We start from the raw sequence: 72089 nt of genomic DNA on the forward strand, positions 1-72089 counted from the left end.
AGCTGGAATCAAGATTGCCAGGAGAAATATCAATAACCTCAGATATGCAGATGACACCGGCCTTATGGCAGAAAGTGAAGAGGAACTAAAAAGCCGCTTGATGAAAGTGAAAGAGGAGAGTGAAAAAGTTGGCTTAAAGCTCAACATTCAGAAAACTAAGATCATGGCATCTAGTCCCATCACTTCATGGCAAATAGATGGGGAAACAGTGTCAGACTTTATTTTTTGGGGCTCCAAAATCACTGCAGATGGGGACTGCAGCCATGAAATTAAAAGATGCTTACTCCTTGGAAGGAAAGTTACGACCAACCTAGATAGCATATGAAAAAGCAGAGACATTACTTTGCCAACAAAGGTCCATCTAGTCAAGGTTATTGTTTTTCCAGTGGTCATGTATGGATGTGAGAGTTGGGCTGTGAAGAAAGCTGAGTGGCTAAGAATTGATGCTTTTGAACTGTGGTGTTGGAGAAAACTCTTGAGAATCCCTTGGACTGCAAGGAGATCCAACCAGTCCATCCTAAAGGAGATCAGTCCTGGGTGTTCATCGGAAGTACTGATGCTGAAGCTGAAACTCTAGTATTGGCCACCTCATGTGAAGAGTTGACTCATGGGAAAAGACCCTGATGCTGGGAGGGATTGGAGGCAGGAGGAGAAGGGGACGACAGAGGATTAGATGGCTGGATGGCATCACCAACTCGATGGACATGAGTTTCAGTAAACTCCGGGAGTTTGTGATAGACAGGGAGGCCTGGTGTTCTGGGAGTCATTGGGTCGCAAAGAGTCAGACACGACTGAGCGACTGAACTGAACTGATACTGTGTTTTTTGTCGTTATTTTTCTTCTCTTTCACAAACATACTAACATAATTCTTACTGATTTCACTTTCCTCTGCCTACAACATTCTATTGTCTCCACTCAAATTTATCTTCTCAAAAGTTTCTTAAAACTCCTCCATCCAAGAGTAACTTCTCTCACACTCAAATTATTCTATATCATATTGCCCTGTTTTGTTTTTATCATAGCATTTATTTATACCAGATAAACTTCTTCTGTTTTTAAAAATTTAATGACTATTATCTATGTTCCTTCATTAGAATATCAGATCCTGAGAGCAGAAACCTTTTCTGTCTTATTTGGACCTTTACCTCATTGCCTAGAACTGTGGTAAATGGTATGTATAGGCTCATAAAATTTTTTGCATAGTTGAATATATTCAATACATATCTTTTTGTAAATGTGCATTCCTTCATTGTATCCATTTACTGTAAATTAGTCAAATAGATAAAAGATTTAAGTGTTTCAAATGTAACCATAGTCAAGTAATAGAAGACAATTTTATAGCCTATAACATTAAATTTGTGAGGTGAAATCTATGCTTTATAATTGATCTCCTCAATATGTTTTAAAAATCTTTTTCATCCATAATATTATAAGTATCCATATGATTGTATATGATGCTTTTGTTGTTTCTTATATTGCAATTACAAATTACCCCTTTTGGAATTGATGTTTTTTAGTGTAACATAGGGGTGCAATGGGGCTTCCCAAGTGGCTCAGTGGTAAAGAATTCACTTGTAATGTGGGAGACTTGTGTTCTATCTCTGGGTTAGGAAGATCTCCTGGAGAAGGAAATAGCAACCTACTCCACTGTTCTTGCCTGGGAAATCCCATGGACAGAGGAGCCTGGTGAGCTATAGTCCATGGAGTGCAAGGGTCAGATATGAATTAGCGACTAGATAACAATAGCAAGGAATCCAATGCTATTATTTCGTCCAAAATGTTTGGTTGAATGTCACAATAACATATATTTAATGAAACACCCTGCTCTTAATTTTTTAATTTACTTTTTAGTTGGAAGAAAATTGCTTTACAATGTTTTGTTGGTTTCTGCCATACAATTTAAATTTAAGTGACCCAGAGATTACATAAGGACAAATCAGAAGTCTTATGTTCACATGGGCTCCCAGACTCTGTCATATGAAGGTAAACTCCTGAGCAGATTTTTAAGAATAAGAATGTATAGATACACCCCCTCAGGTTTCTACTTTTGACTTTTTCCTATTCTATGACCCTCAGATCATAGTTTCAGCAACAGAGATTGGAAGCAGAGACAAATCAAACCTTCATCAAACTGGTCTTATGAGCAGGGTATACAAGCTTTTATAGACATTTTTCATTTCCCTTGGGCATATAGCTAAGAGGAGAATTGCTGAATCCTGTGGTCAGTTCTTGTTAATCTTTTGAAGAAACTGCCAACCTCTTTTCCAAAGTGGTTGCATATTGTTTTATACCCCCACCAGCAGTGTATGAAGATTTTGCTTTCTCACACCATTGCCAACACTTTGTCTTGCAGTCTTTTATGTCTGGCTATTCTGAGTATCATGTTGCATCTTTGGTTAATTTTTAAGAGTTGAAAACATGAAACAATCTAAACGTCCATCAATAGGTGAATGGATGGACTAACTGGTGTAACCATACAATGAACTACTCAGCAATAAAATAACAGGCTACTGATGCCCGCAACAGCACACACAAATTTCAAAAACATTCAGCTGACACAAAGGATTGCTTATTGTATAATTCCAAATATATGAAATTCTAGAAAAGATAAAAATAATCCACAGGGTTGAATGTGAGATCAATGGTTGCGGTTAGCAGTAGGAGTGAGATCTGACTGGGAAGAGGCATAAGGAAACATTTTGAGTGCTGGAAAGTTGTACACCTTGGTAGCAGTGGTGGTTATATAGACTCAGACATTTATCAAAATGCATGGAACTCAGGTCTTCTCTGGTGTTCCAGTGGTTAGGATTCCATGCTTCCACTCCGTGCAAGGGGCACAGCTTTGATTTCTGGTCAAGAACTAAGATTCCATATGCTGTATGGCAAGGCGCCTCCCCCTCCCAAAAAAAGGCATGGAACTTGAACTTTATGTTAAAATAGATATATTTTATTAATAAAATTTATTTTTAAAATGTGGTTCTGAAGAAAGAATGAAAATAGATAGACTAAAACTTGTTAAAGGAACAGTTTTTAAATTTTTTATTTATTTTTGGCTGTGCTGGGTTTTCATTGCCATGGAGGATTTTCTCTGGCTATGGTGAGCAGGCGCTACTCTCTAGTTGCAGTGCATGTGCTTCTCATTGCAGTTGCTCCTCTTGTTGCAAAGTAGAGGCTCTAGGGCTCTCAGCCATCAGTAGTTGGGGTTCCTAGGCTCTAGAGCACAGGCTCAATAGTTGTGGCACAGGGGCTTAGCTGCCCCATATGTGGGATCTTCCTGAATCAGGGATCAAACTTGTGTCTCCTGCATTGGCAGGCAGATTCTTAAACACTGAACCGCCAGGGAAGCCCTTAAAGGAACAATTTTTAAAATAGCAGGTCTAACCCCATTAGAAATCAGCAATTGATCAGAGCCTGGGCCCTGTGAAGGACAGCTCTATCACTGTTTTGTAAGGGGTACCAAGTACAGATGCACTGGTAATACACATATGCCCCAGAGGTGTAAGGCAAACCCCACAAAGATTTAGAAGCCTGATATCAATGATGTTTTTAGAAGTTTAGTGAACTAGCAATGCTGAGGCAGCCCTGTAAAGTAAGGGAGAAGTTAAATTCACACCTGACACCACAAAGAGGTACAACACTTAGTGGACCTCTCTGCATTAGGAAGGCAGTTTGGAACACACATGGAAATTCTACTGTGAACAGTTTCCAATTTTGAGTGAAGCCCAGATCAAGAGCTTGGCAGCAGGCCCGGTGTGGGTACAAGACTTCCTCCAGATGAAACTGCGAAATGCTGCAGGTCTTGTTGTGTTAGGACAGGAGGGAGATAGGACGCTGTGTGGAGTGGACTTCAGTCTCTAATAGATTTACAAAGGCCTCAGATTTGATAGGAAGACCATGACTTCTGTGGCAGAGAACTATTTCCACTGGAGAAATAGATTCTGTGACAACACACTGTAATAGAGACCAACCTCGTCACCATCATGTGGTCCTTGACCAGTGACAGCCATCCTCAGATGGATTATCAGGTTCATTGACTGCTGCTGCATCTCATCATATTATGGAAATGATCTATTTGGAATTGGGTGCTGGAAAGTACATAAAGTAAAATGCATAAATGGAGAGTCCAGAGCTCTGTGTCACTCATGGGGACCTCTCTATGACCACTAGCTGAGGAAAAGACAACTCAGGCCTGGTTCACAGATGCATCAGCACCATATGAAAGGCACCACTGATACGTGGAGCCCCCATTTTGTGAAGACCTTCCTACTGGTCAAAGCTATGAGCAGGATACTTGGAAACCTGCTTTATGTAGGAGGAGGGATGACTGGGAACATGGATATGAATCAATTTCTTGGCAGAAGTAACTCACTTGTCTGGTTGTTAGAATCCCAACAATAGGAAGAAAACTGGGACACCAGGGACAAGGAAGTGTGAAGGAAAGGCGATATGGTTGAACTTGGCACTTTGGTCATGGACATAAAGTGTGTGGAGTTTTGTGTTTCACACTGATGCCTAAAAGAGACAGAGAAAACAAACAGGACTGAGAGGCTCATTTTGTGCAAACCCAACAATGTATTTTAAGGCAGAGAAAGTGTAGTTATGGGATCATGATCATGGGTAAGTCCACTAGTATTAACATTTATCTGCTGCCCAGAAGCAGTCAGCCTGACACAAAAGAAAGTGGCCTGTTGACTGTTCCTAAATTTTGCTGTGTGTACTTGTGACCTAATGACAATTTCTGTCCTCAACTAACTTCTATATTTTTGATATTACAAAGATAAGTCTTTCATAAGCTGTCCCTCTAATTAGGTCCTTAAGATCCTGTGATCAATTAGCCACTTCCAAAGACTTCTATAGGTTGAGCAATTCTGATTACCACAATGGCCTTGAGTCCACTGTAGTTGTAACGGATGAGGTAGGCGCACAGCCACCGGTACATGATCATTACCACAAGGCCCTTAAGGAGCGACCAATAACCCAGCAGTTAGAAGTCCTACTGGGTCAACAGTCAGACTTGCAGGGGTCCTGGGTCAGAGAGAGTTCAATGAGAGACAGATGGGTGGCCTTCTCCCTGGGGCCTTCCAGACCCTCTGGCCTTGGGACGGTGGGTGAACTGAGGAGCCCAGGGACAAGTTGGGGGCCAGCTGGGTCCTGGATACCTAGTTCCCTGAGTGATGACTGCTGGACAAAGCCTGGGGACCTGGCCCTGAGGGCCTCCCAATTGAGATCTACCTTCTCAGCCAGGTCTGGGCACTGGTGGGAGGACCCAGACTAGGTGCTGGGTGACCATTCCACACAGGGAACCCCTGCTCTTAAGCAGGGCCTAGACCTCAGAGGGTGAAAATCAAGGCTCAGGACATTGAACAAATAAAGTGAGGGGTAACAATGCTGCTTTGCTTACAGGATTTGCTAAGTGTTAAAAGCTGCAAGGAGGAATGGAGACAGAATGAAATGCCTCCTTTTTTCTTTCTTGTCTGAAGAGAAAATAACATTAAAAAAACATTTATTTATTTATTTTTGACCGTTCTGTCTTTGTTGCTAAGTGTGGACTTTCTCCAGTTGAAGAGATCAGGGGCTACTGAAGAGTGGTGGTGTGCGGGCTTTCTATTTCCATGGTTTCTCTTGTGGAGCACAGGCTCTATGATACATAGGCTCAGGAGTTGCAGGCTGTAGAACACAATCACAGTAGTTGTGGTGCTCAGGCTTAGTTGCCCCAAAGCATGTGGAATCCTCCCTGACAAGGGATTGAACTTGTGTCCCCTGCATTGAAAGGAGGATTCTTAACCACTAGACCACCAGGGAGACCCTAACATTTGTTTTGTTAGAGGTTTATAGGCACATTGTGACCTGACCATTACCTGACCTCAAGAACTCACGTTTTTCTAGGATGCTGGGGATCCCATCACCCAGTAGTTTCTAAGAAATGTCTTCTGGTCCCTCTTGGGGGTCAAAATTGGGGGAATTGGTGAGTAAATTACTCATGATAAATCTACATCAGCAACCATATTTCCTTCAGTATTTATACTATGCCAGGGAATTTCTGGTATCTTAGTATTGGCCTCTGTCCAGTCCAGCTTTCAGCTGACTAACTAAACAGAAACAAAGGTACCAACAGATCAACAAAATCAAAATCTTGTTCACTGTAAAAGCTAATAGACAAACTTCTGCCAAGATGGAATAAGAAAACAGAATTTATTGATAATATTAATGAAAAATTCAACATAACTACAGATACAGAGAAGATTCTAAAATTAGTAAGAAAATACCAAAACTGCTGGCTGCGATGGACCGCTCAGAAGCGCGGCCGAAAGGAGCTACCCGTCGCCCGAAGTCAGGGGCAGCGGCCAAGAGGAGCAACCCCCCTGTCCAAGGAGCGGTGGCTGCACGGTTGCAGGAGGGCGGAGAGGAGCTACTCCACGTTCAAGGTCAGGAGGGGCGGCCGTGAGGAGATACCCTTCATCCAAGCTAAGGAGCAGCGGCTGCGCTTTGGTGGAGCAGCCATGAAGAGATACCACACATCCAAGGTAAGAGAAAACCAAGTAAGATGGTAGGTGTTGTGAGAGGGCATCAGAGGGCAGACACACTGAAACCATAATCACAGAAAACTAGCCAATCTGATCACAGGACCACAGTCATGTCTAACTCAATGAAACTAAGCCATGCCGTGTGGGGCCACCCAAGACGGACGGGTCATGGTGGAGAGGTCTGACAGAGTGTGGTCCACTGGAGAAGGGAATGGCAAACCACTTCAGTATTCTTGCCTTGAGAACCCCACGAACAGTATGAAAAGGCAAAATAACAGGATACTGAAAGAGGAACTCCCCAGGTTGGTAGGTACCCAACATGCTACTGGAGATCAGTGGAGAAAAAGCTCCAGAAAGAATGAAGGGATGGAGCCAAAGCAAAAACAATACCCAGTTGTGGATGGGATTGGTGATAGAAACAAGGTCCGATACTGTAAAGAGCAATATTGTATAGGAACCTGGAATGTTAGGTCCATGAATCAAGGCAAATTGGAAGTGGTCAAATGAGATGGCAAGAGTGAATGTCGACATTCTAGGAATCAGCGAACTAAAATGGACTGGAATGGGTGAATTTAACTCAGATGATCATTATATCTACAACTGTGGGCAGGAATCCCTTAGAAGAAATGGAGTAGCCATCATGGTCAACAAAAGAGTCCAAAATGCAGTACTTGGATGCAATCTCAAGAACAACAGAATGATCTCTGTTCATTTCCAAGGCAAACGATTCAATATCATGGTAATTCAAGCCTATGTCCCAACCAGTAATGCTGAAGAAGCTGAAGTTGAATGGTTCTATGAAGACCTACAAGACCTTTTAGAACTAACACCCAAAAAGGATGTCCTTTTCATTATAGGGGACTGGAAGGCAAAAGTAGGAAGTCAAGAAACACCCGGAGTAACAGGCAAATTTGGCCTTGGAGTACGGAATGAAGCAGGACAAAGGCTACTAGAGTTTTGCCAAGAGAAGGCACTGGTCATAGCAAACACCCTCTTCCAAAAACACAAGAGAAGACTCTACACATGGACATCACCAGATGGTCAACACCAAAATCAGATTGATTATATGCTTTGCAGCCAAAGACGGAGAAGCTCTATACAGTCAGCACAAATAAGACCAGGAGCTGACTGTGGCTCAGATCATGAATTCCTTATTGCCAAATTCAGACTTAAATTGAAGAAAATAGGGAAAACCACTAGACCGTTCAGGTATGACTTAAATCAAATCCCTTATGACTATACAGTGAAGTGAAAAATAGATTCACTGGACTAGATCTGATAGAGTGCCTGATGAACTATGGATGGAGGTTCGTGACATTGTACAGGAGACAGGGATCAAGACCATCCCCATGGAAAAGAAATACAGAAAAGCAACATGTCTGTCTAAGGAGGCCTTCCAAATACCTGTGAAAAGAAGAGAAGCGCAAAGCAAAGGAGAAAAGGAAAGATATTCCCATTTGAATGCAGAGTTCCAAAGAATAGCAAGGAGAGATAAGAAAGCCTTCCTCAGTGATCAATGCAAAGAAATAGAGGAAAACAACAGAATGGGAAAGACTGGAGGTCTCTTCAAGAAAATTAGAGATACCAAGGGAACATTTCATGCAAAGGTGGGCACAGTAAAAGACAGAAATGGTATGGACCTAACAGAAGCAGATGATATTAAGAAAAGGTGGCAAGAATACACAGAAGAACTGTACAAAAAAGATCTTCATGACCCAGATAATCACGATGGTTTGATCACTCACCTAGCGCCAGACATCCTGGAATGTGAAGTCAAGTGGGCCTTAGAAAGCATCACTACAAACAAAGCTAGTGGAGGTGATGGAATTCCAGTGGAGCTATTTCAAATCCTGAAAGATGATGCTGTGAAAGTGCTGCACTCAATATGACAGCAAATTTGGAAAACTCAGCAGTGGCCACAGGACAGGAAAAGGTCAGAAAGGCAATGCCAAAGAATGCTGAAACTACCGCTCAATTGCACTCATCTCCCATGCTAGTAAAGTAATGCTCAAAATTTCTCTAAGCCAGGCTTTAGCAGTATGTGAACTGTGAACTTCTGGATGTTCAAGCTGGTTTTAGAAAAGGCAGAGGAACCAGAGATCAAATTGCCAACATCTGCTGGATCATTAAAAAAAGCAAGAGAGTTCCAGAAAAACATCTATTTCTGCTTTATTGACTATGCCAAAGCCTTTGACTGTGTGGATCACAATAAACCGTGGAAAATTCTGAAAGAGATGGGCATAACAGACCACCTAACCTGCCTCTTGAGAAACCTATATGCAGGTCAGGAAGCAACAGTTAGAACTGGACATGGAACAACAGACTGGTTGCAAATAGGAAAAGGAGTATGTCAAGGCTGTATATTGTCACCCTGCTTATTTAACTTATATGCAGAGTACATCATGAGAAACGCTGGGCTGGAAGAAGCACAAGCTGCAATCAAGATTGCCAGAAGAAATATCAATAACCTCAGATATGCAGATGACACCGGCCTTATGGCAGAAAGTGAAGAGGAACTAAAAAGCCTCTTGATGAAAGTGAAAGAGGAGAGTGAAAAAGTTGGCTTAAAGCTCAACATTCAGAAAACTAAGATCATGGCATCTAGTCCCATCACTTCATGGCAAATAGATGGGGAAACAGTGGAAACAGTGTCAGACTTTATTTTTTTGGGCTCCAGAATCACTGCAGATGGTGATTGCAGCCATGAAATTAAAAGATGCTTACTCCTTGGAAGGAAAGTTATGACCAACCTAGACAGCATATTGAGAAACAGAGACATTACTTTGCCAAAAAAGGTCTGTCTAGTCAAGGCTATGATTTTTCCAGTGGTCATGTATGGATGTGAGAGTTGGACTGTGAAGAAAGCTGAGTGCCAAAGAATTGATGCTTTTGAACTGTGGTGTTGGAGAAAACTCTTGAGAATCCCTTGGACTGCAAGGAGATCCAACCAGTCCATCCTAAAGGAGATCAGTCCTGGGTATTCATTGGAAGGACTGATGCTGAAGCTGAAACTCTAGTACTTTGGCCACCTGATGGGAAGAGTTGAATCACTGGAAAAGTCCCTGATGCTGGGAAGGATTGGGGGCAGGAGGAGAAGGGGACCACGGAGGATTAGATGGCTGGATGGCCTCACCAACTCGATGGACATGACTTTGAGTGAACTCCGGGAGTTGGTCATGGACAGGGAGGACTGGCGTGCTGCTATTCATGGGTTTGCAGTGAGTCGGACATGACTGAGCGACTGAACTGAACTGAACTGAACATTATATAAAGTACTGGAAAGCCAGCCTACCCAAACTTCCTGGATAATCTATGAAGCAGGGGCTTCCCTTGTGGCTCAGTGGTAAAGACTCTACCTGCCAATGAATGAGGTTTGAACCGTGATCTCACATGCTGTGGAGCAAATAAGCCCATGCACCACAACTACTGAACCCATGCTTAAGAATAACTCTGAGCCTATGAGCTGAGGCTACTGAAGCCCACATGCCTAGAGCCCATTCACCACAAGAGAGGCCACTTTAATAAGAAGCCTGCACATTGTAACTAGAGTAGCCCCTGCTTGCCACAACTAGAGAAAGCCCACGCAGCACTGAAGACCTGGCACAGCCAAAAATAAAACAAATGAAATTATTAAAAAAAATTAAAAAAAAATCCTATAAAGCAGTGTGTGGAAATGTGAGTGCTATGGTATCTTCTGTAGTGAGTTCCTAATTCTTCACAGGGTGTCGCCTAGCTTCTGGAATGCATGTGGTGCATTGGATCTTCAAGCTACTGGCTACTTCCTGTACAACCTGCTTGACTGAATGATTTCACTGCTGTGGTGGGGCATACTGATGTTCTGTGAATGTTCAGATAGTCCGGATCTCTTCAGGCTATATTAGGACAATCCTGGAGTAAAGCTTAATTTTTTTCTGTTCCATGATAATGAAAAAATTTCCTTTTTCCTGAGAAGGATACAAAAAATCTAAGGGTATGAAAATCTGCTTTAGAAACAATGCCATGTGTGCAAGTTGGATCACTACTTGACTGAGCTTGTGTGCAGACTACAGTCATTCTCTAGGCTACGTTGGGCTTCTACACCATCTATGCTACCTAATTAAACAGGATTATGATAGGCATATTCACCTTGCCAGTCTTTAAGAGCATCCTAATCTCTGCCACCCTCCCTGCTGAGCCCCCTACCTGGAATGCAATATGTATATATTTTTTCATTCACTATCTTATCTGGGGAGTAAGTTTCAGAGCCATCCATCTGGCCTCCTCACCATGGTGGTCCTTAACAAAAGACTAGGGATCCAATGCAGGGGTTACTCTGATGGCCAAGAACGTCAATCCTGTCCAACAGCAGTCTCTCGCTGATTTGGCCACTACTGAACGTCTAAAATAAGAGACGAAGACTGAGTCCCCAGTATAGCACAATTACCAGGAGAGACCAACTAGCACTTGACTATTTTGGCCCTCAAAAGGCCAGTGTTTGTCCTCACAGGAAAATCTCATATTCCAGGCATGTGTTTTCTTTCCTGCCCCCAGGGCCTCAGCTGGCACCACTATCCAAAGGCTTACAAAATGTCTGGTCAGCCAGTATGCTATCCTACACACACTGCATTAGACCAGAGGACCCACTTTGCATTAAAGGATGTGCAAGACTATGCCCAGCACAAAAGGAACCACTGCATGTACCAGTAGCTGCTTCTGCAAGAGAGCTTTGGAACAGCCTAGTGAAAGCACAGTTGAAGCCCCAGCTTGGAAGCAATATTCTGCCAGGACAGGGTGCTGCCCTTCAGAGTGCAGTCTATGAAATGGACAAAAGCCAGTGCTGTGTTCTCAAAGTGGAAGAACCCAGCAGTGAGGGTGGGCCTCACCAACCACCACTACCAAAGACCCTCCAGGGGCCCTGTGCTTCCTGGACACACCACTCCAGGCTGCAGAGTTAAGAGGTCTTGAGCCCCACAGGAGACATACATTTCACCAGGGACAGAGCATTTTCCACTTAATAAAGATAGACATGACTTGAGGATTGTGCTCCTTGTAACCAGGGACCAGCAGGAAAGAGGAGCTGTTGTTTCTGCAGGGTGTCTGATACATCATGGGGAAAATGGGCTGCCATCAAACATGGGTCAGGGAATCTGAGTTGATGCGGGTAACCCACCGAGATGCTTCTTGGTTTTCTTTCCTACTTGTGATGGTAACTGGAGAAACACCACAGCTCAGGTGTGAGAAGGTATTGGTGACCAGGGCCCAGAGCCCTTAGGAATGAGGATCAGGCTCATGCTCATGTCAGCAAGGGTGGTAGCTGTGAGAATCTGGAATGCATAACAGGTGAGAGCAAACAGTTGCAACAGGAGGTCTGTAGTTCATCCTGATTTCCCTCTTCTTAGTCTCTCTCTAGACAAACCCAACCTTGGAAGGGATGCTCTGTGCAGTCGTGGAGCTGAACCACCCAGATCCCTCTTCCAGGAACCTGCTGCCCAGTGGCTGGGACTTCCTCCACTCGCCAGCTTGTCCAGAGTTGGTCTCAGGGGAAAAGGGCTGCTTCACCCGAGCTCATGCTCTCCCCAGGACAGCCTGCCTCTGCTGACTGACAACCCAGGGTTGTAAGGGCCTGGATGTCATGGCCAAATATGAGACACTTTTATGAGTGATTCTCTTCAGAGCCCCTGCTGGTCTGGCCAAGGTCTCCACAACCTACAATGCAGTTATGATTTTTCCTTTGACCAATCCATTCCTTTCTCTTCTCCCATTACTTCATATTGATTCTCAATAAACATCTTACATGCCAAACTTCATCTCAGTATCTGCTTCCAGAGGCCCCAACTTATGACACAGCCTGACCTTGCTGTCAGTGAGGAGCAGCACTTGGGTTGCAATAATGAACACAACTTGAACCAGCTGAAACAAACATGGGGATTTATTATAAGGATATTTGGGATATCTCACAGAAAAGTCCAATAATCAAGGCAAGAAAATGGCAGAGATGAAGCCAGACTTCAAGACAAGAACCAGATCCTGGAACCCAGCCAGGATGCTCATGACTTGGCTTCCGTGGTGGCTTCACACTTCTCTCATTGCAGCTATGCCTCCTCATGTGGTAGAAAACACAGCCACTGACACCACTCACACTTATGAACCAAAGCTTCGGTTGTTAAAATTATATAGACAAACAAGAGTCCTAGCTTTCCAGAAGCTTCCTAATGGGAAAGATAAAACATGCAACAATTGTATCACCAGTGACAAATACATGTACAAGTTCACATAGGTTGAATAGGTATTAACAAGGAACAAGGGCATTTCAGTGGCAGTAGATCAACAAAAAAGCACACACACATAAAAGCGTAAAATGAGAGATTGTGGAACTCTCAAGTAGTTTAAGGAAGCAAAAACAAAACAAAACCAAAACTGTAAGAGGAAAGATAAAGTATTCAGAAATTATGAACAGGTATGGTTTTGTATAAAAGTCCTCATATACCATGAGGATATTACACCTTAAATCCACAATGTGTGTGTGTGTGTGTGCGCACGCGCACACGCATGTGCTCAGTCATGTCCAACTCTTTGCAACCTCATGGACTGTAGCCCACCAGGCTCCTCTGTCCATGGGACTTGCCAGGTAAGAATACTGGAATGGGTTGCCATTCCTTCTCCAGGTGGATCTTCCTGATCCAGGGACTGAAGCCATGTCTCCTGTGTCTCCTGCAATGGCAGGCGGATTCTTTACCACTGAACCACCTGGGAAGCCAAGCCTACAATTAGCCACATGATATTTCAATACAAGAGTGTATAATCAGAATTGCATCTTAAAATAACTAGTATATATAAGTGCAAAAAATGGACTGAAAGGATGAAAAGGGCAAAAAATATGCATACAGCTGCAAAAGTAATGGCTGAGTTAGTTAACTGGCATGCAGGCCAGCACTAGGTGCTCAGCATCTGAAAGCTTGTTGGTATCATGTTTGTAGACTGACAAACTCAATGAAATTGACAATCTGGGTACATACTGGAGTAAATGACCAAATGACTGAGATCTCAAGTGTAGGGTCCAAATGTCTATGGATGTATACTTTGCTATGTAATACAGATATTGGTAGATATGTCTGGTATTCTTTGGGTTCATTTCATCTCAGGGTTCTACATGTGATGAAAATGTCACATGAAATCAAAATATCAGGAACATACAGATCCATACAGATAATGGTGTCTGAAAATATCAAAGCCCACAAAGAAAAGCTGAACACAAGGCAATCCTGGTATAGGTCTCAGAATTCATAGATGGGACCTCTAGAAGATCCAGTACTTAGTGTAAGGAATAGAATAGAAAGTGTGCTCTGCAGGATTGCTTCCACACCAATGGAGGAACCTGGGTGGTGAAAGAGGAAGGGAAAGGAGATGCTCCTCCTCAAGTATTCCATCTAAATGTCATTTATTGAGCTTCACAAAACCATAAGTAAATCCAGCCTAACTTTAAAATTGGCTTTCTTCTTGATGCAGCATTTGTAGTAGGAATCGGTGAGGGGAAATATATTTTTGTGGTTTACCAAGGTGACTTAAAAACGTGACACTAAGAATTTCTAATTTCAGAATCAGAGGCCTCTTGTGACCCTTCAGAAGACAGAATGCCAGGTGAGTTCTACACCACACACCTGGGATGTGGAACATCAGGTATTTTGATAAACAAAACCCCTGCTGCCAGCATCAGCCCTGACACAGGATGACTGACATCAGATCCTTAGGAAACACATTCGCCCTTGGGATTCGATCAAAAGGCCAGTGAAGTTTTATCATCTCATAAAGGAAGTTCTAATATTAACTGCTTAGTAGTTCAAAAATAATCTAGAACAGGAGTGAGCAAAACTAGGAAGTTTTTAGACAACAGACTCCTCAGCTGAATCCAAGACCCAACAAGTCAATCACTGGGCTGAGGAAAGAGACCCAGGATAGACGGAAAAGAAAAAAATGGGGGTTGGGGGGGGGGGGACACAAAACAAAACCCAACAACCCACAAAGTAAAACACCACACGGTAACTACTCGTTCCTTTACAAAGGTCTGTTTCACCAACCCGGTAAAATGACCTTAAGGTATTAGGGAGAAAAGTAGGAAGTCCATAAATTTATGTATGAATAAAAATTTGGGAAATAGGACTTTGTTGAAATTCTGGTACAATAGTTCATAAAATTACCCTCATTTATTTAGTATTCCAATTTTCCAACAATGATGTAAAATTGTAGGTAAAGAAAAAATTACTGCTAGAATCAAAGGTACCAAACACCACACTGGTAAGACGACTTGTGCATGAGAGAAGGCCTGATTTTTTCAAGTATGGAAACAAGGTCAATGCTAGACTTTTCTGAATTTCACCATCATACAAAAAACATAGTTGATTTTGTCGAACAACATTATAAAGAGATTGCTACAAAATTCTAAATAAACCTAGGCATGGTTCATGCATTTTCAGAAGGAACCACCCTTATAAAATGGTAAGCACACATGGGAACTTTCTCATGTGCATGATACAACAGGTGAAAGGCAAGTGAAACACTAACATTTCCAGTGATGAAATAATAAAAAGCTTGATTTCTGATACCTGTCTGGTAATCACAGAAATCTGCAGGAAGGCAAAATAGGCTTCCTGGGATACATCAAAAATATGGTTCTCACCACAAAATCCTTTATATTTTATATTCTCTGGACAGTGATTCTCAAATACCTAGTTTCTTCATCTAACTTTTACGGAATATTTTACAAAACACCAAAAACATAATAGCAGCACACAATATTCATGACAATTCATCACAGTAAATTAAAATACAAGTTGTACTTGGGTGACATAGCACTTAAGATACACACACTGGATGCATGGAGGCACCTCATTACACAAGGAGGGCATTCTGCTCCAAGTTAATGCCACTGAGTAGGAGTGTAGAGCCACAGTTCATTCTCCTCACAATTTACTCATGCCATTCTGCAGTTCTACACTAGAATACTTATTAATCAGTTTTCATATAAACTGTTTCTCAGAGTCTAGGATCCAAAAGACTTTATATAATGTTGGCTTTTGCTACTAAAGAGAAAGGTCAGTGCCAATAATAGAGCCTTTTATAAACTAACAAATCATAAGGAAATGTGTTGACATTACTCATGCTACTTATTGAGCAGTAAGACATGTCCTACAAGTTATCATTTTTATAGTATTATTAAAATAGAAAAACCAGTGGCATGTGGTATGTCTTGATAGACATCAGAGGCACTACAAGGCATGTACATCTCATGCTCCCAATTACATTACCATATGTAATTCCAAAATACAAAACACAGCCTGTGACACAGGAAAATAAGCCATAATTATATACCATGGAGAAATTTTGTATTCCAATGACTCAATTTATTCACATTTTTAGAAACTTCATACTTGAGCCTTAATATAATTTAGAACCAGTTATTTTTGGTACCTATGTCTATAAAGAGTGCATGGCTTTCCATTATAGCATTATTTCTAGGGGCATGTATTTCTAGTGTCTTTAAACTGTTAGGTATACCCACAGGATACAACATGGTGGGGTTACTTGCCGAAGATTGTCCTATATTTAGTATTTTCAAAGAATTCATTCCTGAGGGCATCTTCTTATGTACAATGAGCTGTTATTTCTTGATGAAAATATCACCTCACTTGCTGTATTCATGAAGTTTCCCTTAACTCACTGGAATAGGATTCATTTTCAGTGGGAATTTTTCCAATGGCTAATGAAATTTGATCTCTGGAAAGCTTTCTGATAGTCACAGTATTCTTCTGTACTGTTAATTTTCTACTGAAAAAGGTTTGAAAGGTTTTTGAAATCCACTGCAATTCATAGGGTCATTCTCCCTCTGAATTCTAATATAATAAACACATTAATCTGCTGAAAGCTTCCCTGACATAACCTATTTGGAGTTCCTAACTTAAAAGTGTATTATATATATATATATAATGTGATGTAGCTATTATCTGAAAGATTTACCATAACTGATGAGGTAAGATCTCTGTCAAAGACTAATATTAACACCACTCTTAGGATTTCTTTACTGTATGAGTTCTCCGATGATTAATAAGCTGTGACTTTTGGGAGAAGGCTTTCCCACACTCACTGCATTGAAAAGGTTTCTCTCCTGTGTGAATTCTCTGATGATTAACAAGCTGTGACTTCTGAGAGAAGGCCTTTCTACATTCACTGCAACTGTAGGGTCTCTCTCCTGTGTGTGTCCTCTGATGTGGTATGAGGTGTGACTTCCGAGAGAAGGCTTTGCCACAGTCGCTGCATTCAAAGGGTTTCTCTCCTGTATGTGTCCTCTGATGATTTATGAGACTTGATCTCTCCCTGAAGGCTTTCCTACATTCACTGCATTCATAAGGTTTTTCTCCTGTATGAGTTCTCTGATGTCTAATTAGTTCTGATTTTTCAAAGAAAGCTTTTTGACAAAGACTGCATCCATACGGTTTCTCTCCTGTGTGAATTCTCTGGTGAGTATTGAGCTGTGACTTCTGGGAGAAGGCTTTTTCACAATCCCTGCATGCGTAAGGTTTTTCTCCTGTATGGGTTCTCTGATGTGTTGCAAGACTTGACTTTTCACCAAAGGCTTTCCCACATTCATTGCATTCATAGGGTTTCTCTCCTGTGTGTGTCCTCTGATGTGATATGAGATGTGACTTCTGACAAAAGGCTTTCCCACACTCACTGCACACATACGGTTTTTCTCCTGTATGAATTCTCTGGTGATTAGTAAGGCTTAATTTTTCACTGAAAGCTTTCCCACATTCACTGCACTCGTAGGGTTTTTCACCTGTATGAGTTCTCTGATGTCTGACAAGCTGGGATTTCCTGCTGAAGGCCTTCCCACACTTAGTGCATACAAAGGGTTTTTCTCCTGTGTGTGTCATCTGATGTGATAAGAGGTGAGATTTCTGGGAAAAGGCTTTCCCACACTGGATGCATCCATGAGGCTTCTCTCCTGTATGGGTTCTCTGATGGTTAATAAGACTAGACCTCTCTCTGAAGGCTTTCCCACATTCACTGCATTCATAGGGTTTCTCTCCAGTATGAATTGTTTGATGTCTAATTAACTCTGATTTCTCAAAGAAGGCTTTTCTACAATCACTACATCCATAGGGTTTTGTTCCTGTGTGGGTCCTGTGATGTGTGACAAGCTGTGACTTCCTGCTGAAGGCTTTCCCACATTCTCTGCATTCAAAAGGTTTCTCTCCTGTATGAATCCTTTGATGATTGATGAGATTTGACTTTTCACTAAAGGCCCTCCCACATTCAGTGCATCCATAGGGTTTCTCTCCTGTGTGTGTCCTCCAATGTGATATGAGATGTGACTTCCGGGAGAAGGCTTTCCCACACGCACCACATTCATATGGTTTCTCTCCTGTATGTGTCCTCTGATGGGATGTTAGCTGTGACTTTTGGGAGAAGGCTTTCCCACATTGGCTACAATTGTAAGGTTTCTCTCCTGTATGAGTTCTATGATGTGTAATAAACTGTGACTTCTGGGGAAAAGTCTTGCCACATTTACCACAGCCATAGGCTATTTCTCTTATATGTCTGCTCTGATGTTTAATGAGACTTGATTTCTTACTGAAGCGTTTCCTACATTCACTACATTCATAGAGTTTCTCCCCTGAACGACTTCTGTGATATATGATAATCTGTGACTTCTTATAGCTAACTTTATCACATGCATAGTATTTTAACCAAGTATCAGTTTCCTCAGTCTTGGTATGGAGAAATAATTTATCAAATATGTTTAAGTCAGCTGGTTCCATTCTTCCATAGTTCGCTTTTGGAATAAGAAAATCTAAATGATGTTTTAAAATTATCCCATCTATGTCACCTTCTTTGTTTGATTTCCTTAAAGGAATAAAGTTTGTGCTCAGATTAAACTTTTTTCCAAGTGCATAACATTCATGATCTTGTTTCATATTTTTAAACTTCTTGTTATCCTTGTGCCAAGTCATGTGACCATTTACTTGAAAGACTTGATCTATGAAGAAAAAAAAATCCTGTAAGTTCTTCCATGGTTGTGTTTACTGAATAAAAACCTAGAAATGCTATTTGAGGGAATCAATGCTTTTTAATGTTTAGTTTCCTAATATGACTGCAATGTCTAACCTCCAGGTATTGAAAAACACTTTAAACAAGAACAGAAAGCAGACAGTAGATTAAGTTTGAATGAAACTGACCACCAACTTGGGGCAAAGGGTGTAATCACTGAACAGGCTACATGGGCTTACTACACAGGTCCTCAGTGTCACCTGCCTCCCTTCAGCCACACTCAGAGGACACTGCAGCTCAGGTCAATTGCGGGGCCTAACCAGGGTGCCCACATCTCTCCACCAAGAGATGGAGATGGGCTGCAAGTGCCTTCTTGGGCCATATGCAGGTATGCCAGATACTCTGGAGCCCTAATGTTCCCTGGGGCAATACTCAGTCACTGAGAGACAGGAGGCAGAGGGTGGTACTAGCTTTCTGGTCCCTCAGAGGGTTCCCAGAAGCACACTGTTGATGCATTCCTCTCTCACGCCATCTCGCTTCCCCTTCTCCCACTAACACTGTGGAGATCACAGTCCCAATAAGTATCTCAGGGTCTGCTTTTGAGGGTCCTTGAATTAAGTCAGTGTCACACAACAGGTAACAAGGAGGAGGGCCCAGCTGATCAGAGCAGTGCTGGATGCTTGGTGGTGCCACATAACTCACAAAAGAAGATGAGAACTGGGATCTACACTAGCTAGCAATTTGGGAAGTTCAGACTAGACTTAGTTTTAAGTGAGAATAGAGAAGTCTTTCAAAAGATGTTTTCCAAAGGTAAAAAACTTAGTAAAAAAAAAATGGCAGAAAGAGGTAATTCTATATACTCCTTGTCTAAGCTACAGAAAAAGCACAACAGAACTTGACCAGCCAAGGGGAAAAGTGGACCAACAGTTTGGCAGGAATGATAATTCATTTTCTGACATAATAAGGCTGAACAGAGAGGGTTTCCCATCAGAGATAACCAAAGCGAGGAAAAATAAAGCCCTGATGGTCAAGCACAGGTGTCTTTGACCACGGACAGGAGGAGATTAACCACATCAGGGGACAGAATACCTAATAAGAAGTCAAAGTCCCAGATGTGAAAGACTGGGAGTAACATCATGGGCCAGACCAGCTGGAAACATTTCACTTCAAGCTACAAGCAAAGAAGCCACATGTAATGTGATTCACTTCAGTAGCTCATGTTAACTGCTCTGAATCACCATTAAAGCTTTGAGATTTTGAAAACAGCCCTCTAAGGCACATTTCAAGGATGCCAACCCCTACTCAGCTGAGACTGACTTCCACCTTCTCTCCTCTGCCTGGTCTTCAAACACTCACCTAGTGAGTCTGAACTTGGAATTTCTCCATCTCTTGTCCATGGCTCTTCTCCTTGCTCCAACTTAAGGATGACACCAGGTTTCATAACTTCATACCCTGTTCAGGGAAAATGACAAAGACCTTGGCCCCTACTGCATGGCCTTTGAGGCCTCTGAAGAATGAGCAAGGTTTAGAATGAGCTAACCCAGTGAAGCTACCCTCATGAATACCAACAAAGTAAACAATCCTCAGAGGAACAGTAACAGTCTCCCCAGTGGATAATAAGGTCTAAGAATCTTCGACTTCTATAACTCAAGTCCAAAACCATAAACCCTACAGAGGCTCTGTAGTTGGTCTGCCCTGGTTCAAATTCAGGCTCTTTCATTTCCGAGCTATCACGCCTTGGGAAAAATACTTAACTTTTTTCTTTGTCTCAATTTCCTCATGAGAAAAAAAAAAAAAAAAAGCAACACACCTGCCAGACAGGATTGCTCTTACGATTGAGTCAATATAAGAACAATATGTGAAATTCGGTAAATTATGTGCCTCAGGAGCTTTGTTGCTGTTCAGTCACTCAGTCGTGTCCAACTCTTTGCGACCCCATGGACTGCAGTATGCCAGGCTTCCCTGTCCTTTACCATCTCCTGGAGCTTTCTCAAGCTCATGTCTACTGAGTCAGTGATGCCATCCAACTATCTTCAATCTTTCCCAGCATCAGGGTCTTTTCTAATGAGTTGGTTCTTCACATTAGGTGGCCAAAGTATTGGAGCTTCAGTTTTAGCATCAGTCCTTCCAATGAATATTCAGGATAGATTTCCTTTAGGATTGACTAGTTTGATCCTCTTGCAGTCCAAGGGACTCTCAAGAGTCATTTACAACACCACAGTTCAAAAGCATCAATTCTTCAACACTCAGCCTTCTTTATGGTCCAACTCTCACTCACATCCATATATGACAACTAGAAAATCCATAGCTTTGACTATACAGACCTTTGTTGGCAAAGCCTCAGGAGCCTCACTACCACTATTACTATTAGCTTCAGAGGCAGCACAATGAAATTAAGACTTCATTATGGGGAGGTGAGGTTCAAATACTTTCCCTGGGACTTTCATAGTCCAAGAACTTTGATCTCTAAAATTTAGGTCCAAAAATCATTAAAATTTTGCAAGTCCCAGAGCTCTCAGAAACTAAAAAACAAGCATGGTACTAGACACAATACAAGGTCTTCTGGGCAGTTTTTCCATTTTTTGGCCATGCCACAAAGCTCTCAGGATCTTAGTTCCCTGACCAGGGATTGAACCCGGGCCCCCTGAAGTGGAAGCACAGAGTTCTACCTGCTGGACTGCCAGGGAAGTCCTGGGTAGCTTTTCTTACCTAGTGACACGAGACTGCTATAATTCTCCAACATGACATCCTTGTATAAGTCCTTCTGATAGGGGTCCAGTAGTTGCCATTCCTTCTGGGTGAAGTCCACAGATAAATCTTCAAATGAGAACGACCCCTGCAAGAGCACAATCCTAGTGAATCAGAAGCAGGAATCACTAGGTGATGTAGGAAACAAGTACCAGAGCTTGAACACATCATTCTTATCATGGTAAGTTACAGAATGTCTATTGGGTCCCAACTTTTGCACTCTATTTTGTGGGATAAAAGGCAATTATGCATTCTTTCATCCCCTCATTTACATGAGAACTGAAATACATGACTTTAAAATTTCCAAATCAGCAACAAAGTTTTCACTGAATGTCAAATTTGGCACCAGAAGAGGCACTGACAAAAGAAAAATAATAAAACAATATCCTCAAAAACTTCTTAGGTTGTAGACATATACAAATGTGTACGTTTATAAACAAAGCAAGCTGCTTTAAGAGTTGAGGCAGAAAGGCCAGTGAGGGCATGACATGGGTCAGAGAGGGAGCCCAGCACTCCATCTATGGTCATATCAGTCTCTATTGAAGAGGTGATATGTGAAATAAGTTTTAGGAAATTAGTAGTGGTTTCCATAGAAAAGGGGGTACAAAAGCATTCTGAGTGACAGCAGGTCCAAAATGGGGACCCAAACTGCTAGGGGTAACACAGTATAAACAGTTCAGTCGGATAAGGTCACAGGGTACATTGTAGTGACTGGACTGCAGGCCACAGTGGGAGCAAGGCAGATGTGGTTACCACACCTTCTCACTGCTGACAATTAGCCATTAGAGCTTTTACAGGATGGAAGTGATATAACCTAATTTAGATTGCAGAAAGATATCCAGACATTTTTAAAATTAATTTTAATTATTTATTTTTATTTTTGACTGCTCTAGATCTTTGTTGCTGTGTGTGGCCTTTCTCTAGCTACAGTGCACAGGCTGCTCAGCACGGTGGCTTCTCCTGTTGCAAAGCACAGGCTCTAGGGCACATGGGCTTTTGGTAGTTGTGGCATGCAGGCTCAGTAGTTGTGGCATACAGGCTCTAGAGCAAGGAGGCTTAAGTAGTTGTGGCTCACAGGCTCTGGAGTGTAGGCTCTGTAGTTGTGGTGCATGGGCTCAGTTGCCCCATGGCATGAGGAATCTTCCCAGACCAGGGATAGAACCCCTGTCTCCTACATTACCAGGCAGAATCTTAACCAATGGACCACTAGGGAAGTCACGGTATCTGGATTTTAGATCAAGATGGATTTCTGTCCCAAAGTCTCCTAAGATGACAAGAAAGCACAAACATATGCTTTTAAAAATTCAAAATGCCACCAGAAAATAAAAACCTGACCAGAATAGCACATCACACACTTTGAGAGTGATGAAAGGGAAAAACCTACAATCAAGAATACTCTGCCTACCAAGGAACTTGTTCAGATTTTACAGAAATCAAAAACTTTACAGACTAAAGAAACCTAAAAGAATTCAGCACCACCAAACCAGCTTTACAACAAATGACAAAGGAATGTCTCAAGGTGAAAAAGAAAATTAAGAAATGAGAAAGTCCACCAGTAAAGGCAAAAACACACAGTAAAGCTGGTAATCCACACACAAAGCTGGTAAGAAGGTTAAAAGACAAAGCTAGTAAAATCATTTATTAATAAGCAGTTAAGGGATCATAAAATAGGTATAAAGTATGATAACAGTAGGGAGGAGAACACAAATGCAGGCTTTTAAAAATGCATTTGAAATTATAAGATGAGCAACTTAAAGTAATCACTTACATATACACATTTCTATACAAAGATCTCATGGTAACCACAAATCAAAAAATCTGTAATAGATATACACACCAAAAAAGAAAAAGGGATACAAGCCTAACACTAAAGAAAGTCATCAAATCACAAGAGAAGAGAACAAAAGACAGGAAAAAGGAGACTTACAGAAACAAATCCAGAACTTCTCTGTTACAAGACAAAAGAGGACACTATATAATGATTAAGGGATCAATCCAAGAAGAAGCTATAATAATTGTAAATACATATGCACCTAACATAGCACCTCGATGTATAATGCAAACATTAACAGACATAAAGGGAGAAATTGACACAATAATGTGCTGTGCTGCTGTGCTCAGTCACTTCAGTCATACCCCACTCTTTGCAACCCTATGGACTGTAGCCCACCATGCTCCTGTGTTCACTGGATTCTTTAGACAAGAATACTGGAGTGGGTTGCCATTTCATTCTCTAGAGGATCTTCCTGACCCAGGGTTTCAACTTGCATCTCCTGTGTCTCCTGCATTGCAGGGGGATTCTTTACTGCTGAGCCACTGGTTTTATATATTACACACACACACACACACACACACACACACACACACACAGAAACACATAAATTAGGGGACTTTAACACCCCACTTACATCAATGGGCAGATCATGTAGACCAAAGAATCAGTAAGGAAACACTGGCCTTAAAGAACATATTAGACTAAATTGGTTAATATAAACATAGAGAACAATCCACTCAAAACCAGCAGAATACACAATCTTTTCAAGAGCATGTGGAACATTCTCCAGATCACTGCAAAACAAGCTTGCATAATTTTAAGAAAACTGAAATCATATCAAGCATCTTTTGCAACCACAACATGGTTGAGGTTAGAAATCAACTGCAAGAAAAAAAACAAACTGAAAAAAACACAAGCACATGGAGGCTGTAATATGCCAGTAATTCAATGTACCACTGAACAAATCAAGGAGGAAAAAAAAAATACCTAGAGACAAATGAAAATAAAAACATGATGACCCAAAACCTATGGGATGCAGCAAAAGAAGTTCTAAGAGAGTTTATAGTGATACAAGCTTACTTCAGAAAACAAGAAAAATCTCAAATAAACAAGCCAACCTTACATGTGAAGCAACTAAAGAAAGAAAAACAAAATCCAAAGTTAGCGTAAAGAAATCATACAGATCAGAACAGAAATACCTGAAATAGAGATAAGGAAAAAAAAAGGAAAAGATCAATAAAACTAAAAATTGGTTTTTTGAAAAGACAAAACTGACAAACCTTCAGCCAGACTCATCAGGAAGAAAAGGAAGAGGGCCCAAATCAATAAACTCAGAAATGAAGTTACAACCAACACTACAGAAATAGAAAGGCTCATAAGAGACCACAAGTAACTATATGCCAATAAAATGGTCAACTTGGAAGAAATGCAAGAAAAAGACATACAAAAAGGCAAAATGGTTGTCTGCAAAGGCCTTACAAATAACTGGGAAAAGAAGAGAAGCTAAAGGCAAAGGAGAAAAGGAAAGATATACCCATCTGAATGCAGAGTTCCTAAGAATAGCAAGGAGAGATAAGAAAGCCTACCTAAATGATCAGTGCAAAGAAATAGAAGAAAACAATGGAATGGGAAAGACTAGAGATATTTTCAAGAAAATTAGGGATACCAAGGGAAAATTTCATGCAAAGATGGGCTCAATAAAGGACAGAAATGGTATGGACCTAATAGAAGCAGAAGATATTAAGAAGTGGCAAAAATATACAGAAGAACCACACAAAAAACATCTTCCTGACCCAGATAACCATGATGGTGTAATCACTCACATAGAGCCAGACATCCTGGACTGCGAAGTCAAGTGGGCCTCAGGAAGCATCAGTACGAACAAAGCTAGTGGAGGTGATGGAATTCTAGTGGAGCTATTTCAAATTCTAAAAGACGATGCTGTGAAAGTGCTGCACTCAATATGCCAGCAAATTTGGAAAACTCAGCAGTGGCCACAGGACTGGAAAAGGTCAGCTTTCATTCCAATCCCAAAGAAAGGCAATGTCAAAGAATGCTCAAACTACTGCACAATTGCACTCATCTCACACGCTGGCAAAGTAATGCTAAAAATTCTCCAAGACGAGCTTCAACAGTACGTGAACTGTGAACTTCCAGATGTTCAAGCTGGATTTAGAAAAGGCAGAGGAACCAAAGATCAAATTGCCAACATCCATTGGATCATCGAAAAAGCAAGAGAGTTCCAGAAAAAAATCTACTTTTGTTTTATCGACTACGCCAAAGCCTTTGACTGTGTAGATCACAACAAATTGTGGAAAATTCTTCAAGAGAAGGGAATACGAGATCACCTTATCTGCCTCCTGAGAAATCTGTATGCAGGTCAAGAAGCAACAGTTAGAACCAGACACGGAACAATAGACTGGCTCCAAATCGGGAAAGGAGTATGTCAAGGCTGTATACTGTCACCCTGCTTGTTTAACTTATATGCAGAGTACATCATGTGAAATGCTGCACTGAATGAAGCACAAGCTGGAATCAAGATTGTTGGGAGAAACATCAATAACCTCAGATACGCAGATGATACCACCCTTATGGCAGAAAGTGAAGAGGAACTAAAGAACCTCTTGATGAAAGTGAATGAGGAGAGTGAAAGGTTGGCTTAAAACTCAACATTCAGAAAACTAACATCATGGCATCTGGTCCCATCACTTCATAGGAAATAGATGGGGAAACAATGGAAACAGTGATAGACTTTATTTTGGGGGGCTCCAAAATCACTGCAGATGGTGACTGCAGCCATGAAATTAAAAGATGCTTGCTCCTTGAAAAGCATCTTTTCAAGATAAGCTATGACTAACCTAGACAGCATATTAAAAAGCAGAGACATTACTTTGCCAACAAAGGTCCATTTAGTCAAAGCTATGGCTTTTCCTGTAGTCATCTATGGATGTGAGAGTTGAACTATAAAGAAAGCTGAGCGCTGAAGATTGATGCTTTTTTACTGTGGTGTTGGAGAAGACTCTTGAGAGTCCCTTGGACTGTAAGGAGATCCAACCAGTCCATCCTAAAGGAAATCAGTCCTGAATATTCATTGGAAGGACTGATGCTGAAGCTGAAAGTTCTAATAGTTTGGCCACTTGATGCAAAGGGCTGACACTGGAAAAGATCTTGATGCTGGAAAGATTGAAGGCAGGAGGAAAAGGGGACAACAGAGGATGTGATGGTTAGATGGCATTACCAACTTGATGGACTTGAGTTTGAGCAAGTTGCAGGAATTGGTAATGGACAGGGAAACCTGGCATGTTGTAGTCCATGAGGTTGCAAAGAGTCGGACACGACCAAGCGACTGAACTGAACTGGAAGAAATGGGCAAATTCTTAGAAAAGTATAATCTCTTAAGACTGAACCAGAAAGAAATAGAAAATATGAACAGATCAATTACCAGTAATGAAATTGAATTAGTAATTTAAAAACTATCAACAATAAATGTCCAGGACTAGATGACTTCACAGGCGAATTCTACCAAACATTTAAAGAGTTAATACCTATCCAAACTGAAACTACCTGAAACTATTCCAAAACTTGCAGAGGAACACTTCCAATCTCATTCTTTCAGGCCATCATCACCCTGAAACCTAAACCAGACAAAGGTATCACACACAAATAAAGAGAATTACAGGCTGATATCACTGATAAACATAGATGCAAAAATCCTCAACAAAAGACTAGCAATGTGAATCCAACAATATAGCAAAAGGATGGATCATACACCCTGATCAAAATGAGTTTATCCCAGGGAGAGAAGGATTTTTCAGTATCTGCAAATCAATCAACATGATATACCACATTAACAAACAATAGAATTAAAACCATATAATCATCTGAATAGATGCAAAAAAGGCTTTTGACAAAATTTAACACCCATTTATGATAAAAACTCCACAAAGTAAGCATAGGAGGAACATACCTCAACATAATAAAGGCCATATATGACAAACCCACAGCTACCATCACATTCCATGGTGAAAAGCTGAAAGTATTCCTTCTAAGATCAGGAACAAGACAAAGATGCCCACTCTTGCCACTTTTATTCAACAGTTTTGGAAGTCCTAGCCATGGCAATCAGAGAAGAAAAAGAAATAAAAGGAGTCCAAATCTGAAAAGAAGAAGTAAAACTGTCAGTTTGCAGAAGATATGATACTATACATTGTTGTTCAGTTGCTCAGTCATATCTGACTCTTTTGCAACCCCATGGACTACAGCCTGCTAGGCTCCTCTTTCTGGGATTTCTGTCTGGGCAATCTTGCATGGGATTTCCCAGGCAAGAATACTGGAGTGGGTTGCCATTTCCTTCTCCAGGGTATCTTCCCAACCCAGGGATTGAAACCTTATCAACTACCAAGTCTCCTGCAGTGCAGGCAGATTCTTCATTGCTGAGCCACTGGGAAAGTCCCTGAAACTATACACAGAAAGTCCTAAAGATGCCACCAGAAAACTACTAGAACTCATCAATAAATTTGGTAAAGTTTCAGGATACAAAAGAAATACACCAAAATTCATTGCATTTCTATACACTAATAGTGAAATATCAGAAAGAGAAATTAAGGAAACAACCCCATTTACTACTGCATCAAAAAGAATAAAATACCTAGAAATAAACTTATCTAAGGAGGCAAAAAGGAGGCAAAAGACCTGTGCTCTGAAAACTACAAGATGCTGATGAAAGAAATTAAAGGTGATACAAACAAATGGAAAGATACACTATGTTCTCACATTGGAAGAATCAATACTGTTAAAATGACCATAATACCCAAGACAATCTACAGATTCAGTGCAACACCTATGAAATTAGGGCATTTTTCACAAAACTATTAATAGAACAAATAGTATTAAAATATGTATAGAAACATAAAAGACCCCAAATAAGCAGGAAAGAATCTTTAATAGAGCTGGATGAATCACACCCCCTGACCAGACTATACTACAAGGTACAGTAATCAAAACATTGTGGTACTGGCACAAAAGCAGACATATACATCAATGGAACTAGATAGAAAGCCCAGAATCATACCCACACACTAGGGTCAATTAATCTACAACACAGTAGGGAAAAACATACAACAAAGAAAAGATAATCTTGTCACTATGCAGTGCTAAGAAAACTGGGCAGTTACACGTAAATGAATGAAAGTAGAACCTTCTCTAACACCACATACAAAAATACACTCAAAATGGATTAAAGACCTAAATGTGAGACTGGATGCTATAAAACTCCATGAGGAAAACACAGGGAGAACACTTTTTGATATAAATCTCAAAAACAATTTTTTGGATCTGTCTTCTAGAGTAATGGAAATAAAGCAAAAATAAACAAATTGGACTTAATTAAAACATAAAAAGTTTTTGCACAGCAAAGGAAACCAGAAACAACATTTAAAGACAACCTACAGGATGGAAGAAAATATTTGCAAGTGATGTGACTGACAAGGTCTTAATTTCCAAAATATACAATAGCTCATAAAGCTCAATATCAAAAAAACCACAACAATCCAATCAAAAAATGGGGCAGAAGACATTAATAGACATTTTTCCAAAGAAGACATATAGATGGTCCAAAAGTACATGAAAAGATATGTACCATCACTAATTATTAAAAAAGTACAAATCAAAACTACAATAAGCTATCACCTCACAGCAGATAGAATGGCCATCATCAAAAAGTCTACAAATAATAAATGCTGGAGAGGGCATGGAGCAAACGGAACCCTCCTACACTGTTGGTTGGAATGTAAATTTGTGTAACCACTATGGAAAACAGTATGGAGGCTCCTTGAGAAACTAAAAACAGAGTTACCACAGACTTGGCAATCCGACTCCTGGGCATATATCCAGAAAAGATGAAAACTCTTATTTGCAAAGATACAGGCACCTCTTAAGTTCACAGCAGCACTGTTTACAATAGCCAAGACAAGGACGTGATCTCAATATCCATGGAAAAATGAATGGATAAAGATGTGGTACATATATACACAGTCACAAAAAAAAAATGAAATCATGCCATTTGGAGCAACATGGATGGACCTAGAGATTATCATGCTGAGAAGTAAGTCAGACAGAGAATGACAAATATTATGTTATCACTTATATGTGGAATCTAAAAAAGTAATACAAATGAACTTATTTATAAAACAGAAACAAAGTCACAAATATAGAAATCAAACTTATGGCTACCAAAAGGGAAAGGAGGGAAATGTGAAGGGATAAATTAGAAGTTTGGGATTAATACATACACGCTATTATATATAAAACCCCATTGATAACCAACAAGGACCTGCATAGAGAACTATATTCAATATCTATAATAACCTATAATGAAAAAGAATCTGAAAAAGAATATATATATATGCATATATATATAAATGCTATAACCTGAAAGTAACACAACACTGTAAATCACCTATACTTTGATTAATAAAATACTTATAAGAGATTGTTCATATTAGTATTACTTATAAAAACTATATTTATATAACAAATATACCAAAAAGTATAAATATTCCAAGTGTCCGTTAAGTGGTGAATGGATATATAAAAAGTGATATATCCAATACAATGGAATACTAATCAACAATAAGAATGTATTTCTGACATATACTAAAACATAGATGGACCTCAGAAATACTATCCTAATTGAGAGAAGCTAGAAACAAAAGATTATACATTTATAAAAATCCATTTATATATTTCCAAAAGGAAAACCTATATAGACAGCAAGCAAATTAGTGATTGCTTCAGGCTGGGGGTGGGTGGAGGAACTGACTGTAAATGTCACAAAAATCCTCTTGGGATGACAGAACCCTTCTAAAACTGGATTGTGATGATGGTTATATAACATAAAGTTACTAAAAAAATTACTGAATTATACACTTGTCAGTGATGTCAGTGGATCCTACTGATATCATAGTTCAATAAAGGTGTTAAAAAGATAACAATATTAATCAATTTATGCCAACATATATGACAACTTAGATGAAATAGATATACTTCTTGAAAAACAATGTACTTAAAAGTGACAGAAGAAAGAAGGTCTGAATTAGTCCTTTAACTATTACAGGAATTAACACTCACAATTTAAAACCTTTCTTCAAAAAAACCTCAAGTTTTAGATGGCTTCAGAGGAGAATTCTTCCCAACATTCAAGGAATAAATAAGATATCATATAAATTCTTTCAGAGAATAAAGAATGCAAACTTCTCAACTCATTTTATAAGACCAGCAGACCTCTAATCCCAAATCAGACAAGAACACAGCAAAAGAACAATACAAGCTCTTAGAGAATCAAAATTCCTAACAAAGTGTTAGCAAATTGAATCTAGCCATGCAGAAAAGGGGCTTCCCTGGTGGCTCAGACGGTAAAAAATCTGCCTGCAACACAAGAGACCAGGGTTTGATCCTTGGGTTGGGAAGACCTCCTGGAGAAGGGAATGGCTATCCACTCCAGTATTCTTGCCTGGAGAATCCCATGGACAGAGGAGCCTGGAGGGCTACCGTCCATGGGGTTGCAAAGAGTTGGACACGACTAAGCAACTAACACACACATATGCATAAAAAGTATAATGTGGCCTGACCAAATGAAGTTTCTTTCAGTTATGTTAGATATTGATTCTGAAATCACTATTATATTAACAGAATAAAGGAGAAAAGCCATTATCATTTCAAGATGCAGAAAAGGCATATTGTGAAAATCAGTTCATTGTAAAATACTATCAACAAACTAGAAATAGGAGGAAATTTAATCTGATAATCATAATCTATAAAATATGTAAAGCTAGCATCATACTTATTGGTATAACACTGAGTGCTTGGTCTCTGAGGACTAGAACAGCACTGTCCAACAGAATTTCTTGTGACGACTGAAATGCTCATATCTATACCATCCAATATAGTCACTGGCAGCCACCAGTGTCTACTGAATACATCAAAGGTGACTAGAAACTGACTTTTCTATTTTACTTAATTTTAATTAAACAGTATGTGAAGCTAATGGCTATAGGTTATATAACTGGGTTTTGTTCCAGTTTTTTTGGGATGGCAGGTCTCTGTGCTATTAGCGGTGGGTCCCTCCGGAATTTATGGAACAAGGTAACTCACAGTGGGCTACTGGAGTCTCCAGGTGGACACTGGCCATGCTAGAAGGACCAACCATTGGATTGGAGAGTTGGGGCTTTCAGAGAGATGCTATCAGTCCAACCTCCACGGAGCAGACAGGGCTGGAGGCTGAGTTCCATCAAATGGCCAGGGATTTAATCAATTATACCTACACAGTGAATACCCAATAAAAACTCTGGATATTTCTGCCTCAGGTTAGCTTTCTGGCTGGTAAGCAGACATAGGCCAGGAGGATGATGTATCCTGATTCCACGAGGAGAAGGCACAGCAGCTCTGTTTGGGACCCTGCCAGACATCACTCTGTCTCTTCATTTGGCTGGTCCTAATTTGTGTCCTTTGTAATAAAACTAGTTTTAGGTATAGCACTTTCCTAAGTTTTGTGAACTGTTCCATCGAACCTGAGGGGGTCATAGGAACACCCCAAATCTGCAGCCAGTTGGACAGAAGTGTTGTGTGTGGCCTGAGGACTCTCAAACTTACAGCTATCGACTAACGTGAAGGCACTCTTGTTGGGGATGGTGCTCTCACCCTGCAGAGTCTATGCTAACTCCAGGGGGCTGGTGTCAGAGGTGAGCACCTGTGATTTGCCATGGAGTGACAGTGCAGGCCTGGGTGTTCCTAATGAGACAAGGGTGTTCCTAATGCCACCTCTAGTCCACAAAGTACTGCAGGAGGTCAGAACAATACAATGCGAGGAACAAGTATAAATATTGAAAACAACATGTAAAACTGTCATAGATGGCATGATTGCATAAAGAAAATCCAAAGACCCTACAACAATTAGAATTAGTTAACTGTGGACATTCTTCTTTGACATCACATCAAAACTAATCAACTGGTCTCACAAAAATGAGCTGCAATGTAGAATCTTCATTCATATAAATGAACTTCTCACACGGTCACATTAAAATCTATTGTTTTATCTTGCTTCTTAATTGGATCATTTACTCATTAATGATTTTACAAATCATGCATTGGCCATGTGGAAAACTGGTTCCCTGAGTTTAAATCTCACACACAAAAAATGGCTTTACCAGTTAATTTTGTAAACATTTAATGCTGAAATAATTCCAATTTTACTAAACTCTCATATAATGTGGAAGCAACTTTTGATAAATTTTTTGACACTCACATGATCTTGATAACAAAATTCAATAGGGATACTGAAAGAAGGGAAAAGCAAAGGCCAAGATACACATGAATACTGATGTGAAAATCCTAAATAACATCACCAAGCTACTGTACTGAACAAAATATAAAGAAGAAAATATATTAAGAATAAGCTGGGGTTTATCGCAAAAATTCAAGGTTGATTTAATACTTTAAAAAATCATTGATATTTATTATATTAATAATTAAGAAAAAACATATTATCACCTCAGTAGATACAGATAAAACATATCTGTAAGTGGAAGAATGTACATCACAAGAACTACAGATAACAGAAAAATCTAACAGCTTTTAAAAAGCACATTTATGTTTTTCAAAAAGAAGGACTAGATTTCATAAGGGAGACTATAAAAGTATGAAAAAGAACAAACAGATGAAACAACACACCAAAAATTGAAAAATAATCAGCATTTATTTGTTATAGAATGTCTTAGCAAACTAGGAAGTCAGTTGAATTTCTTTTTAGTAAAAAAAGTATTGCTGATATTTTTATAAACATGGAAACCTAACCAAATCTAAAGAAAAATTATTAGTAAATGGGCTTATGAAGTTCCTGAATACCAAGCCAATATGCAAAAATTGAGTATATGTCCATGTTTTGGCCACACTTTTAAAATTATAACGAAATTTTATGATAACTAAATTTTAAACTACTAATTATAGGTCTAGGGCAGAAGATGTACAAACTGAGCTTTGATGTATTTTGTGGTACTAGAGAGCAGTGTTCTAGTTAGTAAATAAAGAAAAATGTTACAAGGAGGGTGTTATCATTTTGCAGCTCCTAATGAAATGATCCATATAAGTAGTGATCATTTAAAGCCATAGCAAGACAAAGAGAGACCTGTGGGCATCGTGTACAACAACTTCCGAAGCATTCTTGCCAAGAAGTCACACTTGAACCTGATCAAACCTCAGTGTGGAACTTTCTGTGATGATGGAAACATTCTTTACCTGTGCTACCCAGTTTGTGGCTGTCCAATCTGTGGCTACTAAGCACTTGAGAGGGGACAACCGTGACAAAGGGATTTAACTGAATTAACTTAAGTTCAGTCGTATGTGGCTGGTGGCTTCAGTACTGGACAGCACATCTCGAATCTACCAATTTACAGGAAACACAGGTGACAACACACCAGTAACACCATGGGGATTCATTACCCACCACATCACTTATTCAGAGCCTTCAGGTAGTGAGAAACTACAGATCAATGGCCTGGCCTCTTCAACAAATGGTTTGGATAGAAAAAAATACGCTGTACCAAGATTAAGAGACAGATCAGCTGCACTGTATGAACTTTACTTAAGAGTCTAATGCAAACAAATGACAGTTTATGAATTTATGAGACTAATGGAAACTTGATAATGGCTGGATTTGATGATATTAAGAAGCTGCCTTCAGGGACTTCCCTGATGGTTCAGTGGTTAAGAATCTGCCTTGCAATGCAGGGGACACAGGTTTGAGTCCTGGTTTGGGAATTAAGACCCTAAATGCTGTGGAGTAACTAAGCCCATATATCGCAACTACTGAGTCCATGTGCTACAACCAGAGACCTCTGTTGTAATGAAAGATCCTGAAAGATGCAGGAAGACCCTGCATGCCACAACTAAAACCTGACACAGCCAAATAAATAAACTTTTTTTTTAAAGCTTTGAAAAAAATAAACTGAGGAAATGTAATGTATATTTCTTAAAAAAGAAGCTGCCTTCATTGAAGAGAAGGTTGCAAATGCAATAAATCTCAGAAACAAGTGAAAGTGAAAGAAGCAAAACACAAATAAGCATGCACAACAGCAGACAAACTAACTGCAGTGTTTGCGTATAAACACTTAGGAGTAAAACTAAACAGACAAGCAAGGAAATGGTTACAGAAGCTAGAGTCCTGGTTTCCTCTGTCAGGGAGAAGCTGTGATTGGGAGGGGATGTTCAGTTTCTTGAAATGAAACGGTGGTTTCATGGGTATTCATTTGATAACACATTAAGCTGCATTTTATGAACTTTTCTCCATGTGAATTCTGCTTCACAACTAAAGAGGTAAATAAATAAATAATTATGGTGATTAAGTTCAGCTTTGGCATACTACCCTTGGGTCACATTCTGTGGAAAACCATGAAAAATGGCTACAATAGTTTTGTATTTATTACAATGTTTCTCCTGAGGACATTATCACTATATCATTTACTTAAAGGCTTCCCAAGGAATGACCAGTAAATACTTACTTTCCATGAAGAACTTTGCTTTTTCCTTTGGATAATACAATTCATATAAATATATTTATTACACTTGTTGAAAATTTGAGAACCAAGTTTATAGCTCATTCAATAATTATGTAGGACAGTAAGGCTTATAAAAATTGAAACTTTAAGAACTTCTCAAGGCCCTATAGTTATTGCATCACTGCTTTGACTTTGTCCCAGTTTGGATCTTCCATTCTGAGGATATCTTCCCCTGACTTCTTAACAATGTAATCTTTCCTTTTTCACTCAAGTCTTACATACCTCTTATAATCCCTTGGAAAAATAATGAGGAATAAACACAAACTCACCTGTAACATGGTCATTTCTGCAGCCTGTGTGAGATGATCAGCAAGTCTGAGGTTTGTTCAGTTCTGTGGCCTCTGCTTTTATCCTGAAGCTCGGGAGTGAAGTGTTCAACACCAGGAATGAATTTCTCTGCTGGGAATGCCTTTCTTGTCTCACAGGAGCAGGCTCATTTCTGGGGAACCAGGATCTGTGAACCTGGGGACCAATGCACTTCAATTGGTATATTCATAGTGCACCTAAAATCCCCTCCTTTCTTGCTAGGAAATAGGAGTTCATAATCATTTAAGGCCAGAGTGTGTTTTCTGACACAGGACTACCAGGGACAGAAATAGAATGTGATGTGAAAGAACGGCAGAAGTCTACGTCTCTGTACACAGATAAAGATTACTCAGCAGAAGCAATCCTGAGATCCAGTTAGCGTCCACTGAGGACACTGAGGAACAGGTGCTGGGAAGGACAAGGCAGCTCTGTGTGTGACAGACTTTTGGAAAGCTTATGTGATTTGTATTAAAACAGATCTAAGTTTTAATCAACTTTTTCCTTTTCCTGGCTTTGTGACTTTGGGTAAGAACAAATAGGAAACTAAGGTTTAAAATCTATAGCCTTCCTAATTTATGTCTGCCAATCATATCCATTTCTACACGAAGTATGTTAAATTCTCCCAATATTACAGATTGGCCAGTTTTCCCTTGTACTTCTGTTGATGTTTGGATTATATGCTTAAAGTTATGTTGTTTGATGCATAGACATTATATATTTCTGGAGAATTACTCTTTAGTCACTATGTAATGCCACGGGGATTCTGAGGAACAAATGAGATATTAAAAGGAAAGTGACTAGTTCCTGGTAATAACAATAGCTCTCACATCTGAGTGCTTTCAATATATAAGACAAAATACTAAGCACTTTATAACAACCCTCACAGACAACCCAAAAGGCATTTGACAAAAAAGCATTTCACATCTCCATTTTATAGAACGAAAAATGGAACTAGAATGTGCCAATGACTGCACAACTATTAAGTACCAGAAATGAATGCTATTTCTCTTTTTTTGCTACGTTCAGGGTTGCTGTCGTTTAGTTGCTTAGTCGTGTCTGACTCTTTCAAACCCCATGGACTATAGCCTACCAGGCTCCTCTATCCATTGGATTTCCCAGGTGAGAGTACTAGAGTAGGTTGCCATTTCCTTCTCCAGGGATCTTCCTGACCCAGGGGCCAAACCTGCATCTCCTCAATTGGCAGGTGGATTCTTTTATGACTGAGCCACCTGGGAAGCCCTACATTCAAGATATTTACTTCCAAAATCATAAAGTTATTTGTTTGTATTCATGTACACATATGTTCACACACTCACCATACATCCTGGAATTAGCTCTTATCTCCACGCACACATTCCGTCACCTTAGTTCCACAGAGACACAGCTTGCTCATCCCTATGACACACTAAAGCAGCACTTCAGACACCAAACTCTTCCCTTTCATGTCTTCCTGTGATTCAGCCCTTGGTATCAACTCAGAAATACATATTGAGGTTCTTTCCAGTTACACAAGAAATGATTCCTTTATATACCCTAAATTGTGAAAATATATTCATTTTAGAACTGGAACTGGCACGTATAAGAACTAAACAAAGAGACATAATTATTATTACAAAAGTAAAATATGATGACAAAACTTAGAAATGTACATAAACTAAATAAGAAAAAATTCTTACTTGTGACCAAACATAACCACTCTTAAGAGGTAGTATACGTGTAAATCTATGGCTGATTCATATCAATGTATGACAAAACCCACTGAAATGTTGTGAAGTAATTAGCCTCCAACTAACAAAAAAAAAAAAAAAAGAGGTAGTATAAACAATCTGGATATTTTTAACAAAAATATAAGGTCACATTTAAAAACTGTTTTTGCTTTCTTCCCACTATGCAAACCATCTTTCCAGATCAACAGATATAGTACTGTAATATCAACAGCCTTCTTATTTAAACAAATAAAAAGGTAGGATAAAAAAATCTATGCATATCAGAAAAAAATACATAAAACATAGAAATATACTTGACAAGAAATGTGTACGGCTCATAGGCTAAAGCAAACTAAAACCACCAATGGGGACTATAAAAATAGACTTCCTCACACACAAATTGGTCTTTCTAGGACAGAAAGACTTCATAATTCAGCCCTGAATTATTTATATTTTTTGTCAATTCCAGTCACAATTTCAAAAAAATTTTTTTTAACAAGCAATTCTAAAGTTCATCTGGAAGAAAAAAAGGTACAGGAACAGCTTTGGACACTTTGGGAAACACAAGATAATGAGTGTACATAGGTCCATGTAATATTAATATATATTGTACAATTATATTAAAAAAAAGTATTTCATACTGTCTCCAGAAAAGATTTACAGCTAAATAAAGCATAACGACCCAAATATGTAAATCTCTCATGCAATAAATGTGGCACTTCACATCCAAAGTAAAACCTGATCACTTAATGCATAGGAGAAGTGATTAACACTTGGAAGAAAATAAAGCCAGATATCTATCTCATATATTACAACAAACTACAGTTGACCCTTGAACAATTTGAGGGTTAGGGACACTAGTCCACCTCACCACCCATGGACTTGAAAATCCTCACATAATTAATTTTATAGTCAACCCTCTATATCCAAGGTTCATATCTGCAGATTTAACCAACTTCTGATCATACAGTACTGTGGTATTTATTGAAAAAAATCTGCATATAAGTGGACCCATGCAGTTCACACCCCTATTATTCAAGGGTCAACTGTACTTTCAGATGGATCAGAACTTAAAATAATGAAAACCATGATAGTGCCTAAAGAAAACACAAATGAGTATTTGTGTAATTCTGGGGAAAATGTCCCTACACATGCTACAAAGGCAAAAGTCAAAAAATTTTACTTAAAAGCCAATAAATTTAATGATTAAAAAATGTAATAACCTCTGTGTGGTTCAAGAAAAGTCAATCATAATACAAATATACACACATACCCCAGACAAGGAAGATACACCTCTAGTAAATAAATAGGTCATTTCCTGTGTTACGCTTTCACTTTATTTCATGAAATAAAAATTAAGCAGACAGCCAAATTCACAATGTGATCTTGAAATTTCCTTTGTCAGAAACTACTTGGCAAAGTTTAGTTGGGTTTCAGTGAAAATTTATCAAGAGTAGAGAGAAATGTTGAAATGAGGCATAAGAATCAGGTGGAAAAAGTGTGATAAGCCATCAGTGTGGTAGTTTTTAAAAACTTCTGATATTAATTGCTCAGCACAATAGATTCGACCTTATTTTCATTTAATTTAAACAAATGCTTTTGCCGGTTGGCTCTTGAGAGAGCTTTCCCTGAGTGCTCTTCCACTAGACTTCCATGTGTTCCTTCAGCAGATGGAAGCCTACCCCTCCGCTATACAGTTTGACCGCTTTTAACTTCATGGGTTTGACTTTACCTCAGCAGCTTCCTGCAGAGCACCGCAGTTCTCCCCATGACATGCTCATGTTCACCTGCAGGAGGAAGGGGCACCGTCATCATCATCCCATAGTTCCCACTCAGCATCAAGTCCTGTGGAATTACAAGGGAAAAAGAACAACGAAAAGTGACATTTACTCACACCTAACATGTGCCAGGCTTCCCTGGTGGCTCAGTGGTGAAGAACTTGCACGCCAATGCAGGAGACACAGGTGGGATCCCTGGGTTGGGAAGATCCCCTAGAGAAGGAAATGGCAACCCACTCCAGTAATCTAGCCTAGGAAATCTTGAGGACAGAGAAGCCTTGCTGACCTGCAGTCTATATGGTCCCAAAACAGTCGGATACAATGTAGCAACTAAACAACAACTATGTGCCAGATGTTCTATACACCATGCTGTCTTTTCTGATGCATTCAGCATTCATTAAGGAAGTCAGTCAGTCAGCCAGTTCAGTCACTCAGTCCTGTCCGACTCTTTGTGACCCCATGAATCGCAGCAGGCCAGGCCTCCCTGTCCATCACCAACTCCTGGAGTCTACTCAAATTCTAATACTGCACAAAAATTCATGTGCCCCAAATAGATGATATATGCACAAATGGTAGATTGGGGCCACTGGTTCCATGCAGTCTACCCCAGGGCCTGTGACCAAGACCCACAACAGCAGTAGAAAGAGGGATGGGCAAATGTCTTGGGAGTCCCTGTTTATATTCCCAGTACACGCATGATACAGTCCCCTGTCCAGAGATGATGGCAACAGGGCAGACTAAGGAGAAAAAGAAGAGAAAGAAAAGATCTCAGAGGCAAGTTGAAAGAACTCCCACAGAAAGGTCCAACTCCCCACTTGGGACAAAATATTTCAACTTAACATATCTGTGATAGATTGTAAGGGCTTTAAGCAGGATATGCAGCATATTCCCAATTTTGTTGTTTTTTTATTCTTAAAGGGAACAAATAAGGTTATTAACAATATACACACATTTATTGATTAAAGGATGTACAAAACGTTAGCAGTGACTATTTCCTGCTGATGGGATCATGAATGATTTTCATTTGAATCTGTTTATCAGTACACTCTAAACTGACGACAGTGAACATATTTTAAAATCCTTAACCCAAGAAAACAGGCAAGCAAAGCAGTTTCAGTCCAGCACCATGTGGTTGAAACAGTAAGGAATCAATAAAATAATGTGTTTTAACGATTGCAAAAAGCTTCCACGCTAGAGAAGAAAAGGTAATTTCTTGCCACTCCCTCGTTTTCAGATGAAAAGCCTGAGACCCAGAAATTGTGAGTTGACTGTTTCAAGTGGCAGTTGTGGGTCAAAGTCAGAGACAAGGCTTGAGGCCAACGCTGTCCTCACCGCATTAGCAACTGTCAAAGTTGTCTGGGTTTTTTGTTAGTAGAGACGCCCCGTTAAAAATCCTACTGATAAAAGCAGAGGCAAGCTGGGTGGAGCCTGGACGGAGGCGAACAATCGGGTCGCCCCGCGTACATTCCCAGGGCGCCCCCACGACTGGCCGTGTGTCCCGAAGGTCGCGGGCGGCCGGGCACGCGCGTGGGAGACACCACCTGTACGAGCCGGTCTGGACGGAAACGTCAAGGCGCTCTGAGCACTGGCCGCGGCGGAGGAAGGGCCTCCCCCCACCGCTGGAGCCCACCGGTGCCCACCGCAACCCAGCCGCTGAGTCCCAGGCCGAAGGGCGGACGCCACCTGCAGCCCTGGCACGACCCCCAGCCCGGCCCCCGCGAACCCTCTCATTCCCCGCCGCCCGCCCCACAGGGATCCAGCCCCGGAACCTGCAAAAAACGCCTCGGACCACGGACGCGCCGAACGGGGACCGGGACCCAAGTGACCGCCCCGCCCCCGGGCTTTGCGCGACCCGGGCGGATCCGCGAGATCCCGACGGCCTGGAGCCTAGCCGGGGAACAGCGCGCGCACGAGCACGCGGACACTCGCACAGTGGCCTCTCGCGTAGTGGCGAAGGACAAAGAGAGGGGCCAAGCCGGCTGCAGAGGTTGCGCGTGCGCACGGGAAAAGCCCTGCCGAACTACACTTCCCAGGAGGCCCTGGGACACGCAGCGTCAGGCGTCGTTGGAACGCGGGTCGGTCTTGGAGAAAAGAGAAAAATAATTTTAACGCATTTATGGAAAACGGATCGTAAAGCACAAAAAAAGCGCAGTTAATCTATAACTCAAGTGCAATGGGGTAGGTTATAATTAAGTCACTATATATATATTTTTAAAGAGAGTGACAGGTAGGATGAAAAAAGAAAATGCAGAGCCACAGACACAAGAGATTGAGTGAGAATTCCCTCTGTATTAATAAATTCTAAATTCTTTGTGGTTCTCAAGGAGTAGATGTGTCAGATTTGATCCGAGAAACGAGAAAACGTGGACGTGAATAAAAATGAAGACAATATCAGGGAATCTGTGCCAAAAAGTATCCATCATTAGGTTTCCAGTGATCAGAGAACTCTTATATTTAAATTGTTTCAGAGGAATTAGAAGAAGGAGAAGTTTCTATTTACTTAATAGCATAAAGGTACCAAAATGGACAAATTATGATTTAAAAGGAAGCACAGACAGAACTTGATTATTGCTGCCCATGCAAAAATACTGAGAAGTTATCAATAGATAATTTTTTGTAGGATATTTTGTTAATATTTTGTAGAAATAGAAATATTTTCGTAGACTAGAAACCAAGTGGATTCTATTCTAGAAATATAAGGGTGATCAGGGTATATATTAACATAAGTAAATAAGTTAAAGGGAAAAACTGGTATTACCTCGATGAGATGAAAAAATGTTTAACTGAAAAAAGACATTCTAGGTTTTAAAATATAAATTAGAAAAAGTTGTTTCTTAATTTACCCTGATTGAAAATATATCCATTTCTACTATTAAACCACTATGCTGTTTAAAGGTATCAGTAGGAGTTAGGAACAAGGGATCCATACTCAGGATTCAGATTTTTTTAAACCAGGCTAATACTGGTAATTTCCCAGTGCTCCAGTGATTAGAACTCCTTGCTTCCACTGCAGGGAGCTGGGGTTTGATCCCTGGTCGGGGAACTAACCAAGATCCCAGAAGCCTGAGTGGCATGGCCAAAACAAAGCACCCACCTCCTGGAAAAATAAAGACTAAACTAATACTTAAAATGCAGAACACAAGCGAGTCCAAGTTCATGCTGGCGGCTGCATGACAAGGCAATAAATCCAGAGGTGAGTTGCTAGGGCAATGAATAGACTTCATTTGGAAGGTCAGCAGACAAAGAACATGGTGGACTAGTGTCCCAAAGAACCATCTTGTTGGTGTTGTTTAGTGGCTAAATAATGTCTGATTCTGTGACCCCCATGGACTGTAAAGCACACCAGGCTTCCCTATCCTTCACTATCTCCTGGAGTTTGCTCAAACTCATGTCCATTGAGTCGGTGATGCTATCTAACCATCTCATCCTGTGCTACCCTGTTCTCCTTTTGCCTTCAGTCTTTCCCAGCATCAGGTTTTTTTTTTTTTTCTTTCTTTTTTTTTCCCAGTGACTCAGCTCTTCTTATCAGGTAACCAAATTATTGAAGCTTCAGATTCAGCATCAGTCCTTCCAATGAATATTCAGGGTTGATTTCCTTTAGGATTGACTGGTTTGATCTCCTTGCAGTTCAAGGGACTCTCAAGAGTCTTCTCCAGCAGCACAGTTCAAAAGCATCAATTCTTTGGTGCTCAACCAAAGAGTCATGGTCCAACTCGCAATCTGTACATGACTACTGGGAAAACCCTAGCTTTGACTAACAGACCTTTGGCAGCAAAGTGATGTCCTTGCTTTTTAATATGCTGTCTAGGTTTGCTATAACGTTCCTTCGAAGGAGCAAGTATCTTTTAATTTCATGGCTGAAGTCTCCATCCACAGTGAATTTGGAGTCCAAGAAAATAAAGTCTGTTACTGGTTCTACTTTCCCCCCTTCTATTTGCCATGAAGTGATGGGACCAGATTCCATGATCTTAGTTTTTTGAATATTGAGTTTTATAAGAACCATCTTACCTGAGTTAGAATTCAGGCTTCTTTTGTAATGAAAGGAGAGGCGGAGTGGTTGGTTTTTGCAAAGTTCTTAGTGTTGGAATCCTTTGTTCTCCGAGCTGTTCATGTAGGTCTGGTCAAATGTTCATTTAAACCTCCAATAAGAGAAATATTATTCTTCTGCAACTTTTTATCTCTGTATGAATAGAAAACTGTTATACCTTTAAAGGTCAGAGACTTGAGAATGGGTTATCCTCTAAATTTTAGACTATAGGCAACACTGTTTTAGCAAAAGCAATAGAATACAAAGATTAAAGTAAAAGAAACAGATCAAATATGGAGTCAGATTTGTTCTTCCCTATTTTACAAGGATGTGTGTCAACAATCACTGCTCAAGCATACACATTTTTACACCACTTGGGGCTTTTATTCCATAAATTGTCCATTGTCTTTGCCATTTTTCAGTTGTGTTATCTGATCATGGAGCTGAATGTATATTGTTTACTAATCCTCAATATGCAATATATGTTTTAATTTTTTTTCTGTCAATATATGGTTTACTTTGTTTATAAAATTGTTGATCCCATAGGCTTTATTTTTGACATAAAATTTATCTAGTGTTTCCTTTATAGTTTCATTTGTGACTTACTTATGTGTTTTGTTAAGAAATCTTTCTCCATTCTGATATCATAAAGGATTTCCATGTATTATCTTTTAATAGTTTCAGTGTCTTGCTTTCACAATTAAATTGTATTCTGTCTGGAGTTGTATGTGTGCACATAGTATGAGATCCTGTTCCAATTTCATTTTGTTTCCACATGGGAAGCCAATTTCCTCATCTCAAGTTTGTTCAGTTGCTAGAGCTACCATAACAAAATATCACAGATGGGTGGGATAAACATCAGAAATTTATTTTGTCACAATTCTGGAAACAGGATATGATTTTGTAGGTTTGGTTTCTTCTAAGGTCTCTGCTTGGCTTGCAGCTGCCTGTCTTCTTCCCATGTCCTCACATAGTCCTCCATCTGAGCATATCCTGTCTTAGTCTCCTTGTTTTCTCCAGTTTTATTGAGATATAATTGACATATAGCACAGTATACATTTGGGCTTTCCCGGTGGCTCACAGGGTATAGAATCTGCCTGCAATGCAGCAGATGAGGGTTTGATCCCATCCCTGGGTCAGAAAGGTCTCCTGGAGAAGGGAATGGTAACCTACTCCAGTATTCTTGTCTGGAGAATTCCATGAACAGAGGAGCCTGGCAGGCTAAAGTCCATAGGATCACAAAGAGTCAGACACAACTGAGCAACTAACACTTTCACTTTTTCACAATACATAGTTAAGGTGTATAGCATAATGATTTGACTTAAATACATCATAGAATGATTATGACAATAAGTTTAGTGAACATCCATCACCTCACATAGATACAAATTTAATGAAGTAAAAAAAATTTTTCATTGTGATGAGAATTCTTAGATTTACTCCCTTAAAAACTTTTATATATAACATACAGCAGTGTTGATTATATTTATCATGTTGTACATTGCATCCCTAGTACTTGTTTGTCTTATAATTGCAAGTTACATCCTGTTACACAACATAATGATTCTGTTACCAACTTGGGTCCTTGGACTCCTTAATGGCTAGAAATTGCTAAGTGGCCAGATAAGGAATTCAGACAAGGCTTTATTGGGACTCACACTGCAGAACAAGAAACAAATGCCCTTGCTTGCTTTCTGAATTAGGGTAAGCTGGTCCTTTAAATGGGGTGAAGGTAGGGATGGATCAGTGGGTTGGGCCAAAGGGGTGGCTTAAGGTGGTCCACCCACCCACTTTGTTCAGGGATCATGCACAGTATCCTTCTTTTGCTCACTGCACCTCAGAACTAGCAGTTATTTTTGGCCTTTATATGTCTTATTATTCATAATTTTTCCCAATTGCACATGTGTACAGTTATTTTTAGTCCTTTATAGTTTCTTTGTTTTCCATTGTTCAGGGAGATGTTTGTCCATTTGCAAATGCTCCCAGGTGCCAGCCTATCTCAATTCAATATTTTTATACATTTCAAGATGATCACCATGTTAAGTATAGTTGCTGTCTGTTGTTACCTTACAACAGGGGTCCCCACCCACCGGACCACAAACCAGTGTCAGCCTGTGGTCTGTTAGGAACTGGGCTACACAACAGGTAGTGAGCATCAGCAAACAAGCAAAACTTCATCTGTATTTACAGCTGTTCCCCATTGTTCGAATTACTGCCTGAGGTCCATCTCCTATCAAATCAATGGCAGCATTAGACTCTCGTACGAGCTCAAACCCTACTATGAACTGCACTTGCAACAGATGATCTGAGGTGAAGCTGAGGCAGTGATGTTAGTGCTGGGAAGCAACTGCAAATATAGATTATCATTAGCACAATAAATGTTGTACACTTGAATCATCCCAAAACCATTCTCCACCCCTGCATCTCGGTCTGAGGAAAAATTGTTCTTCCATGAAACCAGTCCCTGGTGCCAGAAATTTTGGCTACCGCTGCCATACAGGATATTACATAATTATTGATAATATACTACACACTGTTTATTTCATACCCATGACTGATTTATCTTGTAACTTGAAGTTTGTACCTCTTAATTACCCTCACCTATTTCTATCCTCCCACTCCCCCGTGCTGTTTTTTCTGTTTATTTTGGCAATACTATGCAGCATGTGGGATCTTACCTGTGCCCTTTGCATTGGGAGCAACAGAGTCTTAATCACTGGACAGCAAGGGAAGTACCCCCTACCATGCTGTTCTGAAGAGAAAACTATTCGAACAAATAAATGAATTCAGTATAATTGTAGTACAAGATTGTAGATATCCTTTATTATCTTAAAAGGAAGTTACTTTCCATTTTGAATTTGTTAAGGACTTGATCCTGAAGAATGGCTAGAATATATTGAATGTTTTTCTTTAGTTATATAGATAAATAAATATGTATTTTTATATTAACCTATTCCTGCATTAAGATTAATAGGATGAATACATTAATAAACTTCAATATTAAATTATCTAAAACATATTATTTACTTATAAAGTTGAACAATATGTAACTGTCCTGTAGTGTATTGATCCAGTTGTTGTTCAGTCGCTAAGTTATGTCCAACTCTTTGTGACCCCATGGATTGAAGCATACCAGGCTCCACTGTCCTCCAGTATCTCCTGGAATTTGCTCAAATTCATGTCCATTGAGTCGGTGATGCCATTCAACCATGTCATCCTCTGCCACCCTCTTCTCTTTTTTACTTCAATCTTTCCCAGCATTAGAGCTTTATTCCCCAGTGAGTTGGCTCTTCACATCAGGTGGCCAAAGTATTGGGGCTTCAGACTCAGCATCAGTCCTTCCAGTGAGTATTCAGGACTAATTTCCCTTAGGATTGACTGGTTTGATCTCATTGAAGTCCAAGGGACTCTCAGGAGTCTTCTCCAGTTCCACAATTCGAAAGCATCAATTCGGTGCTCAGCCTTCTTTATGGTCCAACTCTCACATTCGTACATGACACCTGGGAAAACCATAGCTTTAACTAATGAACCTTTGTCAGCAAGGTGATATCTTTGCTTTCTAACATGCTGTCTAGGTTTGTCATAGCTTTCCTCCATCTTTTAATTTCATGGCTCCTGTCACTGTCCACAGTGATTTTGCAGCCCAAGAAAATAAAATGTCACTGCTTCCACTTTTTCTCCATCTATTTGCTATGAAGTGATGGGACCGGATGCCATGATCTTAGTTTTTTGAATGTTGAGTTTAAAGTCACCTTTTTTACTTTCCTTTTTCACGCTCATCAAGAGGCTCTTTAGTTTCTCTTCACTTTCTGACATTAGAGTGGTATCATCTGCACATCTGAGGTTGTCTATATTTCTTCCAGCAATCTTGATTCCAGCTTGTGATTCATCCAGCCCAGCATTTTGCATGATGTACTCTGCACGTATGTGTGCTCAGTCACTCAGTTGTGTCCAACTCTTTGTGATCCCATGAACTGTAGCCTACCAGACTCCTCTGTCCATGGGATTTTCCAGGCAAGAATACTGGATTGTGTTGCCATTTCCTTCTCCAGTGAGTACTCTGCCTCTAAGTTAAATAATCATGGTGACAATATACAGCCTTGTCATACTCCTTTCCCAAATTGGCATCAGTTTTTCCATGTCTGATTCTAACTGGTCCAGTTACTCTTCTACATAATAGATCATGTCACAATTTAGTGGCTTATTATATCTCACAGTTTCCTGGGTCAGAAATTCAAGATAACCTCAGCCAGGCAATTTTGTCTTGGAGTCTCTCGTGTGGTTGCCATCAGTTGATAGCTGGAGCTAGAACAGCAGGTGCTGTAACACCTGGGGTGGTGTAGGCATCTCTCACTCTTCCAGTAGTCTCAGGCCTCTTTAGTTCATCTCTCTGTGTGAGGTGTCTGCACCTCTTAACAGCACAGCAGCCTCAGGGCAGTTGGGCTACTTACCTGGCAGCTGAAATTCTTCACCAGGAAGAGCTTCTGTGAACAAGGTGGAAACTGCATCTCCTTTTATAACCTGGGCTTGTAAGTCTCACAGCTTCTTTTCTGCTGCAATCTGCTGTCTGTGAACAAATCATTAGCCCATCTGGATTCAAGAGGCAGGGGGCACAGACCTCTCCTCCCCATGGGAAAAGTGACAAAATCACATTGTGACACTAGAAAAGGGTGCTGTGTAAGAGGTGCTCTTGTAGTCATCTTAGGAACACACAACTTACCACAGTCCGCTGGCTTTGACAGTTGATATCTACAGGCTATAACTATCTACTGCCCCAAGACCCCAAATGTCTTATTCCATTGTGGCATCAGATTGATCAATCTCATTATAGAAATCAGGCCCTGCTTGGGGTGAGGCTCTTCAGGACTTCTCCCTTGGATACAACTCTTACATGTTGTTTCTCTCAATCAATCTACCTATTATCTTCATCTTACATACCTTAAATACAATAGTAAGACACAACTGGGGACAACAGGAATCCTCATACAGCAGTTGCTGGGGATAGAGCAGCCACTGATCCATAGAAATTCCAAATCATGCCAGGTACATGTTACCAGTTCACTGCTCACATGGAGTTCTCCATACCCCTTAGCAACACCTTAGATCTTGGTTCTGCTGAGTCATCCTTCCTTATTCATAAAACATGATCCATATTTGCTATTGAGTATCTTTTTCAGCCTCCTTCCTGTCCAAAAATGATTGGGAGTGCAAAGATCTCTTTTTATTTTGTCCAGTGTTTGTCTTTTTCAATTAAAGTTAATATGGCTGTTTTTATTTATTTTTCATTTAAATTTTTCTTATTTAGTTAGTTATTGTTTTGGCTGTGCTGGGTCTTTGTTGTTGCATGGGCTTTTCTCTAGTTGTGGTGAGTGGGGACTACTCTAGTTGCAGTGCACAAGCTTCTCATTGCAGTGGCTTCTCTTGCTGCAGAACATGGGCTCTAGGGTATGGGGGCTTCATTAATTGAGGCTCCTGGACTCTAGGACACAGGCTCAATAGTTGTGTCACTAGGGCTTAGTTCCTCCACAGCATGTGAAATCTTCCCAGACCAGGGATTGAACATGTGTCTCCTGCATTGGCAGGCTGATTTTTAACCACTGAGTCATCAGGGAAACCCCAATATGGCTGTTTTTAAAATCTTTGTGGTGTGTATGTATGTATTTATAGTATCTTTCTGTTTACAATTAGCTTTCACTTGTTCCTCTTCTTGCTGGGAACCCTACAATTAGCCACTGTTGATTAGTCGCTAAGTCGTATCTGACTCTTTGTGACCCCATGGACTGTAGCCCACCAGATTCCTCTGCCCATGGGGGTTCCATTACTTGAGGTTGGAGGTATGCTAACTAAAGGGATAAAATGGGTTCTACCAAAGAAAAATGGTGAAATTGGAACTTGTTTGAGTAGAAAGAAAAACAAGTTTGAGTAGAAGTGTGGCTATTTGCAGGGCTTCCCAGGTGGCTCACCGGAAAAGAATCCACCTGCCAATGCAGGAGACACAGGTTGGATGCCTTTGTTGAGAAGATCCCCTGGACAAGGAAATGGCCACCCATTCCAGTATTCTTGCCTAGGAAATTCCAGAGGAAACTTGTGAGCTACAGTCCACTGGGTCACAAAAGAGTCAGATATGACTGAGTGACTGAGAAGGCATGCACGTATCCTCAAAATATTTTTTAGGGATAAGACTTTGTCTTAGGGATAAGTCTTTGTTATTTTTTTCTTTGTCATGGAAGGTCTGTTTTTTATGAGAGGTTTCACAAAGGCTTTCTTGTAAGATCCTTTTTATCCCTTTTAAGGGTTACATGAGGTACCCTCTGAGATTTTCCTGAAATCTTCCCTAAGGATCTTTTGGTCCCTGAGGGCCTTTCTTGCTTTGAGAATGCTTTCCTGGATGGAAATACTGTACTGGGCCACTGACAATCCCTCATGGAGTGGTTCATTGTTCAGTTCCTCTCTCCTCTCTCATATTATTATAAAAAGTGAAAGTATTTAGTCACTCAGTCGTGTCTGACTCTTTGTGACCACATGGACTGTAGCCTGCCAAGCTCCTCTGTGGAATTCTTCAGGCAAGAATACTGGAGCAGGTAGCCATTCCCTTCTCCAGGGGATCTTCCTGACCCAGGGATAGAACCCAGGTCTACCTGCATTGCAGACAGCATTCTTTACTGTCTGAGCCACCAGGGAAGTAGCATGAGAATAAGGCAGGTAGCACAGTAACACTGTACCTAGAAAACTCAGCTCTGCCATTAGAGGTCACTATGTTATTGAACCAAACTTGGATCCACTTGCCCCCACCCAGCAAAACCAATCTACTGACACCAGGTTGTGGTGAAGGGAAGTGCAGTATTTACAGCAGGTGCCCAGTGTGGGACCAGGCAAGGTGCATGGTTGCTAATGCTTGATGGCTTTCAGGGAAAGTTTTTAAAGACAGGGTGAAGGAGGGGGGTTATAGGGTGTGTGATCAGCCTGTGGACATTCTTCTGATTGGTTGGTGGTGAGGTAACTGGAGGTCAACATCATCAATCTTCTGGTTGCAGTCTGTCTGGGACCTGCATGCTGGTGTTCAGCATATACTTCACTTTTCCATCTGCTGCAGGTTTCAGTATCTGCAAAACATTTCAAAGGATATAGCTCAGAACATTATCTATAGTCCCTGAAAGAAAGAAGTGTAGTTGCTCAGTCGTTTCTGACTCTTGGTGGCCCCATGGGCTGTAGCCTGCCAGGCTCCTCTGTCCATGGAATTCTCTAGGCAAGAGTATTGGAGTGGATTGCCATTTCCTTCTCCAAGGGATCTTCCTGACCCAGGGATCGAACCTGGGTCTCCAGCATCGCAGGCAGATTCTTTACTATCTGAGCTACAAGGGAAGCCCCTGAAGAGGAACTAAAGATCTTTGAATTTAGCAGCTAAACTATTATTATTTTGTCTTGCTTGACTATTTTCCTTTATTTCTGCATTTTCTTGCTTCTCTGACTAAATTTGTTCCTTGGAACTTGGGGAAGGCCTTAGGAGGCTAAGGGGCTTGCCTTGTGGCTCACACGGTAAAGAATCGATCTGCAATGTAGGAGAGCCAGGTTCAGTCCCTGGGTCGGGAAGATCCCTTGGAGAAGGAAATGGCAACCCACTCCAGTATTCTTGCCTGGAGAATCCCATGGACAGAGCAGCCTGGAAGGCTACAGTCCATGGGGCTGCAAGGAGTCAGACACAACTGAGCGACTAACACACACATACACTAAGAGGCTAAAGCTTTTGTACAGATAAGAGGCAGGCAGAGGACATGGGTGGGAGTGGTGTTCTGTTTTGGGAAGGCCCCATAGGGTCCTGCTTGGTTCCAATTAGATGCGTTTCTATTTTCTGCGTCCATTAGGTGACAGTGCTGAGAAACTTTCTGCCGCTTATAACAAAACACCCTTTTCCCCATGTTCCCGTTACACTTTCCTCATATCCTTTTTTTTTTTAGTTAGTTATACCAGTTTATTGCTACCAACCCATCTCCCTCCACCTTCATGCATGCGTGCTCAGTCATGTAACCCCATGGACTGCAGCCCACCAGGCTCCTCTGTCCATGGACTTTTCCAGGCAAGAATACTGGAGTGGGTTGCCATTTCCTTCTCTACCGCATATCCCTTTAAGCCTCCACCAACAACCTCCTTGAGGATCTTCAGGCTCTTCTAACACACTTCCAAAGGGCCCTTCAGTCTTTCACTAATATTTGCCTCAGAAGTCTGCAACATTCTTCTCACCACCCAGAGCCAAAGTCAGTGGCAGATGTTTTAAGATTTTGTTTCAGTAGTATCCCACTTCAAAGACCAAATTTCTATTCCAGTCAGTACTGCTGCCTAAAGTATCACCCCAAACTGTAGCATAGATAAGAACAAAGGTGTTACATCTCTTGTGGTTTCTGTGGGTCAGGCTTCCTCATGCATTTGCTGTCCTTACGTGGCTGGAGCTGGAATGTGTGGTGCTGGAGGATGTGCGGGCTGAACGAGCATCTTTTCCTCTCCATGGAGCCTGAGCCCATTCTCTCTCCCGGGATTCTCTGAGGTTTCTCCTGATCAGCTGCTCACAGGGCCACAGAAGCTTCAAGAACACGTGTTCCAGTGGGGAAAGCAGAAGAACTTTCTCCACATTCTTTTAGTTACAGACTAATCACCAGCCAGCAAGACTCTCAGTGGGAGGACTGGCACAATCACACTGTAGAAGAAGATGCAAGATGGGACATATTGTTACAGTCAACTTTGGAAAATAAAATTTGCCACATATGTCAAAAATGGTTCATTTTTGGTAATTTCATATAGTTCAACATAATATGTACAAACCTGTGGGGAAAGAAACCCAGATTCCATTTTATTCAGAAGTTTTTCATCTATTAGGTTGTCCTCTAATTTTTTTCTATTGTGTCTGTCCAAGAGACACAATTTTCTATTTGTCTGTCTTTTGGTATGAAGGTTATAGAGGATTGTAAGATGAATTTGAGAGTAATCTATCCTTTAAAAAATTTCTAGTACTGCTTGTATAACATAATGGTGATCAAGTCTTTCAATGTTTGGTAACAGCTTACTGTTCAATAATCTAGGCTTGATGAAAAATTTAATCTAAATTTTCATATTTAGTGGCCTGTGATTATCCTTAGTATTTCCCTATTATTTTTCAAAATCTAAATTACCTGTATTTATGTCCCTTTTAATCTAATATTAGTTAAAAGTACCTCCTCATGAATGTTCATGAATCTATCTGAGAAACAGAAAATTACAAATTACTAATATTTGGAATCTTTGTTTGCTGTTTTTCCTTTCCAACTCACCTCTTCCTTACAGAGGCAGACACTATCCTAAATATTTTGGTTATCATTATCTTGCTTTTTATTTCATCATCTTATCACTTACATATATGTGCCTAAGTAATATATAATTCCACTTCACTATATTGGCCTTTAACTATGGTGTTATGTTATACACAGCCATCTGAGAATGACTTTTCTCAATACTGTATATCTAGGACATAAACATATTGTTTACTCAATTGTAGTTTATTTCATAGTTACATAATATCCCATTGACTATTCCATTGACTGTACATAATAGTTTATTCATTCTTCTTTTACATCTTTATTTTGTTTTAATTGAAAATTTTATTGAGATAATTGCAAGTTCACCTGCCATGTAAAAAACACAAACAGAGCTCTTATATAATTTCCCAGTTTACTCCAGTGTTAACATTTTGCAAAACTATAGTATAACATCACAGCCAGAGTGTTGACAGTGATACAATCCACAAGACTTAACTGTTTTCCCCAGTTTTACTTAACACTCATTTGTGTGTGTATTAAGTTCTATTTTATCACCTGTGTGCTTATGTAGGGCTTCACAGGGGGCATGAGTGATAAAGAATCCACCTGCAAGATGCAGGAGATGCAGGTTTGATCTCTGAGTTGGGAAAATCCCCTGAAGTAGGAAATGTTTATGTATTAATGACTACAGTCAAGATACAGAGCAGCTCCAACACTGCAAAACTTATTTTGTATTCTGATACTTTTGAAAATGAATTCACTTTATTAAATCCTATTTTATGAAAGTTTTGTGGTGTGTAGAAGTATTAATAGAATTGACTTGGATAATCTAATGTGACATCCAAAGACCTTGCTAAAATCATTCTAACTGTATCATTTACAAATAATTTCATGCTATTAAAAAGTTGAATAAATGCTACAGAAACACAGAATTTAAAAAATTGTAAAGAATTCCTAAATACCTTTTATCTATATTTACCCAGTATTTACATTTGACCGCATCTGCTTTCTCTATGCATGCATGCAAGCTAAGTTGCTTCAGTCGTGACCAACTCTGTGCGACCCCATGGAGAGCAGCCCACCAGGTTCCTCTGGCCATAGGACTCTCCAGGCAAGAATACTGGAGTGGGTTGCCATGTCCTTCTCCAGCTTTCTTTATAAAAGAACATATTTTTCTTGAACGGTACTAGCATGAGTTGCAGGTGTGAGTCCTCTACACTTCCCAAAGCTTCAGTGAGTGTCTTCAACAAGGTTGTTCTATTATCTAATGACAGGGAAGTTATAAAATTGAGGAAATTAATGCAAACACAGTACTATTATGTAACCTACAAAACTTATCCAGATTCCATCAGTTGCCCAGAAAATGTCAAAGAAACAATGTGGGTTCAGTGTGCAGCACCTTTAACTGTTTAAACTGGAGAAGCCTTTCAGTCCCTGTCTTTTACATCCTCAATATTTAAAATATTGCATGTCGTTGTCATGGTAAATGGCCCAAACTTAGTGTTTGCTAGATATTTCCTCATAATTTAGATTGAGGTTATGCATTTTGGGCTGGAATACTGCATAAATGCTGTTGTGCTCTCCTCTGAGAATCACAGCAACCAGTTCCCTGATATTTGATTGTACCAAAAGTTGCAATATTAGCTTTGTTTAATTAAGGTGGTAAATGCCAGATTTCTTGTTTTCCAAATATAAGCAGTAAGCATTTTGTGTAAAGATGTTCTGAAACTAATGAAACTGTCTGTCACCTAGTTTTAACATTCATGGATGACTTTTGCCTTAAAGAATCACTGTGCTGGCTACCAAGCTGTGAGTTTCTAATATGTCATTTCCTTTTGTATGTATTGATACTCAACTTTTAAAAAAAGTTTTCCCTTCTTTCCTAGTTGTTTATACATATACAATTATATATCAATACAGATGCAGAGACATCATGAGAAATGCTTGGCTGGAGGAAGCACAAGCTGGAATCAAGATTGCCAGGAGAAATATCAATAACCTCAGATATACAGATAACACCACCCTTATGATAGAAAGTGAAGAACTAGAGAGCCTCTTGATGTAAGTGAAAGAGTAGAGTGAAAAAGTTGGCTTAAAGCTCAACATTCAGAAAACTAATATCATGGCATCTGGTCCCATCACTTCATGGCAAATAGATGGGGAAACAGTGGCTGACTTTATTTTCTTGGGCTCCAAAATCACTGCAGATGGTGATTGCAGTCATTAAATTAAAAGACACTTATTCCTTGGAGGGAAAGTTATGACCCACCTAGATAGCATATTAAAAAGCAGAGACATTACTTTGCCAACAAAGGTCCGTCTAGTCAAGGCTATGGTTTTTCCAGTGGTCATGTATGGATGTGAGAGTTGGACTATAAAGAAAGCTGAACACTGAAGAATCGATGCTTTTGAACTGTGTTGTTGGAGAAGACTCTTGAGAGCCCCTTGGACTGCAAGGAGATCCAACCAGTCCATCCTAAAGGAGATCAGTCCTGGGTGTTCATTGGAAGGACTGATGCTGAAGCCAAAACTCCATTATTTTGGCCACCTGATGCAAAGAGCTGACTTATTTGAAAAGACCTTGATGCTGGGAAAGACTGAGGGCAGGAGGAGAAGGGGACGACAGAGGATGAGATGGTTGGATGGCATCACCGACTCAATGGACATGGGTTAGGGTAGACTCTGGGAGTTGGTGATGGACAGGGAGGCCTGGCATGCTGCGGTTCATGGCATGGCAAAGAGTTGGACACGACTGAGTGACTGAACTGGAACAGATGTATGAATTCTTACTTTATTCTTTGAGTTGTAACCTGTTATCATTATTTGGTCCCAGTTTTGACCAAAGCCTTAGAGCTGTTTGTGGTGTCCTTTGGGGCTTGTTCTGTGGCCTAATGTGTAATCTGTGCTGCACAATATTCCACAGTGCTTGGAGAGTACGCATTCTGCTGCAGTGGAGCAGAGTGGCTCACATGTCTGTTAGGTCCAGCTGGTTTAGAGTATTGTTCAAGTTGCCTGTTTCCTTGTAAAGTGTTATAGGTTGTTATTTCCCCACAAAAGAGATATGTTGGAGTCCTCACCCCCCACCTCAGAATGTGACCTTAGAGACAGGGTCTTTATAGAGATAATCAAGTTCAAATGGTCATTAGGGTGGGCTCTAAACCAATAAGACTGGTGCATGTGTGTGTGTGTTTTTGTTCAGTTGTGTCTGACTCTGCAACCCCATGGGCTGTAGCCCACCAGGCTCCTCTGTTCATGGAATTTTCCAGGCAGGATCTGGAGTGGGTTGCCATTTCCTTCTCTAATATGACTGGTATCCTTATAAAGAGAAAAAATTTGAACACAAATTAGACACACATAGGAGAAAATGATGTGGAGAGACAAAGGGAGAATATCAATATTTAGAAGTCAAAGAGAGGCCTGGAATGGATTCTTCCCTCAGAATATGCCAACTCTGTTGGCACCTTCAGATTTCTGGCCCCCAGAACTATGAAATATATGAAAAATAAATTTTTGTTGCTTAAACCACTTGTTTTGCAGTACCTTGTTACAGCAGTCTAGCAAATGTATAAAGATTTTGGCTGGAGAATAGGGTGCTGCTTTAGCAAATATGTAAAAATTTGGAAGTGGTTTTGGAATTGGTAACTGATGGAAGTTTTGAGGTACTTCATAGAAAAAGCCCAGATTGCTTTGAAGGCATTACTGGTAGTAATATGAGAATGTTAAGGTACTACTGGTGAGGTGTCAGATAAAAATGAAGGACATGTTATTGGAAATCGGAGAAAATTGGCAGATAACTTGACTGACATGTGTTCCAGCGTTTACCAGAGGACAGAACTTGTGAGTGATAAATTGGGATATTTAGCTGGAGAGATTTCTAATCTAGGTGTTGAAGACATGACTTAATTTTTCCTTGATGCTGATACTAAAATATGAGGACAAAGATAAACTGAGACTGTATTGTTTAGCATAAAGGAACTAGATTGCAAAGGTTTGGAAGACTCTCCGCTTACTCATATTGCAAAAGCAAGAAAGCTAGCTCCAGAGACAACACCAAGCATCTGGCCAGACGCTGTTTGCTCAAGAGATTATGGGTATGTGACTTATGAATCCAATCAATCATTTCGGCTGAAATGCTACCAACTTGGACTCAAGGGAACAGAGAAAGGTTAAAATGAAGGAACTTTGTCAAACCCCTGAGATTCTACAGGCAGGAAACAGGTTGATAGAGCTATCTAGCTGTGGACATGGACTGAGGGTGGGGTCGCTTTCTTGGTTCCAGAGGGTGAAGCCTCCTTTTCAATTCTAGAGAGCTGCCCCACTATTCAGGATTGAGGAGGCAGGGCCACCATCCTACTGGACTTAAGAGGACAGAGCATTTAGCCACAGAGGATTATTCTCAAACCTTAATGTCTAATGGAATTTACCCTGCTAGTTTTGGTACTTGATTGGGACTCATAATACCCCTTATCCTGACAATTTCTTCCTTTTGGAATGGGAATGTCTATCCCATGCCTATCTGATTATTGTATTTTCGTAGCAGATAACTTTTTTTGGTTTCATAGGTTCACAAATAGAGAGGAATATTGCCCCAGGATGAATCATATCTGAGATTTCACCCATATCTGATTTAGATGAGATTCTGGGTTTAGAGTTGATGCTGGAGTAGATTAAGATTTGGGTCAGGGGGAATGTTGGGCAGGGATGAATGCACTTTGCACGTGAGAAGGACATGAATTTGGTGGGGTTGAGGGGAAGGAGGGCAGACTGTTATGGACTGAATTGCATCCTGTCAAAAATACGTTGAATTCCTAACCTCCAGTATCTCAGAATGTGCATTAGAAACAGGGCCTCTACAGAGATAATTAAATTAAAATTAGATCAATAGAATGAGACCTAAGTCAATATGATCAATGTCTTCATAAAAAAGAATACATTTGGACACAGCTGGTAACTGAGGCATGGGGTACTGGAAGAATAAGCTTCCTCCTACAAGGAATGGTCCACTTTTTCTGGGAAGGAAGGGCATCTACATCAGGAGTTAGCAGGTTCTGGGGGCAATACTGTCTGCCACAACCACTCAACTCTGCCACTGTAGTGTATAAGCAACGCACAGCTAGATTATGGCTGGCTGTGTTCCAATGAAACTCAACTGATGGACACTGAAATTTTAATTTCAAATAATTTTGTCACTTCATAAAGTAGTTTGGAGCTTTTTAAAACCATTTAAAAATGTTAAAGCTTCTTAGCTTGCCATCCATAAAAGTATCAACAATCTGTATTTGGCCTGTGGTCTGCAGTTTGCAAACATCTAGGCTGTATCCCTGAGTGACAAGAATACAAAGTGTATCATGAGTTTGCTAGGTTGAGTCCTCAGATTCTTCACAAATCTCTCTATTCAAATGATCAATTATCAAGAGACACTTTTTCTAACATGTTTATATAAGGGATTGGTGCACATTTAAGGTAGATGACTTTGTACTTCAGCAACTGTGTCTTGGATTTCCATCATCTCAACCCTACAACTCTTGAGTAAGCAATTATTTCCACAATGTCAGAGAGCTGCTGACAACACTTCCCTGAGATGAGATTCAGGCCTTCAAGTCTGGTCTTGTGTTTAAGAGCTGACGGAACCAGAACTAGCCATTTCATCTGATGTCCCAGATTTCCTCTTAAGTTTAAAACTTTCTAGGACAATAGCTCCTGAGTTTTGCCAGAATCTTACCAATAGAGTCCACAAGGTTCTTAGTGTACATAAGTAAGAACACTATTTCATACTATCAGCTAAAAAGTATCCACTTTGGAATATAAGCAGGAATCTGAAAGATTTTCTTCTTGTCTTAGGAATAAACCTAAACCATACACCCCATTTTTCTTTAACAGTTTTCTATCCAACAGTTTACTAACAGTTTACTCCAGCAAAACAACTTACCAATTAAAGCCCTTCAGTTACAAGAAATAGAACTCATTCTTCTTAACATTAGCAGAAAATAATATTTTTTATTGCAAATATGAGGCAGCACAGAGAACACCAGACAACCAGGTTCAGAATATCCAAAGTTATTCTGAGAAACTGAAATAGCAGGAACTAATTAATGGTCTTAGTAAAACTATGGGACAAGAATGAATTCTGATTATTTCCCTTCTGGTTCATGTGAGACTGAATTAGAGACTCAAACTCCTGGAAAAGAGGTTACCGTGACTCAACCATGACAGAATGCTCACCTATGGCTGGTGGGAAGGACACCCTGAGAGACACACCACAAGGATATGCACAACATAGGAGGGGTATTTCTCCAGAGAATTCCAAGCCACTCTTATCAATCAATGGGGAGCAAACACCGAATTACTAAATACAATCAATCTTCATTACCATGAGCACTCTTGGAAAGGAGTGCTGTAATAACTGACAGACCCATTTACTGAAGAAGTAAACTCATCTGGAGTAAGAACAAATCCTTTCATTTATTGAAAGTCACATTATTTTAGTTATATTGCTAAGAAATAAAGAGACAATACTGATACTTAGCATGTAATATGGAGAATATTGGAGGATGTTATTCCACAAATTATCAAATATAACAAGTTACATTTAAAAATAAAATACCAAAATTTTAAAAACTGCTATGCAGTGTTGCTCAGGAAAGTCAAACTCCATGCCCTTGAACCTTCAGAATATGTTCTTTGTTATTTTCCTATTAGTTACATACTAAAAACAAACAAACAAAACCCAACTACTTTATCCTCCACCAAGAAGGACTTTCTTCACTCCAAAACTGCATCAAATTTGGAACATGACTCCCCATGTAACACATCTCCTATGGGAAACTGCTTTCCTGATTTATTAAATTCATACAGACTTAATATGCATTCCCCAAATTAAATCTTCCTAATTATGCTACTGTTTATACCATTACTGCTCTTTACTCCTTCAACCATTCTCTTGCATATAAAGATCTGCATGACTTACTTCTGAAAGTTTTTGCATATTCATTCCAAATATAATTGGTTCCCCTCCCACATGACTAATTTGATTAGAATGTATTTTTAGGTATTCCTGCTTATATATCCTGCTTCCATTATCATCTGAAGTCTCCTGAGGATCAACTTCTGTGAGAATGCATCCAACATCTACTCTGTTCTGATTTCTCACTTGTGAGTTTTTCGATGTATACGAAGCCCTGAATTCCAACAGAAGGATTTCCCACACTCAGAGCATTTCCATGGTTTCTCTCCTGTATGAACTCTTTGATGTTCACTGAGAGATGACTTCTGAGTGAATGCTTTCCCACACTCACTGCATTTAAACGGCTTTTCTCCTGAATGAGTTTTCTGGTGTATCTGAAGTGATGCCTTCCTGGGATAGGCTTTTTCACATTCGCTGCATTCATAGGGCTTCTCTGTTGAGTGAGTTCTTTGATGTATAATTAGCTGTGATTTCCCACAAAAGGCTCTTTCACAAAAACTACATTCATAGGGTCTTTCTCCTGTGTGTGTTCTCCTGTGTATAACGAGGTATGATTTGCTGCTGAAAGCCTTCCCACACTCACTGCATCCATAAGGTTTCTCTCCTGCATGAGCTCTCAGATGTGCAGTGAGCTGTTCCTTCCTACCAAAGGCTTTCCCACATTCACTGCATTGATAAGGATTATTTCCTGTATGAATTCCCTGATGCACAACAAGTTGTGTCTTCATATTGAAGGCTTTGCCACAGTCACTGCATTGATAGGGTTTTTCTCCTGTGTGCATCCTAATGTGAACAAGGAGGTATGACTTACTCCTAAAGGCTTTCCCACATTCACTGCATTTATGGGGTTTCACTCCTGTATGAGTTCTCTGGTGCACCACGAATGGTGACTTCAAACTAAAGGCTTTCCCACATTCACTGCATTCATATGGTTTCACTCCTGTATGGCTTCTCTGGTGTAAAACCAGTTGTGATTTCCAGCTGTAGGCTTTCCCACATTCACTGCAACCGTAAGGTTTCCCTCCTGTGTGAATTTCCTGGTGGACAATGAGTTGTGACCTGAAAGAAAAGACTTTCCCACACTCGATACAGGAGTAGGGCTTTTCTCCTGTATGGACTCTCTGATGAGCATTGAGGTTTGACTTGGCACTGAAGGCTCTTTCGCATTTAGTACACTCGTATGGTCTCTCTCCTGTATGAATTCTGAGATGTACAATGAGCTGTGATTTACAACGAAAAGCTTTCCCACATTCATTACATATACAGTTTTTTTCTATACTATGAGTTCTTTGATGCTTAATAAAATATGATTCTTCATACCCATGAAACTGATCAGCATTCTTTCTTAGGCAGCTTGTGGCTGAAGTTAAATTTTGTGTCAAACTTCTTCCATGTGTGCTATATTTAAGGAATCTTTGTCTTGAAGAAATGTGGCTTTTGCTCAGATGAAGTTTTCCAAATGCATTACAAGCATAGCTTCTCTCAACACTTTCAAGTTCATCATGATTCTTCTGGTACCATTCTTCCCAACCATCTAAGAAAAAAAAAACACACACTGTAATTTAAAAATCATAAATAAACCTGATATAAAGTGCTTTAGAACTGCTATGTAATGAGTCTTTTTCTTCTGGTCCAGGCCTCTGACACTGGTTCAAAAGAAATACTGCCAAGTGCACACACACCATATAACCAAGTGAGGGGGCAAAGGGAAGTGAATCAAAACAAAATAAATCCCTCTACAGAAATGGGTAGCTGGTTAGCAGTAATCAGAAGTGTTTTTTAAATAGAAGTTTAAAAAATTTAGCCTGCACTTATTAATAGAAGCCATTGCCAACTATTTATGCCAATTTTATAATTTCAGGAGTTTACTAAAAAGGTGAATTAACAGGCGCGTAAAAATGTACAACGTTTAGGATGGTACAATGAGATATTAAAACAGGGATTGAGCCATAAGAAAATTAAGGCAAAGCATTTTAGATAGAAGCAAGAGAAACTCCTAGATTTGAGACTTGAGAAGCAGGAGGTACTGCTCTTTGAGACTGAAAACACTGGGAGAGAGACATGTTTGGAGAAAGACAAAGGACTTTGTTTTGGATCTTATTATACTGGAGATCTTCATTAAATATTCAAACAGAGAAACAGGTAGACAGTTACACCTAAATTCAGTGCTCAGTAAAAAGCAGGAATCAACAGCACATGCAAGGTATTGAATGACATGAGGGATGAGGTCTTCCAGGGCACATGTGCGAATTAAAAGGGATGCCAAAACAGCCCTGGAGAAGGCCACATTTCAGGTCGGACAAGAGATATAGAGAGAATGGGAAAGTCCATCTGTGAGGCCTGAACACGGTGATGATGAGAGTGATAGAAAGGCAAGGTTAAAGGAAAGCAGCAACAGTAGGGCAAGGTCTTGACAGCACCCACCAGACACAAGCCTCAGTCACCCTAGGACATGACTGCTGTACTGGGGACCTCAGTTGCTGTCCTGCTTCCTCAGAACTGCTTGCTAAAAACATTTTCTTCCCCAAAGGAGAAAGTGGTGGGAAAACTGAAGAGAAAGAGCAATTTCAGAAGGGTCTTCCAATTTCTGCCACTAAAAAAGCCGAGTGGCAGACCAAGACCTCTGTCCTGAAGCATATAAAGCTGGGACCAGAGTGCAGGAAGAAAGGGGCGGGGGGAGGTTGGCAGCTCTGCTGTTACAACACTGGGAGGAAAAAGTTTCAATTTTCAGGATGGAAGAGGTCTTCCAGAGTTACAATATAGATAAGAAGCCCAAACTTGGACAACTTGAAAGGGAAGGGAAAGAGGAGTCAGGGAAACAAATGTAAGGTGATAAAAACCACTTATGGCTAGGCTGCAGAATTCTTTTCAGAAAAGTGCCCAAGGGACTTTCTCAGTGCCTGGGGCTTAAGACTCCATGTTTCCACTGCAGGGGGCATGGGTTCTATCCCTGGTTGAGGAACTAAAATCCTGCAAGCCATGAAGTGTGGCAAAAAGAAAGAAAGAAAGAAAGAAAGAAAGAAAGAAAGAAAAGTGCCCAAGAAGGTAGCAGTTGTAGTTTCCAAATGACTAGTTGAGAAGAGTGAAGGAAGCAATGAAACTTCCTAAGACGGTCAAGAGGAGAGAAGGAAAAGACTGCAGGTAAAGTTGAGGGAATTAATTGCAGAGGCAAAAGGGAAAATAAGGCCCATGACCACAGTAAGGAATGTGCTCAAGGGAAGGAAACTAACCCAGAAAGCAACCTTTGAGCAGTGTGCAGAGAATGGCCCACCAGCCTCTTGCAGTCATGGGAGGAAAGTGATAGCCCTCACTTGAGGACTCTTAGGCTCATCCCAAGCTGCTCCAATGGTGCAAGGGGTTAAGAGAACAGTTCCCACATATGAAACTGCCTGAATGCCAACCCAGTTTACTCCCCACCTCCCAGCTTCATGGTATCTGCTCACCCACCTGGGCAGCTCTGATGGGAAACTTTCGAGTTTATGATCCATGGCTCTTGTCCTTGCTCCAACTTGAAGATTAAATCAGGTTTGTTACCATGATACCCTGTTAAGGGAAAGTCACAGAGGATGTAGTCAGACTGCTGGGGACTAAGGAAGGGGTCAGGAGGGAGGAAAGTGCTTGTTTGCACTTGGGGAAGATGACAGTGAGGAGCTGAGGATTAAGTAGGGGCTAAGAACATGTGATCTCCAGAGGCTTCAGGATAGATAAACAAAAGAAAAGGCAATGGTGACTTATGACTCAGGATCTGGGCTCGTACAGGCTCACTAAGCTGTACTTACCTATAGCCACCAGGTTACTATAGTTTTCCAGAGTCACATCCCGGTACAGGTGTTTCTGCACAGAATCCAGCAGCTGCCACTCTTCCCAGCTGAACTGCATAGATATATCCGTGAATGACAACAACTCCTGTAACAACACACACATTACTCAATAGGCTGCAATTACAGTTGGAGACATGGAAAAGACGTAGAGGACCAGGAAAGGAGAATATCCTCCACAGTCTGCCACCTGTGCCCAGGCCACCACTTCTTTTGAGAGAGAATTAAAAACATTACTAATAATTGAGCCTTCATGTGCCACACATTGTTTTGGGTTCTGAGGATTTCAGGATGAGAGAAACCCATTCTGGCCTCAAGAAGGTTTTAGTTTTGTAGAGGGAAACAAACATCTATGTTAGGGCTGTGGGGGGTGGGCAGTCAACCAGGAGCCCTATTTTAAGCCTTTTACTATTTTTAAGCTTGATAAGAATAAAAATAAAATACAAAAGAACTATTAAAGTTTTTTAATTGGACAAGCATAATCAAGAAATGAGGAAAAGAAAACTATTATGACCAAGACAGGGGGCATAACTCTACGATAGAGAAGCAATCTTAAAATCTGTAAATGATCACTATACACAGGCAGTTCTGCTGTAATGTGATATGGATTTACAAAAAAAAAAAAAAAAAATCACCACTATGAAAAGTCTCAGGCGTATAGGAAGAACAGGGCTGGGGTGTAACACCTTTATCACCACACATGAAAAAAAGAAAATAAAAAATCTTAATAAAAACAGTAGAGTTTTATACATGCTTAATGGTTAAGAAATATATAAATACCACCATAAATATGGCACTGTACCTTATAAAAGACCCAATGTTTGTGTCAGAAGCACTCTAGTTTATTATAAAATGGTGAAAAGAGGCTTGCCTGAAATCAGAAAGCTCACAGCATTCCCTAACACACTGACGCAAATTTACATTTTTAAAGCAAACATGACAGCAGAATTGTATTTATACATTTGTTCCAATAAATATGAAAACTTAGAAGAAATAGAAACTTTCCTAGGAAAATGAAAGTAGCCAAAATTTTCCCAGAAAGGATTAGGAAGACAAGATTTATTAGTCCATGATCATAAAATAGTAATGAGAGGTATACCCTCTCCATAAAGTAAACAGCCCCACACTATCTATAAAAGTAAGTTTTATCAATATCCGAGAAATGGAAAACTTCTTCAATTAGATGTAGAGCCAGGAAATGATGGGAAACTCATCATACAAACTTGTATAATCTCACAGAGAAGGCAAGACAGCACAACTTGCACAATTTCATTTGTTAAAAATACCTAGGGCTACTCTAGGTGACCACTGGTTAAGACTCTGCCTGCCAAAGTAGGGGACACAAGTTTGATCCCTGGTCTGGGAAGACTGACATGCTACAGGGCAACAACTACCAAACCCATACCCTAGAGCCTGTGTTCTGCAACAAGAGAAGCCACCTCAGTGAGAAGTCCAAGCACTGCAATTAGAGAATAGCCTCCAATTGCTGCAACTAGAGAAAGCCCAAGAGTAGCCATGAAGACCTAGTACAGCCAAAAATAAATGAAAAAATAAATCCTAAAAAATATCCAAAACCTAGCGGGGACCTCCCTGGTGATCTAGTGGTTACGACTGCACTCCCAATGCAGGGGGCCTTGGTTTGACTCCTGCTCAGGGAACTAGATCCCAGTGGTGCAGGGCTTCAGAGAACAGTTACCACACATAACACTGCCTGAGTGCCAGTGCAGTCAAATAAGTAAAATGAATATTTTTTAAAAGCCTAGATAAAAATACTACGTGCATAAACAATAATCTATGAAGGAAATGGATCTAAAAAAATTAAAGGACAGTTCAAACTTTTAAAAAACAAAACTGTAACAAAGAAATAAGTAACATTAGTACATTAATGGAGAACAATCATCTCTATAGATGAAACAAAGTACTATGATGAAATTTAACACTTTCAAAAATCAGAATTCAGTTTGTTACAGGTAAAAGTAATTTCCCTAAGCCTATAAAAAATATCATACTTTGTGTGAAACATTAGAAGTGTTCCCTCTAAAATCAGGAACAATTTGAAATTGTTCTTCAGAAACAAGTTGAAATCTTCGTATCAACTCTACTAGTTAGCACTGTCCCAGAAGGCCTGGAACAGTGGGAAAAAAGCAAAATACCAGTGGTAAATACTAAGCAAGGAGGGAAAACTATTCTCGTTATCTAAAAACATCTGATTTTCTGACTGAAAATCCTAAGAGAAACAGCTGGCATAACATGAGAATCAAAAAGATACATCTACAAGGCAAAAAATTTTTTTTAAACAAAATCAATATGCAATAGCTCTTTGATACATCAACAGTAACCAACTTGAAAATGTAATAAGAAAAACCACAACACAAATTGACATAAAGTACTCAGGAATAAAGGTTAAAAATAGAGAAAAACCTAGCTAAAAATATATGTGATAAAATACATAAATGTAAAGGAAAAGAAAACACAATAGGGAACAAGATGGTAGAGGAGTAGGTGGATGTGGAGTACATCTCTCTCCACAGATGCATCAGGGATACACCTTCAGACACAGAAGTGCTTGCAGAACACCAGCTGAAAGTGGACAGGAGTACCTGACCACCAGAAAAGAATATCGAGAACCACGCAAAACTTGGTAGGACAAAGGAACTAGGGGGAGAAACAGGTGTATTAGTAGGATGGGACCTGCCCTCTGTGGGTGGGGGAACTGAAGCAGAGATCCAATCCCCACAACGGGGCAATTGTCTGAGTCAGAGGAGAAACATTTAAAGCCAAAAGTGAAACAGCTCATCTGTGGCAGCTTAAATGTAATGAGAATCAGACAGTCCTTGCCACAGCCATACATACCCCAGACAGGGAAACAGGTTCCCTAGAAGGCACAGTGGCTGGGAGCTGGTGCATAGGATTGTGGAGCAATCTCAGGGCGAGGGCTGCTGTTGACTGCAGAGAGACAGACTGCGGGGACGTGAGGGAGGAGATTGCGGTGGGAAATACCTGTGGAAGAAAGCCAGGCAGCCATGGAAGCAAGGCAATACTGCTGAATCATGTGTAGGGGGTGGAGTCATCACCATAGCCTCTCTCTCCCCACACGCCAGCAGTGGCAGCTGAACAATAGAGAGGCTGGCCCATCAAGTGCCTGACGCACTGGACTACAGAGTAGGACCCCACCCAGGGTGCTCTTGTAAGGGATTGATGCACCAAACTACAGAGTAGGACCCCAGGCAGGGGGGCCCCTCTATGTGCCTGACGTGCCCAACAACAGAGAAAGACCCCAGGCACGGGAGTCCCGTAAGTGCCTGAACAGGCAGAGCTACGGAGAAAGACTGGCCAAAGAGGCCTTCTGATCACCAGCTATTAGAGGCTCGAAAGAAGACTCTGTAGGGCCAATAACTGCTGCTGCTGAGGCAGTCCGTGTCCCTGCACACTTGGCACCACCAGGGTCCCCATGACCCAAGCAGCTGCGTCACCTTCACGTTCAACATTCACTGGGGCACAGCTGCCACAAGCAAAAAAAGTCTTGCATCTATGCATGCGAGATCGCTTTGGCCATGTCCAACTCTTTATGACCCTGTGGACTGTGGCCTGCCAGGCTTCTCTGTCAGAGGGGTTTCTCCAGGCAAGAATATTGGAGTGTATTGGCCAAAACTGGTTGCCATACCCTTCTAGAGCACTAAATTTCCTGTTGCTCTAGCCGCCAACCCCCCTGAGTACCTGGTGCTTCCAGAACCCCTGTGACCCAAGCACCTGCACCACCTCCACACCTGGCCCTCACTGGGGCAGACCCAAGTCCCCCAGGGCAGCTTCAGGAGCAAATCCCAGTGGACAACCCACATGCAGAGGTGGAAATAAAACTACAATTGAAACCCAGGAGCAGTGTAGCTAACGAAGAGGACCCAAACCCCTCCCATCAGCTATACAAGCTGCAGATTAAATCCACATGATCAGCTAGGCAGACACTGTGTCTATGGAATATATAAAAGGACATTGAGAATTCCCACAAAGAAAACACACTAGTTCTGATAGCTGTGGACATTGGAGACAACAGTACACAGGAGTAGGACTAGATTAGAGTCTCAGCTGCCCCCACATCAGGTCCAGAAACCAGTGCAGTGTTGGAAGGCACCCTAGTGGGGTGAGGTGGACTGTTACTCCCAGCAAGGGAAAGAATGCTGGCAGCACTGACTCAAGAAAAATATTTACTATTCCTATGTTTTGACTTGTTCTGTAGTTTCTTTTGGATTTCTTTCTTTCTTTTTTTCCTTTTGTTGTAGCTGTCAATTTTATTAGCACTACGAAATCTAATTAAGCTTTTGAGATTTTTTTTTAACACACTTTTTATTGTTGTTGTAAAACTCTGCCTTTACGTTGGCTTTTTGCAGCGCTGTGGTGCTTTCCTTTTCTTCTTTTCTTCTTCTTTTTTGTCGTTTTAATTTAAAAAGATTTTTAAGCCTATTATTATTTTTTCTACGTTTACTCACTGTTTGCTTTCCCTATTGTTCTTTTCACCTTGCAGTTAATCTTTAATGTATATAAATCTTCTTTATCTACCCCTATTTAACTTTACATATCTATTCTTTCTTTTCTTTCTTTCCTCTTCTCTTTTCGTATTTGTAAGTTTTGGTTTCATTGCTTTATTTCCTACTTGGCACCTTGCTTTAGTTTCGTTTTCAAGTTTGTGCTTTAGTTAGTTTTGCTCTTAACAGGTAGATATCATTCTTGGTTTTCTTTGTTCACTGGGTCAATCTATTGTATTTAATTTTTGTTGGATTGTTTTGATTGTGCTTATGGGTGTATAGGTATGTGTGTATATTCCATTATTTTAATTATTATTTGCCTGATTTTGTAACTGCCATTTGTCTGGGGTTCATCTTTGGTTTCTTGTTTTTGGGTATTTGTTTTAATCTCACTTAATGCCATAACAGGGCTTCCCTGGTGGCTCAGAGGTTAAAGCATCTGCCCGCAATGCGGGAGACCTGGGTTCGATCCCTGGGTTGGGAAGATCCCCTGGCGAAGGAAATGGCAACCCACTCCAGTATTCTTGCCTGGAGAATCCCATGGATGGAGGAGCCTGGTGGGCTACAGTCCACGGGATCGCGAAGAGTCAGACACGACTGAGCGACTTCACTTCACTTCACTTCAATGTCATAACAAACCACCTGTGGAATCTTCATTCCTGGCCAGAGATCAAACCCTGAGCCTTTGGAGTGGAGCACTGACTCTAAGACACTAGACTACCAGAGAACTTCTAACCCTACAGAGTATCAAATAGTGAGGACTCACACAAAGGAAACCAGGTCTTGAATACAAGACCCAGCATCACCCAACAACCAGTAGCACCCTGTGCAGGACGCCTCATCCAAACAAACAAGACAAAAATACAAACCAAGTCATCAGCAGATAGGATTACCACCTCACTCAGCCCTGCCCAGCAAAGGAAAAAAAAAAAAAAACAACAAAAAAAAAACTGCACAAATGTCAGCCTATACGAAGCTACACATACCACTGGACCAACCTTAGGAGGGCAGAAACCAAAAGGAAAAAAAAATTCAACCTTGAAGCCTGGAAAAAGGAGAACTCAAGCACAGTAAGTTAAAAAAAAATAATGAAAAGGCAGAGAAATACTACACAAATAAAGGAATAAACTAGAAACATAGAAGTCCAAATAAATAAAGAGAAAAGAGGAAAACTACCTGAAAAAGAATTCAGAAAAATGATAGTAAAGATTATCAAAACTCTTGAAAATAGAGTTGAGAAAATGCAAGAATCAACTAACAAAGATCTAGAAGAATTAAAAAATAAACATACAGAGACAAACAACACAATTACTGAAATTAAAAATACTCCAGAAGGAATCAATAGCAGAATATCTGAAGCAGAAGAACAAATCAGTGAGCTGCAAGATAAAATGGTGGAAATAACTTCTGAAGAACAGAATAAAGTAATAAAAAAAATGAAAAGAGCTGAGGGTAGTCTCAGAGACCTTTGGGACAATATCAAATGCACTAACATTTGAATTATAGGGCTCCCAGAAGAAGAAGAGAAAAAGAAAGGGTATGAGAAAATTTTTGAAGAAATTATAGTTAAAAATTTCTCCAACATGGAAAAGGAAATAGTCAATCAAGTCCAAGAGGTGCGAAGAGTTCCTTACAGGATAAACCCAAGGAGAAACATGCCAAGACACATACTAACCAAACTAGCAAAGATTAAACACAAAGAAAGAATATTAAAAGCAGCAAGAGAAAAGCAACAAGTAACATACAAGGGAGACCCCGTACATTTTAACAGCTGATCTTTCAGCAGAAATTCTGCAGGCCAGAAGGAAATGGCAGGATTTATTTAAAGTACTGAAAGGGAAATACCTACAACCAAGACTACTCAACCTGGCAAGTATCTCATTCAAAGTTGATGGAGAAATCAAAAGCTTTTCAGACAAGCAAAAGTTAAGAGAATTCAGTACCACCAAACCAGCTTTACAACAAATGTTAAATGGACTTCTTTAGTCAAGAAATACAACAGAAGAAAAAAGACCTACATAATCAACCCCAAACAATTATAAAATGGCAGTAGGAACATATGTATCAATAATTACTTTAAAGGTAAACGGATTAAATGCTCCAACCAAAAGACACAGACTGGCTGAACGGATGCAAAAACAAGACCCCATATATATGCTGTCTACAAGAAACCCACTTCAGACCTAAAGACACATATAGACTGAAAGTAAGAGGATGGAAAAATATATTCCATGCAAATGGAAAGCAAAATAAAGTTGGAGTAGCAATCCTCATATCAGACAAAATAGACCTTAAAATAAAGAAGATTACAGGAAATAAGAAAGGTCACTATATAATAACCAAGGGATCAATCCAAGAGGAAGACATAACAATTGTAAATATCTATGCACCCAACACAAGAGCACCTCAATACATAAGACAAACACTAACAGACATAAAAGGAGAAACTGACGGTAACACAATAATAGTAGGAGACTTTAACACCCCACGCACACCAATGGGCAGATTATCAAAACAGAAAATTAATAAGGAAACAAAAGTCTTAAATGATATATTAGATGAGATCGAGCTCATTGATATCTTCAGGACATTCCATCCAAATGCAGAATACACCTTCTTCTCAGGTGCACATGGAACATTCTCCAGGATAGACCACATCTTGGGTCACAAATCAAACCTCAGTAAATTTAAGAAAACTGAAATCATATCATGCAACTTTTCTGACCAAAATGCTATGAGAATAGGTATCAATTACAAGAAAAAAACTAACAAACACAAGGACATGGAGATTAAACAATATGTTTCTAAGTAAGGAACAGACTACTGAAGAAACCAAAGGGGAAATCAAAAAGTTCCTAGAAACAAATAACAATGAAAACATGACAACTCAAAACCTATGGGATGTAGCAAAAGCAGTTCTAACAGGGAAGTTTATAGCAATACAATGTCACCTCAAGAAACAAGAAAAACATCAAATAGACCACCTAACTTTATTCCTAAAATAACTGGAAAAAGAAGAACAACCCCCCCCCATTAGTAGAAGGAAAGAAATCATAAATATCTGAGCAAAAATAAATGAAAAGGAAATGAAAGAAACAATAGCAAATATTAATAAAACTAAAAGCTGGTTCTTTGAGAAGATAAACAAAATCGACAAACCCTTAGCCAGACTCATCAAGGAAAAAAGAGAGAAGAATCAAATCAACAAAATTAGAAGTGAAAAAGGAGGGATTACAACAGACAATGCAGAAATACAAAGGATTATAAAAGACTATTTTGAACAACTATATGGCAATAACATGGATAATTTGGAAGAAATGGACAGATTCTTAGAAAAGTTCAATCTTCTAAGATTGAACCAGGAAGAAACAGAAATTAGGAATAACCCAATTACAAACACTGAAATTGAAGCTGTGATAAAAAATCTCCCCAGAAACAAAAGCCCAGGACCAGATGGCTTCACAGAATTCTATCCAACATTGAGAGAAAAGCTAATGCCCATCCTTCTAAAACTCTTTCAAAAAATTGCAGAGGAAGGAACACTTCCAAACTCATTCTATGAGGCCATCACCCTGATACCAAAGCCAGACAAAGGCAACACAAAAAAAGAAAACTGCAGCCCAGTATCACTGATGAACACAGATGCAAAAATCTTCTACAAAATTTTAGCAAACAAAATTCAACAACACATTAAAAAGCTCACACACCATGATCAAACTGGGTTTATTCCAGGGATGCAAGGATTGTTCAACATATGCAAATCAATCAATGTGATACACCATATTAACAAATTGAAGGATAAAAACCATACAACAATCTCAATAGATGCAAAAAAAGCCTTTGACAAAATTCACCTATTTATGATTAAAACTCTTCAAAAAATGGGCATAGAAGAAAACCACCTCAACATAGTAAAGTCCATATATAATAAGCTCACGGCAAACATTATTCTCAATGGTGAAAAACTGAAAGCATTCCTCCTAAGATCAGGAGCAAGACAAGGGTGTTCACTTTCACCACTATTATTCAACATAGTTCTGGAAGTCCTAGCTACAGCAATCAGAGAAGAAAAAGAAATAAAAGGAATCCAGATTGGAAAAGAAGAAGTAAAGCTCTCACTGTTTGCAGATGACATGATACTGTACATAGAAAACCCAAAAGAGACTATCAGAAAATTACTAGAGCTAATCAGTGAATTTAGCAAAGTTTCAGGATGCAAAATCAATACACAGAAATCACTTGCATTTCTATATATTAACAATGAAAAAGAAGAGAAATTAAGAAATCAATCCTATTCACCATTGCAACATAAAGAATTAAATATCTAAGAATAAACTTACCTAAGGAGACAAAAGAACTATACACAGAAAATTATAAGACACCGATGAAAGAAATCAAAGATGACATAAACAGAAAACAGATGAAAATATATTCTGGGTAGGAAGAATCAATATTGTGAAAATGACTATCAATCTACAGATTTAATGCAATCCCTATTAAATTACCAATGGCATTTTTCACAGAACTAGAGCAAAAAGTTTCACAATTCATATGGAAACACAGAAGACCCTGAATAGCCAAAGCAGTCTTGAGAAAGAAGAATGGAGCTGGAGGAATCAATCTTCCTCCAGATTATGCTACAAAACTACAGTCATCGAGACAGTATGGAACTGGCACAAAAACAGAAAAATAGACCAATGGAACAAGATAGGAAGCCCAGAAATAAACCCATGCACCTATGGGTACCTTATTTTTGACAAAGGAGGCAAGAATATACAATGGGGCAAAGACAGCCTCTTCAATAAGTGGTGCTGGGAAAACTGGATAGCAACATTAAAAGAATGAAATTAGAACACTTCCTAACACTATACACAAAGATAAACTCAAAACAGATTAAAGACCTAAATATAAGACCAGAAACTATATAACTCTTAGAGGAAAACATAGGCAGAACACTTGATGACATAAATGAAAGCAAGATCCTCTATGACCCACCTCTTAAAGTAA

The 72089-nt window shown here is 40.0% G+C and overlaps 2 protein-coding genes across 8 annotated transcripts in view; both read right to left on the reverse strand.

Annotated features, from left to right (window-relative positions):
- Window positions 1-12409: 12409 nt before the first annotated feature.
- ZNF84 (zinc finger protein 84) lies at window positions 12410-40426 on the reverse strand. 4 transcript variants are annotated; one of them, XM_061142226.1, is made up of 8 exons: window positions 40239-40426; window positions 38424-38536; window positions 36302-36518; window positions 34949-35141; window positions 27038-27226; window positions 21258-21384; window positions 19905-20000; window positions 12410-18537 (listed from the first exon to the last, which is right to left on the reverse strand). In XM_061142226.1, the coding sequence occupies exons 5-8, from the start codon at window positions 27089-27091 to the stop codon at window positions 16565-16567; spliced, it is 2250 nt and encodes a 749-aa protein (XP_060998209.1). In that variant the 5' UTR covers window positions 27092-27226; window positions 34949-35141; window positions 36302-36518; window positions 38424-38536; window positions 40239-40426; the 3' UTR covers window positions 12410-16564. The 4 variants fall into 4 exon arrangements, with proteins under 4 accessions (XP_060998209.1, XP_060998210.1, XP_060998211.1 ...); XM_061142227.1 differs by having other exon boundaries at window positions 38424-38478; window positions 38588-40426; XM_061142228.1 differs by lacking the exon at window positions 36302-36518 and having other exon boundaries at window positions 38424-38478; window positions 38586-40426.
- A 16567-nt stretch (window positions 40427-56993) lies between these two features.
- The window catches only part of ZNF26 (zinc finger protein 26), a 21594-nt gene continuing 6498 nt past the window's right edge, over window positions 56994-72089 (reverse strand). For 2 of the 4 annotated variants that reach the window (XM_061142232.1, XM_061142231.1), the window contains 3 exons: window positions 62524-62650; window positions 62192-62287; window positions 56997-60278 (listed from right to left, as the gene is read on the reverse strand). In XM_061142232.1, coding sequence (XP_060998215.1) covers window positions 58927-60278; window positions 62192-62287; window positions 62524-62623 — 1548 coding nt within the window. In that variant the 5' untranslated portion in view covers window positions 62624-62650 and the 3' untranslated portion in view covers window positions 56997-58926. Of the gene's footprint in view, window positions 60279-62191; window positions 62288-62523; window positions 62651-72089 lie in introns of all 4 variants that reach the window. The other 2 variants (XM_061142234.1, XM_061142230.1) reach the window with 2 other exon arrangements.

Source organism: Dama dama, chromosome 5 (assembly GCF_033118175.1).
Source record: "Dama dama isolate Ldn47 chromosome 5, ASM3311817v1, whole genome shotgun sequence".
In the NCBI taxonomy this organism is placed as follows: domain Eukaryota; kingdom Metazoa; phylum Chordata; class Mammalia; order Artiodactyla; family Cervidae; genus Dama; species Dama dama.

Excerpts from the sequence above, each read along its gene's own strand:
- ZNF84 (XM_061142226.1), bottom strand. The coding sequence starts at position 27,091 with ATGGAATGTGATGGTAGCTGTGGGTTTGTCATATATGGCCTTTATTAT. Across the intron at positions 21,385-27,037 it reads ATGGCCTTTATTATGTTGAG|GGGTCGTTCTCATTTGAAGA; the intron begins GTATGTTCCTCC and ends GTGCTCTTGCAG. Across the intron at positions 18,538-19,904 it reads TCCAAGTTCAGACTCACTAG|ATCAAGTCTTTCAAGTAAAT; the intron begins GTGAGTGTTTGA and ends TTTTCTTCATAG.